General features: G+C 43.7%; 2 protein-coding genes across 3 annotated transcripts in view; both read left to right on the forward strand.

Annotated features, from left to right (window-relative positions):
* Nucleotides 1–7,062, forward strand: part of Ankrd66 (ankyrin repeat domain 66) — a 20,074-nt gene extending 13,012 nt beyond the window's left edge. For both annotated transcript variants that reach the window (XM_060369693.1, XM_060369695.1), the window contains exons 3-4: nt 945–1,173; nt 6,591–7,062. In XM_060369693.1, the coding sequence (XP_060225676.1) occupies nt 945–1,173; nt 6,591–6,777 (416 nt within the window). In that variant the 3' untranslated portion in view covers nt 6,778–7,062. The remainder of the gene's footprint in view (nt 1–944; nt 1,174–6,590) is intronic.
* Nucleotides 7,063–28,104: 21,042 nt separating this feature from the next.
* Nucleotides 28,105–56,811, forward strand: Mep1a (meprin A subunit alpha). Its single transcript, XM_021643186.2, has 14 exons — nt 28,105–28,203; nt 28,290–28,314; nt 28,410–28,460; nt 31,281–31,321; nt 32,330–32,405; nt 38,838–38,955; nt 40,913–41,088; nt 44,363–44,584; nt 45,236–45,385; nt 48,353–48,568; nt 50,165–50,635; nt 51,844–52,017; nt 52,714–53,014; nt 56,008–56,811. The coding sequence occupies exons 1-14, from the start codon at nt 28,105–28,107 to the stop codon at nt 56,162–56,164; spliced, it is 2,277 nt and encodes a 758-aa protein (XP_021498861.1). The 3' UTR covers nt 56,165–56,811.
* Nucleotides 56,812–68,639: the final 11,828 nt, after the last annotated feature.

A 68,639-nucleotide genomic window follows, 5' to 3' on the forward strand; every position in this document is an offset into this window, starting at 1 on the left:
CCATAGCTATATATTCTATTTTCATTTCCTAAAGAATCTATCTGTGGCCTTTGGTGCATTACTCTGTAGCTAATCTCTGCAGTACTTTGCATTGGAGCTTATTTGTCATTGACTTCACAGATAATATCCACATATGAGTGAAGACATACCATATTTGCCTTTATGAGTGTGGGATATCTCACTTGGGATGATTTTTTTTCTAGTTTCTTTCACTTGCCTGCAAATTTCATGATGTCATTTTGGTTAGCAGCTGAGTAATATTCCATCCTGTAAAAGTACCAAATTTTAGCCAGGCACAGTGGTGCAGGCCTGTAATTCCAGCACTTGGAGAGGCAGAAGCAGGTGGATCTCTGTGAGTTTGAAGCCAGCCTGGTCTACAAAGCAAGTCTAGGACAGCTAAGGCTACACAGAGAAACCCTGTCTAGGAAAAAAAAAACAAAACAAGACAAAACAAAACAAACAAAAAAGTAGGAAATGTTTTTCATCCATTCTGTTGAGGAACATCTAGGTTGTTTCCAATGTCTGACTGTTATAAATGGAGCACAAAGTTCAAGAACTGGTTGGGGTAGAAAATAATTTCAAGACCAGTCTTGAAACTTAACTAGACCTTCTCTCAAAGTAAAAAGTAATGAGAATTCCAAGGAATATACCTCAGTGGTAGAGATTTTCCATGGAACCTGTGGGGCCCTAGCTTCAATCCCAAATTCTACAAAATGAATAATTAAAATAAAAGAATGCATTGCAGTTGTTGAAGCAGTGAGGCTCAATAGTGCAAAGATGGGAAGGACTTGAAGAAGGCCTAGGATTGTGGACAGAAAGTATGATTGTTCTAAAAAGAATACAGAAAGTTCTTAGAGGGCTCAGGTCTGTGCTGATCTCTGGCCACTGAGGACATTTTTTTTTTTTTTTTAAACTTTGTCTTCTGTCTCCCTGGTACATCTAAGGGCAAATGGAGGTGATACATCTCCTGATACAATATGGAGCCAGACCCTGCTTGGTGACTGATGTGGGCTGGACCGCAGCTCACTTTGCAGCCGAGTCAGGCCATCTGAATGTACTTAAAACTCTCCATGAACTGTATGCTGCCATTGATGCTGCTGACTTCTTCGGAGACACGCCCAAGAGGATTGCACATATCTACGGTCAGAAAGCCTGTGTGGACTTCCTGGAAAAGTAAGTTCTTTGTTTCCCCAGCTACCGAAAGGAGACTGGAATCAGAGTTTTGTCAACTGAATAGTCTCAGGTTAATAAAAAGGAAACAAAGAGATCTGACCCAGTGGTTCTCAACCTTCCTAATGCTGCGACCCTTTAATGCAAGGTCCTCATGTTGTGGTGAACCCCAACCATAAAATTATTCCATTGCTACTTCACAACTCTAATTTTCCTACTGTTATGAATCATAATGTAACTATATGACATGCAAGGTATCTGACACGCAACACTGAAGGGGTCATGACCCATAGGTTGAGAACCACTGAACTTGATCAGATAATTGACTGCCATCATGTTTTCTTTGAAGATTATTCACTTTTATTTTATATGTATATTTTACCTGTGTGTATGTGTGTGTACTCTGTGGGGCCAGAAGAGGGTGCCAGATCCCCCGGAAGTGGAGTTACCAAGTGCTATAAGCAGCGATGTGGGTGCTAGTAACAGAACTCAGGGTCCTCTGCCAAGAAGAGATAGTGCTCCTAACATCTGAGCTGTCTTTCTGGCCCGTGTAATAATTTTAAAATTGATTTTAAGGTTTTTTTTTTCTTTAATCAGTATAACAACTTGTGGGTGAAAAGTACACTGATCTTTCTCTTAGGTCCTACAAAGATTATCTCTAATAAGAGCTGGACACTAAGTTTGACTCTGGGATGTGGCCTAAGCTTCCTGGCCCCCCTCAGGTTTCTGAAAGGTGCTTGAGCTAGTTAAAACCAGCTTCCTGGCCCTCAATTTCTTCACACGTAGAGGCTGTGGAGATGACTCGGTCAGTGGGGTCCTTGCAACACAGACAAGAAGACCCGAGTTTAGATTCACTAGTCAAGGTGGCCGCACCTGTAGCTCCAGTTTGTGTGTGTGTGCATGCATATGCGCCTACACACAATCATGCACACACACAATGGGAGGCAGATGAATTAGACTTCTGATTTTTAAGACCCACCTGTATTCACCTGGAACTCCGCTAGCCTGACAAGAGCTTGTCAAACATTCATTCCTTTATAAACTAAGTCAAGCAGTTCAGTATAATTAAGTACAAATTCTGTTCTTTGTAGTTATAGTCTGGAGATGAATGGGACTGAAATTTATGAATCTATAATCTATGAATCTATAATTTGGTCATTGAATAGCCTGGTCTGAATTTTGTTCCCTGGAAAGGAAGTTGAGACAGACAGAAAACCTAGAAGCAATTCTAGTTTATGGTAGAGGACAGAGAATAGTGAGATGTCTTGTATGAACTTCAAAATATAGTTATTGTCAGAATGGTAAACTCAGCCAAGGTTGTGGCTTAGGTATACAATACCAGCAGCTCAGGAGGCTGAGCCAGAGAGAGTGTAAATGGAAGCCCAGGCCTGTTTAGGCTAACAAGTGAGTTTAAGGCCAGTCTGGGAAAATCAGTGATACTGTCTCAAAAGAAAAGTAAAATGAGACTGGATGGGCAGTGATGAACAACAAAAAAAATAAAGCCACCCCAGTTGCTCTTTGCTTAGCTTTGGCTTCCTCCTCTATTGTGTACACCTTTAATCTCAGCATTCAGGTGACAGAAGCAGGCTGATCACTGAGTTGGAGGCCAGGCTGGTCTACAGAGTGAGTTTCAGGACAGCCAGGGCTACACAGAGAAACCCTGTCTTAAAAGCAAACAAACTCCCAAACCAAAAGCCAAAACGAGATTAGGGAATGTGGCTTAGTAGTTGTTGGTATATATTTTAAAATATGTCATGCATATGACATATCTGGTATGAAAGATATTTATTGGATGCAGACAGAGAAAGGGTAGGAGAGACAGGCAGACATGGTGGGGGAGGGATACCCCTAAGAGAGGGGGCGGACAGCAAGAGAGGAGGGTAGGAGAGAGGCAAAGTGGTGGGTTGGGCCTTTTATAGCTGTGTGTGAGCCGCTGAACCGCATCTGCCATGCATCATGATGACACACGGCAACCCAGACTCAGGCTGCCTATATGCTAATGGTAGTGGAATACTCGCTCAGTCCACGCGAGGCCTTAGGTTCAATCTTAGCCATCCCCTAAAAGGTTAAACCAGAAAACACTTGCCTGGGGTGAGATTGGCTCTCTACAGAAATCACTCAAAACCCTATTTTAGAAATAGTATCATGACTGCTCTAAGGTATGGTCAAGGAGAAGGTGTTTATTGTAGATATGAGGGAGAGTGCAACTAGAGGCACCTGGGATACGGCAGTGCAAGGAGAAAAAGTCGAAGATTAAATGTGACCAGTAGAATGGACTGGGCCATGCGAGGAAAAGAAGAGAGGGAGCAAAGAGGAGAGACAACCAAGAGGACCAAGAGCCAAGAGCGAGCCAAGAGAGTACATGACCGAAATGGCAGGGTTATATAAGAATGAGAAGCTGTGGGAAAGGATGCTCATTGTTGGTTTTCCTCCTGCCTGGGGTTGTCTCCCTACAGCCCATGAAGTCAGGAGGGGCATGAGATGAGAAGATTCCTGGAGTGGCCAGCCAGTACTATACAGGGATCACATACCCCAGGAACCAGCAGGAAGCTAGTTCAACTTTAATTCCAGAGAACAGTGCCTACATACCCGTGCTCCAAGGATAGGTGTACATAATTGGTTGGAACTAGGCACTTCGAGGATGCTTGGTTTGCATTACCCAGCACTCTCCTATCATAAGAATGGAAACACTGATAATTAGCAGTACCTGATTATCATATAGACCCTGGGAGGGGAGAGCTAACAGGTAGCTGTGTCAGCGGCCATATATCAAAAGTGGTTGGGGGCATTCATGTCTAAAGACACTGTCCAGTTGAAGTCAGGCAGATAGCAAGAGGCCCTGCTGGGAAGAGGGAGTCCTGTGCTTTAACGCTGAGCTTACAGACAAGGAGACCTGCAACCTCAAACATCAGGGTGCTTCCAACAGCCCATGGGCTGGATAAGTTTAGGGTAGGGGGTAGGGTGAGAAGAGCTGAAAAGAGCCAGGAGGCCAGCATGTACTTTGGGATGGATGGATAGGCAGCACAGTAAGTCATTTGACCTGAGTTTTTCTTTGCTTGCTTGTTTGTACTGGACATCTCTACAGTGTCTTCTGGGCTTGACTGATAAAGAAAATTCCAGAAATAAGCAGATGAATACTGGCAGGGGGCTAGAGATGTCTACTTGTATCTAAGCCCCTTGAGGAGCTTGCTAAGTCTTCCTTTCTACCCAAAGTCGTGAAGGGACACACTTGTCAGCCTCCCCACTTCCAGTTCCTAACAAACCCCCCACATGAGTTCACCCTTGCTTTCCCATCCTCTCTATGTCATGGTGCTCCTCCAGCTAGAATTTTCATTTCTTCTACCAGAAAACCACCCTGAGTCCTTTGCTTAGTCTTGGCTTCCTCCTGTACAGTTGACTGTTCTGCTTTTTCCTTCCCACTTCTTTTATGCTCTGTGAACATATTCAAATAGATCTTATTAAACAAATGAGCAAAGAGCTAGACAACACACACACACACACACACACACAAAACACACCTCTTTTCCCCTAGGCTACTAAGAAGTTAATCTACAGAATTGTTTCTCCTTCCTCATCTCTTGCTCACTTTTTGGAAGCCTTTCCCATCTTTGTACTGACTCATTTCTTAGAAGAATAATCATAAGCTTCTTGTTGCTGACAACACTCCCTTCTCCATCTATAGCCAGTTAGTCTTTTCTTTTTAATTTATTTATTTTATGTGTATGAGTGCTCTATCTGCGTGTACACCTGCATGCCAGAAGAGGACATCAGATCCCAGTATAGATGGTTGTGAGCCACCATGTGGTTGCTGGGAATTGAACTCAGGACCTCTGGATGAGCAGACAGTGCTTTTAACCACTAAGCCATCTCTCCAGCCCCCAGCCAGTTAGTCTTTAAATATTTCCCTTCCTCCTCACTCCCTCCCTTCATTGTCTCATTCTTCTCCCTCCCTTCTTTCTTTCCCAAGCCCTTCCCCCCTCCTTTCCTTTCTTCCTTTTTTCTTGTGTGTGTGTGTGTGAGAGAGAGGGGGGGGGGGAGAGAGAGAGAAAGAGAGAGAGTGAGTCTCTCACTATCTAACCCAGCAGCTTGGCCTTCAATTCATGATCACCCTACTTTGGTTTCCCAAGTGCTAGGATTACAGGCAGGTACGTCCATGCCCAGTTTCTCAGTATTTACCCTTGAGAGCCTTTCAAATGCTGGAATTCCTCAGAATCCTGCCCTCGGATTTTTATTGATTCCCCCCACACACACCAGCCCTTCCTTAATGACCAGATGTACATGGCATTTGGCCAGAGCATAAATAAAATGGAGCGGGCACTGCCAGGGAAAGAAGGCAGGCCACGCTGAGCAGACAAAATCAAATGTCAGCCTCATCACGTGTGAGTCACAGCTACTTACCATTTCCCACCAGGAAGTCACTTCCCTTCGGATGTTAGAGAACTTGGAGGGATGACATCTGGAAGGAGGTGGAGTTAGTGCGTTCCTGCACAGATAGCGAAGACCTGGCCGAAGGAGGAGGGAAGGACTGTGGAGGGCTGAAGGGCCTGGCGCACTGAGTGATCACAGACTGGTGATCGCAGTCAGGAGGCACGCAGGCTAAAGGGGGTGAGTGGAGGAGTATAGTCAGTTGGGCAAGGAGCCAATGCTGAACTCACCAAGGGGTTGATGACCTCTTACAATGTAGGATGTGGCAGTGGGTGCTCCATAGCCGAGTTAGAGGGTTTGTAACTCTAGGCAAGGGAACCAGTGGATTTCTTCACAGTTCACATGGTGAGGGGTGAGCTCCTAGGCTGCTTTTACAGTTTTGAATACAGTGTATGCAACTGGCATTTTCTTCCTTATATATCAGCATAATGACTGATTGTTTGACATGGGGTTTCTGCTCTGTAGGCCAGGCTGCTCTGAAACTCACTTTACATCAGTGGCTGTCCTTGATCCCTGTAGCCATCCTCCTGTCTCATTCTCCTGGGTGCTGGAATTGCACATGTACCAGAGCAGATTTTAAATGTTTAAACAATGAACGTGTGTTGCTTTTATAATCAGGAAAACAGAATTAAGAGGAACAGCTCCATAATAACATGATGATTGTTCTGGGAGTTCGGGCCCTTTAATAATGAGCAGCCCCTCCTTCCAGCTGTTTTTGACTTTGAAATTAATCACAACTGGGCCATGCTAGCTTCTTCCATCTTCAGGTAGTTTCCCTGGTATCTGAGACCTTCTGTGCATTCGGACACTTGTGAACTTTACCTCTTTCCTTCTCATTTAAAAGATGAATGTCCTGCTGGCTGTGAGGCACTCAGGAAGAGATATGGGGGTGGGGATGGGGTCGGGGTAGGGATGGGGTGGGGGCGAGTTGTGGGGGTGGGCAGCAATGTTGGCAGGGCTCCTCCTCCCACCCTCACAAGCTGCTGTCTTTGTAGGGCAGAACCGGAATGCCGGGACCGCCGCCAGAGAGGGCTATTGCTTGATGAGCAGGATCCAGATTGGGACCTCAAGAAAAGAGAATTAGAGCTGTCTCTTCCAGCTCCAGGTCAAAACACCAACAAAAAGAAGAAGAGAATCCGAGGCTCCACCAGGGTCAGCCATCCCAAGGCCTGGAAGATATGAGAAAGAGGGACAAAGGACACAGGCTCCAAGAGGCCTAGCCTGGAGCTGGACTTCCTGTCTCACAAGCTTTGACTCAGCCGCCCTTACCCAGGCTTCTACAGAAAGTCATGGCCAGCCCCTGAGCTGGAAAGTATTGCCAGAGTGTCCCCTTAGAGAGGCCGATGTCTCTCTTTGTGAAAATTTGATGCCCAGAAGCGTGACCCGAAGGGGAAGCGTCAGCCTACAGCTGCTTGCATTTTGTTTTTAGTGATTTGCAGTGTCAGCATGCCCTACATCTCACCCTAACACACACACACACACACACACACACACACACACACACACACACAATGTTTGAGATCAAAGAAAGAGCTCTTCCGAAGAAATTAATTCGACTGGAACAAAAAGAACTGAAATAAAAAGGAAATGAAAACAAAATTCTAAAATTTCCCCAACATGACATTCTATCTATGAATAAAATATTATTTTTTGTCACAAAAACTAAACAACAACAGAAACGTGAGCCAATTCAGTCTTTTGTTGTTGTTTGTTTGTTTTTTCGAGACAGGGTTTCTCTGTGTAGCCTTGGCTGTCCTGGACTCGCTGGCCTTGAACTCAAAGTGATCCCCCTGCCTCTGCCTGTGTGTGACTGGCTCACTTTTTTTTTTTTTTTTTTTTTTTTCCTTTTGGGAGCCCACAGTCCTAGTAGCACTGATGATTTTACCCATGATCATATCCTCCTATGAACAATGGTCTGGCAATGCAGCCACTCGCTGAGAGACAGCAAATGAAAAGCCTGATGTAAAGGGACTCTGCCCCACATACTGATGGGCATCAGCAGAAAACGGTGGAATGTGGGCTTGTGGGTCTGGTTTTACAAGGATGGATTTTACAAGTTAGATCAGGTACTACAAGAAAAATAGAGCACCTAAACTGAGACACAAATACGGATTGAAGTGTTGAAGACGGCAAAGAAAATGTTAAATGCCTCATTAGCTGCTTTTAATATTGATTTGCTGAAATATCTCAGATGTTTCAGTGCTAAGTAAAACATACTATTAAAAGTAATTTCTTCCTACTTTTTATTTTTATTTCTTTTTCATTATGAGAAGATTTTGTAGGGCTTTCTTGTTTTGCATCTATATATCACATTGATTACTTTTGGTGGGGTATGAAATGTACTTTTTGTACATTTCACATTGTGTGTGTGTGTGTGTGTGTGCGCGCGTGCTTGTGTGTACACTTGTGTGTGTCAGAGAACAACTGTGGGAGTCAGTCTTCTCATTCTACCCTGTGGATCCTGGGAATCAAACTCACCAGGCTTGGTGGTAAGGGCCCTTACCTACTGACTCATTTCACCGGCTCTACTTTACTTTTGAAAGCTTCTGTCTGCTGGAATGTTTAAAAAAATTAGATGCGACTTGCATCTAAATTCTGATGGCATGGCTATAGAATTCAGATATTTAAAGCCTCCAGTAGGAGGCAATGCTGGCATGCTTTACATTAATGGCCTGCTCCACAATCTTTTAGATCAGTTAATTGCTCTGCCTGAGTCAGTGGCCTTAGCTACTGATTATCTTTACTATGCACTCGTTTTGAATTATCTGTTGATTTGGCCTTGAATTTTTCAAACATAAGAAAGAAAGCTTAAAACCTTTTCAGGAAAGTTATGTGGCTATAGAAAACCTTCCCAGTGTTTCCACCTCTGAAGAAAAGCCCCATCTCTGAATTAAAAACAAACAAACAAACAAACAAACACAACCCTCAACTCCAGCAGCTATAAACTGTCAATGACTCCCCAGCCAGGAGCAGGGAACTTCATGAGTCCCTCTCCCATTTCTAATAGAATGTTGACTGGCTTGAAATTGTGCCAGTATTGCACAGATAATCACGGTTGCTATGAATTCATGAACCATATGCTATGAATCCAGAGTTCCAAAGCTGGAATTACAGGGAGTTATAACACCTGCCTGGCATTTACATGAGTCCTGAGGAACCAACTTCCAATCCTCATGCCTGCGTGGTGAAGCCACCTTCCCAGTCCTTTTCCATCTTGTTCCTTTTTAATTTATTATTTTGTGTGCATGGGTGTTTTGCTTACATATATGGAAGGGTACCACATGCACCCACAGAGGTCGGAAGAGGTGTTGGACTCCCCTTGAACTGGAGTTACATATGGTTGTGGGAAGCCACCTGGATTCTGAAACTTGAACCTAGATTTCTGGAAGAGCATTCAGGGCTTCTAACCACTGAACCATCTCTTCACCTCCTTCAAGACAGGGTTTCTCTGTGTAACCTTGCTGTCCTGGAATTCACTGTAGAAAGGCTGGCCTTGAATTCAGAAATCTGCCTCCCAGGTGCTGGCATCATGGCCTGGCTTCATCTTACCTTTTAAAAAGCCAGTATGTACTGTGGATTCTAAGAATGATTGCATACACAGAACAATGTGTTCAGGTATCTCCATGAAGAAATAAATGCGAATGGAGGGGAAAAGGTTTATATCAGCTTACAACTCTCAGACTTAACCCCATCACTGATCCAAGTCAGGGCAGGAACTCAAGGCAGGAACCTGGAGGCAGAAACTGAAGGAGCGACCATGGAGGAGTGCTGCTTAGTGGCTTTCTTCTCCTTGATTGCTTATTACAGGGGAGCCACCACACCTGCCTGGCATTTACATGAGTTTCTTATAGAACACAGTACCATGAGCCTAGGGACATAGCATTCAGTGATCTGGCTCCTCCCACATCAATTACTAACCAAGAAAATTGTCAACAGACTTACCCACAGGCCAGTCTGATAGAGGCTGATAAACAAACAAACCAAAACATCAAAAACAAACAAACAAAATAAAAACAACAACCAACTAAACAAACAAACAAACAAAAAAACAAACAATCCTAACCAGGAAAATCTCTTTTAAGGTGCCATATTTATAATTCTCATTCTAGTGGAGTGAACAAACATTAGGTTAACCCCTGGGCCATCTCTCCAACTCCTAGCTTTAAAAACAGGCTCTCTCACCATCTTGGGGCTTGCTGACTCAGTTAGGATGGGTGGCCAGTAAGCTTCAGAGATCTAGCTGTCTCTACTTCCCTAGCTTTTTTTTTTTTTCTTTTCTTTTTTTTAACATGTGTCCTGGGGCTCAAACTTGGGTCTTCAGGTCTTCACACTTGTACAGCAATGGCTTCACTGAGTGAACTCAGCCCAGTTGTAGTTGTAACCATTCTTACTGCCACAGTAACAGGATCTTAAAACTCTAACCCAGACCTCCCTGTGTTACCACCCGCCATCAGATGCTTGGAGAGGAAAGGTGATCTCTCCAGGGACACACAGCTGAATTACTACAGAAGGCTGATTTGCGTTTAGGTCCTCTGTGTTTAAGACAAGGAATCACTCCTCCATCGCACTCATCCTCCAGAGGACTATTCTTATATCTTACAAAAGGTCACCTGACCTCTAAAGTAATAAGGTTTCACCAATCATTTCTGTGCCAAAGGGCAAAGAGCCAGCCTAAGAGCAGGGCGTTGATTCTCTCTGCCCTGCTGACTCAGCTGCTCTGACTAGAACACTTGAATAGTTGGAGATTCTATATGAAAAAGGACTTTGGAACAAGGCGATGAGCTGTCTAGGACCCACGAAACACTGCTATTTTCTGTTTGTTGGCTAGGAGATGGTAAGGAGGAATGTCACAGGCATGGCAGCATCCATCCCAGCAAGCCATTTCACCCCATCCCATTTGACAAGACCAGGAAAAAAAGTTCCCCCTCTAGGGACATGATTAAAATCTCAAGGCCAGCATGTTCTTGTTTTCGCTTCTGGAGCTGAGAAAATACACACTCATGCTAAATTTGCAGAAGAGAAATCAGAACCCTCCCACACGCTGGGAATCCTGTGGCTGTCGGATAACATGGTACCGTAAGTTTGCGATTTGAAACAATACCTTCTGTTAGCTACACTGGGCTCTTATCTTTTCTGGCCCTATCTAACAGGTCTACATATTGGGCTAATGTCCAAGTTTATTGAGCTACAAACTCTTCCTCCTCCTCTTTCTTTTCCTCCTCCTTCTCTTCCTCTGTCTTCTTCTCCTCCTTCTCTTCCTCCTCCTCCTTTTCTTCTTTTAATACTTAGTATAGGAAATCACACAGTCATGTGATGCTGGACCTCCTTATCAGTTGCCGCTGAAGAGTCTGACGTGGCAAATTACCTTCCACTGAGAAGTCAAGTTACACGCGAAACAGTGAGCTATTCAGTCTCCAGGGATGTTAGAAGTTAAGTTAAGCTCTGTGGGATAGGGGATTCTTCCTTGTCATCAGAAAAATTTCTCTGACTGATTGGCAAGGAGCCAGATACCTCTTTTGGTTGTTGGTGGTAGTGGTAGGTTTTATGGCTTCATTGAGGTCTATCTGACGTGCCATAAAATAGTCTCACTGTATATAATATACTCAGCAAATGTACATAATTGTGTAAACATTGCACAATCTAGTTTTAGAACGTTTTCATCACCCTAGAGATGCCATCTGCTCGTTAGCAGTCACTCCCCACTCCTGGGCTCCTTCTGTTTCTATGGAACTGCCGTTTCTGCACATTCCATGCAAATGTGTAGATGAAAGGATAATGATATCTCCATTACTCATTGACTCAACCAGCTGCTTAGCAAATACATACTCAGCAGGTGTTATGTGCCAGTTACTTAGGTGCTAGAGACCGGTCCTAAAGTGAGCAATGCAGTCTCCCTCCACGGAGAAGGTGAACCATTACACAATCAACACAATGAAGAAGAGCCGGTATGGAGGAGCACTCCTGTAAGCCTAGCACTTGGGAGGTAGAGTCAGGAGGATCAGGAGCTCAAGAGCATCCTCAGCTACATAGCAAGTTTGATGCCAGCCTAGACTACAGGAGGCCATGTCAAAAGAAAGAAGAGGCAGACTGGGAGAGAGAAAGAGAGAGAGAGAGAGGAAAGGAGAGGAAAGGAGAGCAAGAGAAAAGAAGAAAAGGAAGGGAGGACCACAGTTTTTGCAGAGCTCTTCCCTGAAGCTCATACACATCTGGAGGAGTGAGGAGACAGAGAAGTCTGTCGAAGGGAGAACACACTCCAAGACATAGAACTGCTAAGAGACACCTCAACTCAAAACTGCAGGCTGAGTGTGAGGGACCAGAGCTGCTCTGGCAATGGTACAGTGCTGTTTGTGAGGTGGTTTAGGAATGCCAGGTGAAGTGATGACCCTGGTAGTAAGCTAAGGCAGGTCACAAATGTTGATACAGCCCCTAGAAGGCTTCTGACAGGCATTAGGGAGGATTGCTTATGACATGGTGACATTACACACACTAGGAGAGGGCAAACATGCAAGCAGAGAACACAACTAAGGATATTGTTAAAGTAACTGGAGTAAGAGATTCTATTAGGAGGTGACCCAGGCACTAGTCCTCCGAATCTCCAAATCATATATTTATATTACAACTTATAACCATAGCAAAATTACAGCTATGAAGCAGCAACAAGAATAATTTTATGGTGGAGGGTCTGCACAATATGAGGAACTGTATTAAGGGGTCACAGCATTAGGAAGGTCCAGAACCACTGCTCTAGGGTTTTGTGTGTGTTCACCTGTTTATGGTATGAATACGTATGCAGATGACCATGCATGTGTGTTCACGGAAGCCAGAAGTCCACCTCAGGCATTGTCCGTAGTCACTATCCATCCGGCCTGTTTACTGAGACAGAGGCTTCTACGTCATTTCACCATGCTGGGCACAGGGCCGGTGCCTGCAAACGTGAGCTGTCAGATAGCAGGAGCCCCTCCTTGTCCACGTCTACTCACTTTAGTGAGCACTCACATGCGTTAAGTGCTGTGACTGCAGGTGGAGATCGTGTTCCTACCTTTGGGGCATGTTAATGGAACAGGGTAAAACCAAACCTTTCTGTGAACGTGTGTGTATTAATGTGTTTATGTATGTCTATGTGTGTGTGCATTATATGGACTTCCCAGGGTGGCCAGAGCTTGGGGCATGGGTGTCATCCATCTTGTGTTTTTATTGTTGCCGTTTGTTTGTTTTGGTTTTGACACAGGGTCTCTTATTAGCCAGGAGCTCATCAAGCAGGGTAGGCCGGTCAGTGAGCCTCAACCTTTACTTTCCCACCACTGGGATTACAAGCATTTGCTACCATGCTGGCTTCTTTACGTGGGTGCTGGGGATTGAACTCAGATCTCCTATTTGTGTGACAAGCACTTTAGTGACTGATTGACTGCCACAGTCCTTCTATATCTTTGTATTTTTCTACAGGCCTCTTTGGCTGTGATGAAACTATACATTGCAACTCAGATTTATGAATGTGCTTTAGAGGGAAATGTGTGAGTTCTTCCTGAGGCAATATGAACAGTTGTCTATGTGCCTAGAAAGGATACTAATGGCAGACCAAAGGTATGGTTCCATGCAAATCTATCTCAGGGAAACAAGTGTTTAAGTAGAACTACTTGTAAGAGTGGAGGTGAGTGAGAGATTACTAACAGGAACATGAGCCACTGAGAGATTACTAACAGGAACATGAGCAGCTGCATCACTGAGGAAAACAACCTCTCTTTCACCAACTTTAACTGTCTATGCATCCTTGAGGAGAGGCAAGACGGTCCGAGCACCTCCTCCTTCATGACAGAAAGCTAATAATCCCAATCCTTCTGCTAATTATAGCTACTGAGAGTGCCACAGGACATGGCCATGCCATACCTGGAGGACAACATTCCACAGGAGACAGAGGGCCCAACTCTAAGATGAGGACACAGATGCTCTGAATATGTCCTGTCAGCCCCATTCATGGTCTTCGATTGTGTCTGATGACAAGTTAGCTTTGCAAAGGGAAGCCTTTGGCTGTGGTAGCCCTGGCCAGTTGGCGACTTTTCACTCTTCTACAATGTTTCCACTCTTCTAGAAAGCTGTTCTTTCTTTACCTAACATCATTTGCTCTTGTCTGTTTGCCAGCAAAGCCACCTCCCTGCCTGCTGACCTGCACTATATCTTAGTGGTCTGGCATCTGTTGGTGAGGTCTCATGAAGTTAAACATCCCCAGAGAACTGGGCTCTTACTGTGTTCTGCTGGGCAAGTGTGATATGCACAAAGCCCAAGTGAGCAATTCACCATTGGATGGTTATTTGAGTTGCTTTCACTTTAAGGACTTAGTAATAAAACTACAATGACTGTTCATTGCATACCCTTTTATTTATTTGTATGCCTGTGAAGTTCAATCCTTAAAAGGTCCTAGAATGTCCCTATGGCCAAAGAGTGTTCTTCTTTGTGTGCCTTTTAGTCAATGCTACATTTTAGTCCAGCCCTTTCCCTATCTATGTTCTTTTATGATTTTTGTCACTGTAAATTAGCTTCGGCTTTCTTGAATTTCTATAAAGAATTCAGTATCATGAATCCTCCCATTCCACGTATTTTTGAGATTTGAGTTGCTGACTCTGCCAGCGGCCTAGACCCTGAATATACCACATGTTATGTAATGGTTCACCATCTGATGGATATTTGGGTTGCTTTCAGTTTGAGAGCACTGTTATCAAAATTATAATGACTGCTCATTAAGTGTTTTCATTTCTCCCTGTGTAATCACCTAGGAGGGGAGTGGCTTCGCCACTGGGTACACAGACATACACACACACACACACACACACACACACACACACACACACACACTAAACTTTCCAAAAGCTGTTTTAAATCCAGTAGCCATGAATAAGAAAACACACAAGCATCAAGCCAGTTCCTTTCATGGAAGGACTTGCATATCAGTTTTAGAAAGAAAACAGATAAAAGTGATGATGGAGAGGACGGCAGGTGGATAATGACAACGATGCTGTTAATGAGAGAATAATGAGGACTGCAGTATTCGTGTGGGCAGGAAGATAATGACAATGGCGATATTAGTGAAGGCAGGAGGATTGCATGATGGCAATATTAGCCGCGCCCTTCCTGCAAGAGTTACTTTGTGCAGCTTTGTATAAACAAGTTTGATACTTCACAGTGTCACTGAGAGATATTACCATTCTCGTCTTAAAATTCAAGAGACTGGGGCTCAGCAGCACTTACTTTCTCTAGGTCGTGCAAACCCATATTGAAAACCCATACTTTCTACCAACACTGTGATCTTCTGTAGGAACCTTCTGAAGTTGCTTGTTTACTCCCTGAAATGTTATGAAAATCATTACCTAAAATGATGATCTTCTGTAGGAACCTGGAGGCAGGAGCTGATGCAGAGGCCACAGAGCAGTGCTGCTTACTGGCTTGCTCCTCACGGCTTGCTCAGTCTTTTTTTCTTTATAGATCCCAGGACCCCAGGGAAAGCAACATCATATTGGGCTGGGCCCTTTCACCTTAGTCATTAGTTTAAAAAATAGCCTACAGGCCTGGATAAGGCCTATTCTTGTGGAGGCTTTTTCTCAATCGAGGCTCCCATCTCCCTGAAGGCTCTTCTTGTGTCAAGCTGACATTAGACCAGCCAACCCGGATACAGGCTTGTGTCTGCTTCTCTCAGCACTGGGACCCCATCTGGTACAGATCCATGCAAGCCCTGTGCATGCTGCCATAGTCTCTGTGAGTTCATTTGTGTGTTTATCCTGCTGTGTTTAGAAGGCCCAGTTTTCTTGGAGTCCTCCATCCCCTCTGGTTCTTACACTCTTTCTGCCTCCTCTTGATACATCTTAAGTGACTTTTTAGTTTTTGTTGGGCTTAATTCATAGTCACCCTGGGTGGCCTGTAGCCTTTGGGTTGTGAGTTGTGAGTTGGACACTTGGATTTAGGCAGTGTTCCAAATCATCTTCATAGTCTTTGTAGGCCACCCAGGTGTAATTAGGAAGCATGGTGATTGAGCAGGGTGTTGGTAAGTTAAGGAAGGGAGAGTTTTCCATAGTGCTAATAGAACCTCAAGGTGAGTTCCTTATTTTATCATTTTAGTGACCAGAATCACAAACTCACCCCACTTTTTTAAGAATCTTAAGTCACTCTGTAGTAAAAATTATCCTTTGAAAACATTAAGTAAGTTAAAAATAGTGTTTCAGGTTTTTTGTAATCTGTGCCCACAGCAATGCTTTAGCATCTTTTGTTGTTGTGTGGTAATTGGCCCGACCAAAGCTACTTAAGGAAGGAAAAGTTCATTTAGTTCAGTCTATCACATCAGGCAAATCAAGGCAGCAGGTGTTTCAAGTAACTGGTCACATGACATTTGCAGCCGGAGAAGAGGAATGAATTTGTATGTCAAGCGCCCAGCTCTTTTCTCCCACAGCTAAGATGGATCTTCCCACATGATCTAACCTAGGCAAGGTAATGCTCGAAAGGCACAGCGAGAGGCTTTCCTCAAGGTGACTCTAGGTTTCATCTTGTTGACAGCACTAACGACAGTAGTGTTTTCCAGAAGTCTGAGAAAAATGATGTCTGTGAAAAAGCCGTGTAATATTTAATTCACTAGAATGTGGTCGCCCCCTGGTGGAGAACGTGCAAAATCAAAGAAGGGTCTCTGTTACCAGAAATCCTATTAAGAATTTCTTCAGTCTCCAGGTGGGTTCCCTAGTAAGAGGAGAAGAGAGAGTCTCTGACATGAACTCGATTGCCTGCAACTTGATCACTTCTCCCCATGGGGTGACCTAGCCAGGACACAGAGAACGAGAATCCAGGCAGTCCTGATGGAACCTGATAGGCTAGGTCAGACAGAATTCCCCCATTAGTGGATTAAGGGAGAGGGATAGAGGAGGGAGAGTGGAACCGGGAGGAGATGAGAGAGGGGGCTACAACTGGGATACAAAGTGGATAAATTGTAAATAATAACAACAATAATAAATAAAATGGAGTGCTGCTCAACAATAAAAAGGAGTCCTATTAAGCCTGAGTTCAGCCCCTACAGACCTGACTCCCGTGGGCTGTCCTCTGGCTTCATCGCACATACACCCACAGTCATACACTCTATAAACAAACAAACAAACACATAAGTAAATAAATGTAAACCTTTGTAATACCCACTAATATAATCATGACAGAATGTGACGATTCATCTTGATTTCAATTATGATTAACTATGGATTCTGTCTTCCTTGTCTGACTGTTGTCTATCACTAGTGAGCAAGTGGGTAGGCCTGGTCCATTTCTTTATATGGTCTGCTTTATAGGAAAGCATACTGTTCCAAAAGGCTTCGGTGGACTGTACATTGGGTGAGGTCATGAAGGATGTCTACGAATCAGATTCCTTGACTTAAAATATTCCTGCTAGCAATATTGGAAATTTTAGGGGTGTTCCAACAAAAGAGAGAAAGTACTGGAACATGGTACTTTAAAAAAAGTGTAGATAAAGGACAGGTTTGGGGGGCCTTGAAGAATTTATGGAGTGTTTAGAGTAACACCAATTTTTAGTCTTTGTAAAGTCAAGAGGTCAAGACAGGTGTAATTTTGGCTGTGATATCAGCTAGAATTGAATTCGGATGTTGCCTGTGGCTTTCTTGTGGCCTTGGGCAAACCGCTGGACTCCCTCACATTTCTTAGCGGTGTCCACTGGGATGAAACCACAGCGTGTTAAATTGTTCGCTAAGATAAAATAGCAGTCGCTTCTTCTGTGTCGCCCACCTTGTGTGAGCCCCCAGACCACAGTGCTGTTGTGCTGTGTCCCTGTAGCTCCCGCACTCTGAAGGTCTGAGCTGAAAGGAAGATTCTACAGGGATGCTTTTAGAGGGCGAGGGGATTAGGGATCTTCTGCAACAGGTTTCTTTTTTGTAAAAGAAAGCATCTTGGTTCTCTGTGATATTTGTTCTAAGGGAATAGCCTGCCGTGCCTAAGATTACAAATGCAAGTTTCTGCATCAGTGTGGCATTGCCTGTAACAAACTGGATCACGTGGAAATGATCTATATAGGCCTAGCACAGGCTGTTAGATAAGTTCTGCACATGTACAGGAAAATTATCTCTAGCCACTGTAAAGGATGATGCCTAAGGATATCAACATGGGAAAATATTTGCAAGCCAGTCCCTAAGCCTAACGCAACCCAGGCTTTATTTATTTATTTATTTTTGTAAGGGAACAGACAGGAAAAACTGCCCTGGCCATGTATGTGGACACCAACACTGAGGATTTGAATAAAGTGGGTGTTTTCTGGCTTTCTGCATGCAACATCTCTGAGTTGGGAAACAAGAGCAACTTAAGCATTAGGGATTTTTGTTGTTGTTGTTTGTCTGTTATTTGTTTTGTTTTTGAAGTTGAGACAGTCAGGGACAGTGTCTTGGGCAGAGCTCTGTGCTGACCAGCTTTTTTGAACACTGATGGGTTCCCACAGAAGAGATCATTTAGGAAAACTGATGAGACCTCAAATCTGCAACTCCCCCAAAGCCTTGCTGGTCAAATTTGAATGGAGTTATATTTATATGATCGTATATTTGCATGCAGAAATGGGTTAAAACTGCATATGTCGTAAATGGCATCATGCTCTTCTGTTCTAAGATGCTTGCTCAGTCTATGAAAATGTCATGACTTGGAAAGGCATTTTTTCACCCTTCACATTCCCCTTCAATTCCTCCACATCTCCCCCTCAACTTCCTGCCCTTTTTCTTTTCTTTGCTTTAACTTTCTGTGTCCAGTTAGAGATGTCTGTATGCACTCCGTGCTATCCACTAGCGCATGGGCAGCCAACAGTGGCCACTCCTGACGCAGAGAAGTGACATCCTTCCCTGAGCAGACCATCAGTGTGTGATCGCTGACAACATCGTCTCAGTAGGAAGCGGTGTCTTCTTGGTAGCGTCTCACCCCTCCATGCTGGCCTTTTGGGTGGCTAGATCCTGTGCGGGGAACCACAGTACATCATGAGTTCTGCGTGCAACAGTCATGTCATCTCCGGAAGAGAGCATGTCACGCCACTCCCACTGTCCCTGTCTTTTACAGTCGTTCTAACCCCCTCTGAAGATGTTCTCTGAGTCTTGTGGTAGGGCAGATTGGTGCAGACATCTTATCTCTGTGACTGAGCATTCTCATTCCCTTAATCTTAGCATTTGAACAGTCATTAATCTCTGCCTTGACTGCTACCCATCGTAGTAACTTAAAAATATTTAAAATTTTTTTGTAAGATTAAAAATATTCCACAATGAACACTACATTAGATATCTTTTCCCTTCCCAGTTAAAAAAAAAAAAAAGAAGCTGAATTATCAGTGTGTGTGTGGGGGAAACGAATTTAAAGGTTTTGAGAACAGCATTTCTCTTGGTTTACCCAGGATTCAGTGTGAACCCAAGTGTATGTGAGGGACCGTATTAAATACTGACTGTGGTTACTGTGGCAAGAAGGATTATCCTGTAATTGTGTATGTTCCTTCTTAGTATAGTTAGGTTCAAAATTAGTAGCAAATTGAACTCTAGGCTAAATAGAATCAAACAAAAACCAATCGTGAAACATTGCTTTGGGAATTGAGCAATCATATTTTTGCTTCTTTGGGGGGAAACAGCCGTCATGGAGGAGCTAGGTTGCTGGAAGACAAGCAAGCAGCATTTCCTAAACACAGGCCTAGCACAGCTGTCAACAGCTTGTTTTGTCCCATGGCCACTCTGTGACTTGCCTTCAGCACCCAGCCACACGGAGGACAAGGGCTTCTTAATTATTTGGGGATGTGTGGTTACTGGCAAAACATTTTTCAAAAGACATTGTTTCCATCTGCTCAGCTGGTTGATGGCTCAAATTTGGAGCAGATGGGTGAGTTTTCCCTAAAGCATGCTGACCCAGGAACCTAGGTCTGGCTCAGCAGACCTGGAGGCTGCTCTTTTTAGAAGGAAATAAAAAACAAAGCGTTATGAAAGACATCAAACTAAATTCACTAAAGAATCAGGATAAGGTGATCTTCAGGGAAGGGATGACCAAGTCACAGACTCACATGTCACTTAGAACAGGTTGACACCTTATACCGGAGTCCTCGCAATCTCTTCACTTCCCTAACAACGGCTGATCATGACTCACTGGGCCCATAGTGTCTCATGGGTCAGGTTCTGCTGTGCTTTCTGTCACAATACATCACAATTTACTACTCTATATATGACCTATTGGTTCATTTTTATACTAGACTGTGCTGGGTTAGTCATCTAGACATTCACCAAGGTCTGAGCCCCTTGAGAGAACACTGGTCCACGCTGGATTCCTTGTCTCTGATATTATATCTGGCACACAGGAAGTGTGCGATGACATTTCTATGGAGAAATGCATGGATGAATAAAGAATGAGTGTGTCAAAGCAGCCAGGACTCCTTTAGTCAATGAATGGGAAGAAAGACCCATCAGTAAATAATTTCTCTATTTGAGGGAAGAGATGTAGCTTGGTTGGCAGAGTGCTTGCCTATTGGAGACGAAACCCTGAAAGCACATGCGTGTGAAAACACACGTCTATAATTTCAGCACTTGGGAAAAAGAAAAAGGAGGGTCAGAAGTTCAAGGTCATTCTTGACAGAGTTTGTGAAGTTTGAAGTCAACATGGACTATATGAGACCCTGTCTGTTAAATACTTTCTTTACTTGGATTTTTTTTTTTTTTTTTTAGGTGTTGAGCACTATTCTGTAGAATCTTGGGCCTTTTATCAAAGGAGAGAAACAATTCTTACTTTATGACTGTTAGGTTGATCAAGCAAGACCATCCACATAAACTGATTGCTAGAATTCTGTCATATGAGGTTGGGTGCGGTGGTATATGCCTTTCACTTGGGAGGCAGAGGCAGGTGGTGCTCTATGAGTTTGAGGCCAGCCTGGTCTACATAGTGAGTTCCAGGCTAGCTACAGCAGCACAGTGAAACTCTGTCTATAATTTTAAAATGAAAAATAAAAGAAAGAAAAAAAGAAAAGAAAAGAAAAAACAAAACAAAAGAAAAAGCTGCCACATGATAGATGCCTCCTAAGTCACTAAGTAGAAATCCAGGGTGAGCAGCTTCGAACAAGGCTGGCAACCAGCTGGTCCCAGAAATTCAATGGAAAAACCAAGGCGTGACTATTTTTCTTCCTCACTTGGTTTATAAAGCCATTTAGCCCACCCATTCACACACAGGCATTAGTGGCTGACACTTTTACATGGTTGCCTAAAGCTGTCCTCATCAGTGTGGGATGTGGTGGTGTCTTAGAAAGCAGCTGGACCTGCGGTCCTCCACCCTAACTCATTAGATGCTGGGTTTGTGCTAAGCACTTTCGCTGAGCCTGGGGATAGAACTTGGGATGGCTCCTTTGTCAATCTATCAGCTTGGACCAGTTACTCTGAGAAAGTTTCCAACACTGCCCCTACCCAGGGAGTCCCATCACCTTCTCCTGGTTACATGAATTTGTACTGCTATGGATGAGGCAGTGGATGGGGCTGTTGGGAATGAAGCCCTTGTCCACTTTGCACAAAAGAAGCATCTGTCCCCAAATCAGCGTTTTGGTTTTCTGAGGGAAATGGGATTCCCAATCTCATTTGTTTTCTGAATGGGATGAACCTCCTGTTTTCTGGATCGAGCTATATGTGTGACCTTGCCACCATCTTGCTTTCATTTAAGACTTCAAAGCTGAAGAACTTTTTCTAGGACACACACACACACAGAAAAGAAAAACCTCTCCAAACTATACCCCACCCAATCCTTGTCCAATGCCATCTTCTTCAGAGGGTTTTCATCAGTCTTTTGGCCTTGAGACCAATTCTTTATGACTAATACCAGCTCTCTCCTTAAAAATGCTTCAGGATCCAAGAATCCTCAGAAGACCAGGAATGGACTTTATATGGAAGGATTAAGTGTCCCTTTTGCAACTGAGCTTGTTTCCTTGGGTCCTCACTTCTAAATCAAGAGAGAAACAGAATCTCTCCCCCTCCCCCCAAAAAAACCCCACATTTCTGAGAAAAGCCTGACCCACTTGTGTCTTCACCCAACTCCATGTGTTTAGACACTCCTTCCAGATAACCCAGCCCAGTGGGGCCTCCTGGCCCAGGCGTCAATGGCTGTGCAGATCGAGGCTGATTAACAGATTTAAATAATCCACAAAGTCTGAATGTAATTCAAGTCTTTAGGACAAAAGCCGGCGCAGTGGCAGTCCCAATAGGTTATACTCTGCCTCCACCCCAATATGCGAATTAAATGATCAAATAAAGAGGTCAGGGGGCTTGCTCAGGGGTAGGGGAGTGGCTCTGCCCTCAATGGTGCTCTTCCCGAATTCAGTGTGCGTGCATGGTTAGGGCAATGACGTATCTCTGTGACTTTAGCCTTGAGAAGTGATGTGAGAGGTTAGGTAGGCAGGCACTCCTTGAATGAAGAGTATGCTGGCTTGAGAAGGGAAGCAGGTGACGCAATGCAACAGAGACAGATCTAGCCTAAAGTCAGAGATGCCAGGCCTTTGTGCTATGTTTAGTTACTTTGTTGGCAACATTGAGAAATCAGTGCCTTTTAGCCAAAGTTGCTTCTCCGTGTGTCCGTTTCACCATGTATGAAGATTGTTGGCAAAAATGTGAAAGAGCTGTGTACAGTTTTCTCTCCGCACCAAGAAGGAGTGTGGAAGTATGTTCTTTGTGTTCCATAAAAGTGAAAACCTGAAATGGAATCTACTGGATGCCAACCTGGATGGAGCAAGGGGGAGAGCCGGCAGGCCTCTCAGGGGAGGCGCACACCCTCTGGCATTGCTCTTCACGCCCTGTCTGCCGGGGTCTCACAACTTCCAAACCAGATCCACCCCAAGCATCTTACAATCTCAGGAGGCAGTGGTTCTCACCCCAGGAATCTCTGATTCTTAATATTTGCTAAGTCCCTCCCCACAAGGGGACTAGACACTGCTATAGTCTTTCGGTCTCCTTATAAGAAAATAACCAGGAGAAGCTATCCAATAATGACCGGCAGAATCATCTGTTGGTGAAAATTCTGTAGAGTCCTGTTCTTTAACACATAGTTCATAGAATCATGAGGTGGCTATTAAAAAAATAGAATCTCGAGAGCAACAGAACCAGAAAACTTGAACACAGGGGTCTTCCCAGAGACTCATACTCCAACCAAGTACCAGGCATGGAGATAACCTAGAACCCCTGCATAGATGTAGCCCATGGCAGTTTAGTGTCCAAGTGGGTTCCATAGTAATGGGAAGAGGGACTGCCTCTGACATAATCTGATTGGCCTGCTTTTTGATCCCCTCCCCCTGAGGGGGGAACAGCCTTACCAGGCCACAAAAGATGACAATGCAGCCACTTCTGATGTGATCTGATAGACTAAGATCAGAAGGAAGGAGAGGGGGACCTCCCCTATCAGTGGACTTGGAGAGGGTCATGCTTGAAGAAGGGGGAGGGAGGGTGGGACTGGGAGGGGAGGAGGGAGGGGCTTATGGGGGGATACAAAGTTAATAAAGTGCAATTAATAAAACCAAATAAAATAAAATAAATAGAATCTCAATTCTCACCCTTGAACTTGAATCAGGTCTTCCAAATTCCAGGCTCAGAAATCCATAGTTAGCAAGCTCTAGAGGGGACTGGTAAGGACTCTGTATTGTGAGAACTATTTCTCTGCAGTTTAAATATTTTTAGAAAACTGTTGGCGGTAAGGCCCTGGGGCACCACGGCCTCCTGGTTCTAAGATGGGTATCCTGCCTCTGCCAGTGGCAAGGAAATTGCTGCCCCAAAGACTCAGTTGGCCTGAGGTGACTTGGAGAAAAGAGTAAGCATGCAGGGAAGACTAAGTGAAGAAACCCTGCAAGCTGTAGCTGGATGGTAAAGGCCACATCTGTGGGCTAGCCAGGGCTCAGGGAGGGAACGCTACCTTTCAGGTGTCATTTAAGATGGAATTAGATCTGTCTGAGCTTGGGCAATTTTATTGTTTTTTTTTTTTTGTTGTTTGTTTGTTATTTCAGTTTTTTTTAACCTGTAAAATGGAGACTATAGCAGTACCTACTTGATGAAATTATTGTAAGAATTAAATGAGTACATACGTGTCAGGTCTTTAGAACAGTGCCTCCTCACTTGTAGTAGGTTTGATGTACATGTCAGTTGCCACTTTTGCTTCTGGAGTATGGGGCAGGACCAGTTCATGCTCAACATTCTTTTATGAAATTGTCCTTGTGGACCAGTAGCACATATGATAAATATTCCTAATGGAAAGAAATTTAATTTAAAAAAAAAGTCATCATATTTTTAGTCTCTACTCCCAAGGAGTCAGTTAGTCTAAAGCACAGTCAGGATACTATGGCCCTTTGTTTTGTAAATAAAGTTTTATTGGAACACAGCCACGGTCACATGTACATTTCCATGACTGTCGTCTATGGCTGCATCTGTACTGACAAGAGAGTTAAATTTTTCCACAGGGATCCTATGACCTCTTGCAGCTTGAAAAGTTTTCTGACGTTTCATAGAAAAGGTTTAGGGGGCTATAGAAATGGCCCAGTGGTTAAGAACGTTTGCTGCTTATGATGATAGCTAATCTTGACTACATCTGAAATCAATTAAAACCCAAGCATCTGGACACACCTGGGAAGGACTCTCTTGATTGGATCATTTGAGGCCAGAAGGACCACCTTAAGTCTAGGCCACATAAAAAGACATGGAGGAAGGAAGTTCTTGCCTGCTTGTCTTCATTCTCCGTAGCAAGCTCTTCGGTCCTGCTGCTGTGACATCAATTTGCTGGTTTCAGAAACCTACTCCTTCAGGATTTCAAAGTAGACTGAAGAGCAGCTGAGACATCTAGCTTCCTGGACTGAATACTGAATTTTTGGCCTTTCCATCAGGAGATAGCCATTCTTAGACTAGCAGAATGCTCATAACGCATTCTAACTAATCCCCTTGAATACATACATTATGTAACAATGTATTATATATAGTATACATATGCTATATATATATTTTATATCATATATCATATGCTATCATATATAACATATATGCTATATATATGTTATATATAGCATATATGATATATATATATTACATAGATATGTATAGAAACAGTTTTGTTTCTCTAGAGAACTCTGACAAATAGACTTCTCTTCTAGGGCCATCATCAGAGAGACCTCGTCCTACAGCTTACGGGAGCAAATACAGAGACCCACATCTAGAGAATGTGCAGAGAGTGAGAGACCTCAGAACACCCAGCCCTCAACGGGATGTCTCCATCCACTCTGCCCACTCAGGGCCCAGGGAACTCTCTGGAAGAGGAAGTGGAACGATTGTAAGAGCCAGTGGGGATGGAAGAGAACAAGGAAACAAGGCCTTCTAATGCAACAGGACAGATGCACACAAACTCACAGAGACTGTGACAGCACACACCGGGCCCACATGTGCAGGTCTGCGCCAGACGAGTCCCAGTGCTGAAAGCAGAAGTGACACACACAAGCCCCCATCCCTCTCCCAGAAGCCACTTCCAACTGAGAGCCACTCACAAAGGAAAACTCAGTTTTGCCCTCAGGAGCCTCACTGGGCATACAGGCAGAGTTTAAGAGCAGGCTCCATGCCCAGCAGCAGACGACCAGCATAAAACAAACTCAAGGGTATTTTGCAGGGTTGTTTTTTTGTTTTTTTTTTTTCTCCCTGACAGGTCTTTTGCTTATAATTATGGTTTCTAATTTTGTGTTTTGATGGGATTTCTGGGTGTGAGAATGTGTATTTCTTCATTTAGTATGTTTGTTATGAGTTTTTTCTTTGGCTCTTTTTTTTTTTTTTTGCCTTTTTGTGTGTTTTTTCCTATTTTGGGTTTATTTATTTATTTATTTATTTATTTGTTCTTGTTTGTTTTCCAGTGAGAGAGAGAAAGGAGGGTGTGTGGACGTGGGTTTGTGGGGATGTGGGGAGGATCTGAGAGGTATATGTACATTTAATTGAATGATTAACCACATATTTCCATTTCTGTTCTCTGAACACAATATTGCCATAGATAGCATGGTATATTTAACTTTACTTATTCATAGGAATTGTATTCCTGCGGAAAGTTACAGTTGACAGAATGGTATAAGTAAAAAATTCTAGTTTTCTGAAGAAAAAAAAAAGAGGGGGGCCTTATTTTGAGAAACTTTAAGGAATATTACTGATTAATGTATATTGTATGAAAAAATATATTTTAATAGGAAAAAAAAATCTTACAACCAACCAACCAAAAGCAACTGCTCTTCTAGCAGACCCAAATTAGGATCCCAACACCCACATCATGCAGCTCACAAAACTCCAGCTCGCACAGCTCCAGTTCCAGAGGCTTCTGGTACTTTCTTCCGGCCTCCCGGGGCACCTGAATTCACATGCATACACTATGCACTCAGATATACACACTTTTTTTTTTTTTTTTTTTTTAGTTGTTGAGCCTTGCTCTGCATATGTTTGGGTCCCTGTGACTGAAAAGATCCAGACTGCGCAGTAAATCCACCAGATCTACCGTGCTGGGACATCGCTGACAGCGAAAGAACATAAAAGCAGAAGGCGGAGCCATCAAGAAGCGGTCGGAGGGAGAGGACTTACAAGTTTCCCAGAACCTGGCCCCGGAAAGTGCCGGGAATGGTCCATCAACTGCTGCCTGCCCACTCTCTTCCTCCATCATCCATTCTTCACCCTCACCAGCAGCAGCAGAAGTCATTCTGTCCAATTGTAATTTGCTCTTTTTCATGCAAAAAAAAAAAAATCATCTCATTGTCTACTGTATGTCAGTCGCTAGGGCACACAGAATGAACCAAGGACTTTGCCCTCAAAGTTTGCATTTTACTGTAAAACCATAAACGCTTCTAAGCAAGGACTTATGACTTCTGCCTTCCTCTCTAGACACTGAAGGGTGATGAATAATGCCCGGGATGGCAAATTAACTGGTAACTAATTAACAATTGCAATCAAGCTCATAAAGACTTGTAGGAATCCTGCACCTTTCCCTGACTCCTTATTTTTATCCATCTGTATGCAGTGCAAATATCTTTTCCATCTGTGGCTTGTCTTATAATTATGTTAAATATTTGCCCCTAAAATTAACTTTTTAAGAGGAGTATCTATCATCAGTATTAAAAAATAATCATTAACACCTTTACTGGAAGGGTAGGTAAAGGTGTCCTGGCATCACATTGAAAAAACTAGGGGGGGGGGTGATGGTGAGAGTTTATTTTCTTGGCACTCTCTGGAGCCTAAAGCAGGAGGACAAGGAATTCAAAGCCATTCTTATCTACACAGCAAGCCAATCTGGGCTAAATGAGACAGTGTCTAAAAAGGGGGGAGGGGGGAAGAGGTGAAGGGGGTAGGTTAAATTTTGATATAGCCAAACTAATTTTTCTTTATAATTTCAAGCTTTTTTCTTATTTAAGTAATTTTTACCCGACTTCAAGGTTTGAGACTTGTGAATCTGTACCTTTATCTAGAGCAGTGGTTCCCAACCTGCGAGTCGAGACCCCTTTGGGTACCAAATGACCCTTTCACAGGATTCGCAGATCAGATCTCCTGCGTGTAAGATGTTTACATTATGATTCATAACAGTAGCAAAATTACAGTTATGAAATGGCAATAAAATAGTCACAGGCCACCACAACATGAGAAGCTGTATTTTTGCAGTCAGAGGTCACTGTAACATGAGGAACTGCATTAAAGGGAGGCTGAAAACCATTGATAGAGAGTTTATAATTTTCTGAACAGTACAGGGTAAGAATTTTAACGTACCCCTAGGACAGAAATACAAAATTTCAACATTATTAAGGAGAACAAGTTTCCCTTTAGTGCTTTTGGCTCCTCCTGTGTAACAAAGACTCACATACACAGGCATTTCGTTTGACATTCTTTTGCATTGAAATCTTTCTTTTGGCCATGTGATATTCCTTAATTACCATACTTTAAAAAGGGTCTTGGTGCTTCTCTTACAGTGATTCCTTTTTTTTTTTTTTTTAAATCTTTCTTTTATCCATTTTCTTATTCTTGGAAGTTTACGTTTTTGTGTGAATTTCCAAAACAGTGTGTGACATTCAGTTGAAAACATTGGTGGGATCTTTACTGAGATGGCATTGAGCTTAGAGACTACTATCAGACTAGTCACAAACCTTTTATTTTTACACCCGAGAGAAAGGATGTGGGCCATGCATTGATGTCTTGTCGTAACTGTGATTTGTAACAGTTCCATAAAATTTTAGTTCATCTGTGATTGACAATATATATATTTTTATCACTTTGAAGATTATTTTTACTTCTGTCACGAATGGCATGGTGTGTAACTTGTTATCGTATGTTCATTTCACTATTAATTTTTCAAACTTTCTCCCAGTCTCTGGGTCATGAGTTTTTAGAGTAGGCTTCTTTGCACACACCCTTGAAGGTGTCATTCATTCCCATAGACTGTATTTTCTAAGCAATGAAGTACCCACAGAAGGGTCAAAGTTTCTACCATGATAGTTAGAGCAAGGTCCAATAGGTTTTTATGGCAAGGAGGTTTTGCTCATTTGCAACAATGCTTTGGACGAGGCCTGCTTGTGTTCTCTCACTGGTCTTGTTTTCTGTCCACATCGCAGCTGTATCGGTAAGTACATGTCTACTTGTATAGACGCTTAAAAGCATCTTTTGTAGTCAAAGGTACCCACTTTGTGTTCATTCATTTCCTTCCAGATTAAGCATCTTTCGAATGGACATGGTAAGAGGCATTTCACATGCAGTTCTTCCAAGTTTTCTTTAACAAGATTCAACAAGTTTTCTTCAACAACATTCTTTTTCCTCATGTTTTGACAGACCATGATATAGGGGGTGGCAAACAGAAGGACATTCCAGAAATCAACTTAGGTGAGTTCAGTGTCTGAAATATTGAGGCCTTCAAATCATTTGTTGATTATTTTAATTAACTGCTTGATTAAATACTTTGAGACAAAGTCTCTCTATGTAGTCCTGGATGGCTTGGAAATTGCTAGGGCGGATTAAGCTAGCATCCACCCTTCTGCCTCTACTTCCAAAGAATCAGGACCACAGATGGGCACCACTACGCCCATGAAAGGATTTAAATCAAAGTGATAATAGGATCACCTTTTGGAGAGACACATTTTTTGGTGCTTACTGGCACTAGATGTTTCTAGAAAATGATAGTGCTGGAAAGAAAGGGAATCACATTAGATTGTGCATATATTCATGTCAATAGGTGTGTGTGTGTGTGTCTGTCTGTGTGTGTGTGTGTGTAGGCCAGAAGTCAGTTTCAGTTACATTTCTCCATGAACTATCCATCCTGAGAAATAGAAATAGAGAAAACAAGTAGAGAAAGGATGTGAGCCATGCATTGAGAGATGAGATCTCTCTTTGGTCAGTGAGACCCAGGGATCTATACACTTCTGCCTTTTTATCTTTGGGATTAAATTGTTCCTGGGTTTTTACTTGGGTACTGAGCCCCAAAGTCAGATCCTCATGCTTGTTCAGCCTCCATTTTACCAACTAAGCCATCACCCCAGACCTGAGGTTAGCTTTTCCTAAAAGAGCTAGGGAGCCCTTACTGGATCTAAGATTATGCAACAAGTTTTCTGTTTATGAAGATTTAGTATGTTCTAGCTCCTAGTTTGAATTAAGGGGGATAAGTGATTAATTATTCTACTTGTTAAAAAAAGAAAACTAGAAAGACTAAAAAGAAATCCTATTTAGTAGGAGAAAGATCCCAAGCCGGACTGGCTCGTCAGATGTACTGGTGACTAGCTGATGAGGCATAAGGAAGTGGTAAATATATTCCTGTTTAGATAGCTTGTTCAGAAATGTATTGAGGAAAGACATAGAGATGTTACCTGTCTTGTCTCTGCGTTCTGCTTCCGGGGTTTTAGAGAAGTCTTTGCATGGTGATATCTTTGGCTGGGGCTGGTGTCAGCAGCAGGACACCTGATCACAAACCCCTTAGAGTTTGCAGCGACATCCATATCTAGTGTCACCTCTATCTTGTAATGGGGTAAATGCGGTTTTCCTTTTCCAGAAAGACACAGGAAACTTCCCATGACTAGAGACTCATCCAGGATAGCAGGTTACAGCAGTAGCCCCCCTCCAGGTCTTTAGACCTAAACCGCAGTAGCTTACTGCTGTTGGAAGATGACAGAACTCAAAAGCACCCCAATAATGGGTGTGATGGCTAATACTTGTAACTCCAGCACTGGGGAGGTGGATGCAGGAATATCTGAGTTCAAGGCTATCCTTGGCTACACAGAGAGGTCACAGTCAACCTGAACTATATGAGATCATGTTTATAAAGTGAAAGAATGGACAAAATGCTGGTTCTCCAGTTGCTTAGGGGAAAGAGTGTGGTATTTTGTGATCAGTGTTAACATTTAGTGTTTATTTGGCATTTTTTTTCTTATGACGATGATTTTGTTGTTGCTGTTTTGAGACATGGCTTCTCTGTTGTAGCCCTGGCTGTTCTAGAAACTCACTTTGTAGACCAGGCTGGCCTTGAACTCTGAAATCGGTCTTCTTCTGCCTCCTGAGTGCTGGGATTAAAGGTGTGTGCCCCATGCCTGAGTGATCATTAGGCATTTCTGTTGGGAGCACATTTTAAAGCACTTTTATAGGTATTATCTATCATTTCATTCTCACATGTCTATACATTTTTGGATTTTCATGGTCCCTCCTATAGTTAAGGAAACAACAGGATAATAATTAATTAAAGGCCAAGAGTTGAACCCAGGCAGGCCTCTGTTGTACATTTTTAATTACAGTAAAGTTAAAAATGAATTAACTAAATATTATTTTAAGATGTAAGTGGTATTCTTTAAATGCCTGGGAAGTTTTCCTGTGATCTTTCCCTCTAAGAATCTTAGTTTTAGAAGTTTTTTGAGGTCATGGTTAAGCAAGCCAAGCAGTGTGTGTGTGTGTTGGTCCATCTGCAAAGCAGGGCTTAGAGACATATACAGCCTTGAATGGATCTGCAGGTCATCCCCAGGTATTCATCATCACATGGGCACTGTCCCAGGTTTAGTCGGAGGCTGCCTTCATCCTCTTCGGATGAATTCATTTACCTAGGTGAAGGGAAGGGGGGCATGAAGGGCTGGGCTGGGACACCAGCTGTAATGCTCACTTGGACAATGACCTCCTCATTCATGACTCCTCTCTGGGCTCCATGTTTTTCCCTTTAAGTAAGAAAAGCCTAAGAGTTCATGATCAACATGATCCCTTCTAATTCATCTTAGTTATAAGGTTATTTTTAAAAACATTATTATCTTATATGTATGGAGGTTTCTACTGCATGTATGTTTGTGCACCATGTGCATGCCTGCTACCCACATAGGCCAGAAAAGGGGATTGGAACCCCTGGAACTGGTGTTACAGATGCTTGCAAGCTGCCATGTAGGTGCTGAGAATTGAACTCAGGTCCACAGCAAGAACAAGCAGTGTTCTTAACCACTGAGCCAACTCTCCAGGCCAGTTCTAAGGTTCTCAAAGAAGGTTTTTTTTTATTCTAAAAATTTATTCTAAAATTACTGACTGTTCCCATTTAACTCAGAGGGAAAAGTTTGCAGTTTCAAAAAGAGATCGATGACTGCACGAGATGAAAGATTTATAATAACCAAGATTAATTGTATCGTGACATGCCTTCTATTAATGCTCACTTCAAATATCCTTTTGTTTTCAAATCCACCCCAGATGCAGGCCTGAACCTCTTTCAAGGAGACATCCTTCTGCCAGTGAGTGCTACCAATGACACAATGCTGCACCTCGGGAATTGTGGCCCCCCTGGAGGCTCAACCTGTGCCCTAGGCTAGCTCCACATTGAACACCATGGGGAGGAAGCAAAGATGCATAATACCTGTGTCAATAAGGCATCCCTATAGTTGAGAGTAATAAAAAACATCAAAAATCACAGAAAAGTATACGGTCATCAAATAGTTTGTTTATCCAATTTTTCCCAATAAGCAAAGGATAGGAAGGAAATGTTCCGGTGTGTTTGCAGGAGGTGTGCAGAGTTAGCAGTTACCTGGCCCCTTCATTTTGGTCTTATTAATGTCGCTGCATCATGTCTAAGGAGTTCCCATTGTTTTTACAATGAGAAGATAAACTCCCTATGTTAGTTGGATTCACGGTGGTATGAAGTGAGTGGGGGTTATGAAGGTAATCTTTGGCACTGGGCTTCTCAGTCATCTTTGGTTGTTTGTTGTTTTTTTTTAATTTTCTTTCTTTTTGTGTTTTGTTTTGTTTTTCCATTTTGATAGTATTACTTAATCTGCAAAGTAGCTGGTTCTCTGATGGCGTTTTTTGTCCTTTGTTTTGTTTTTTATATATACACTTAGTTTCCGTTGGTCCTCCTCCCCACTCATTGCCCTTCCCCATCTTCCCAATCCCCATCCATGATCAAATGCTTTCATCTGTTGTGCTCTCCCCTCCACTTCACATCACTGCTGTTCTATCACCCCACTCGTCCTTCTCCTTGTGAGCCTCCTCTTTGTATTCTCATGAGTCCCATTCTTGTTTCCTGACCCCTTTCCATCTTCTCTTCCACCCAAATACTAAAATAGAAATATTAAGAGTCAGAAGCTAGGACCTACCTGTGTGAGAGAACAGGCAGTGTTTACTTTTCTACACCTGGGAAATGGGGCATGTGCACACAATGGAATTTTATCCAGCTGTAAATGCAAATAAAACTGGTGGGAAAAGAAATGGAACCGGACAATAAGTCTGCTTTTGTTTTCTCACAGGCAACCAGAAATGCCCTGAGAGATCCAACAAGCAGATGGAAGTTCCCCATTCCATACATTCTGGCTGACAATCTTGGTAATGGAGGTCTTTCTTAACCAGAGATGGGTAAACTTTTCTCTCCCCTTTCTCCTCTTCATCAGCCTCAGACCAATACATAAATCTCCCTGAAGATTCTTTATCTCATGGGAAGAAACCCATGACTTTTTTTTTTTAACCAGTCTGCAAGAGTGTCGAAGAATAAGTCAAGGATGACTCAGTCAGTCAAGTGCTTGCTTTGTAAGCCTTGAGAATGTGAGTTCAATCCCCAGTGACCCCATTAAAAAACAAACAAACAAACAAACAAACAAACAAACAAAAAACCTCTGGCAGACTGACGCATGCTTATAAGCCCAATGCTTGAAGGTAGAGGCCCTTGAGGGCCTGGGCCAGCCAGCCCAATCTACTTGGTGAACTCCGGGACAATAAGAGACCCTGCCTCAAAATAGAGTGAATTTCACCTGAGGAGCAACCTCCAAAATTAACTTTTGACCCCCACACACATCCAAACTTGCACATGTGTACCCACCACAACACAAACATGCACAGACACAGATACAGACACACGGGAGCAGACACCGTCAAAAGTTACTGCGCACATTTAAGTGTTAGTAGGATCAGGAAAACTACGAAGAACAAAACCGTTAGGGGAAACTTGACATCGTAATGGTAAAGTTTTGTGCTTGAGTGTTACAAAGGCTGAGCTGAGTATAGAATGAGGATGCTATTTCCAGCACATTGATTTCTTCTCTTTTTGTTGCCATGGGAACCATAACATGTTTTGGAGAAATAGAAAAGCATATAGTACTCATGGTTAAGTTCTGTTTTCTAAAATATTAACAACTTTGGCTTTCTCTTTCTCTTAAGATGAAGATCTGTACACTTTGCATTTTAGTCACTGATAGAAATATTAATTGGTAGAAAACGAGCGACTTTTAGGTACCATGAGCAGGTGCTGGCTGATCCTCAAGTAACTGACTAATAACACTGCCGCAAAGACTCCTTGAATGACAGAGAGGATGGGAGGAGAAGCCAGGGCAAGGCTGCATCATCTTGCTGGGTATCTGGCCTCTCCAGACTCTCAACCTATGTAGATTGCGTTTAAGTATTCTCCAGTGGCTGTTGCCACTGCTGCTTTTAACACTTCTTCCATCGAACAGATGAAAAACACTATTGTTCTCAGCTATTTATCTGCAATTAAGTCTTAACCCCCACATCCTTGTAAATTGACAGCATCCTTGTAAATTCCCTGAGTAAATACTCCCTGGAGCACGATTTAAGGAACCACCTTGGAAAAAGTGTTTTTTTTCCAGTTGCCACTTTTCTTCCTGGTTCTCTCATCGCATGGCCCCTCATGTGCCAAGGAATCCCAGACTGTGCCTTTTCCTGATATTTTTCTGGACCTTTGCTTTAGCTCAGCGAAGTTATGACAGGGTTTCTCAGCATGCCTAAGACTCCTCTGTGCTTAGTTGGTAAAGAGCGTTCATGGTTCATGAAGGGTTACTCCTAGCACCCCACACAGCAGCATGGTGGGGAACCCCCTAACCTTGGTAGATAAAGTCATGGGAATCCAAAGTTCAAGGCCAAGAAAACTTCTTTGAATTTAACTGGTATTCAAGCTTCTCCAATCTGTAAGATAATGGTAAATGAGCAAGTATGAAAAATCTTAGGTCATCCTTTTCTCAAACATCCTTCTTGCCTCTCCCATATTCCAGAAAGTAAATGCAAATACATTGGGCTTGTTGATATTTTCCCACTAGTTACTGAGGCACTGAGGTTCATTGTTTAAGTGTCTCCATGACTCTTTGACCATCTGTAATTTTCTCTTAAAAATCATTCCGCAAATTTTCCATTTTGAAAATAATCCTGTATTCAGTTACTTTGCTTTTTGTTATGACCGAATACCTGACAAATTAACTTAAGAAGAGGAGGGGGGCAGTCTGTACTGCCATGATTCGTAAAGTAAAGCCTTAATAGACATAGACACTTTAAGTGGAATGTATAGTAAAACCATTGTGTCTTGCTTTGAGTGAAGTGATTCAGTGAAGCCTTTGCTGTGTTTGGGTTAATCAGTGGAGGCTGAGAAATTGTTTTGAGACTGTTTTGCCCTTGAAGAAATGTGTCTTTGGGAAGTCGGCACTTGGAGCGATGCAGGAGATTGCAGCTGCTCCGACCTTGGTCCTAAGACACTCTTGGAAAACCTGGAGTTCTTACTTTTGGTTATGGCTAGCTCTCATGGGCAGTGAAGGCAAAATAACTTTGGTAGTTGGAAACTCTCCCAGCCCCAGCTAACCCTGTATAATGTTTGAATAAAGTAACTAGAGTGAGCTAGCTGGGTGTCAGTCTTTTCCAAGAAGGCTGATCCCCTCTGCTCCTTCAGAAAATGAAGGCTCAGCCTTTCTGTGAGCTTCTATCTGTCCTGTGACCGACATCAATCAATACCTTCCGGTTTGAAAAGTCCGTCGCAGAGGGGATGGTGTGGTGGCAGCAGCAGAAGGCAGCTGGTCGCATGGCCTACAGTGTCTGGAAGCAGAGAGAAATGAATGCTGGTGCTCAGCTCAGCTCTCTTTCTCTGTTTTATTCATCTCAGGATCCCAGCCCAATGGCGTGGTGTTCCGTCCCCCCCTCCCCGTGTCCACACCGGGTCTTCCCTCTGCAGTTAAACTTACTCGGAATACCTTCTTAGATCCACCCAGAGCCTTGTTTCCATGGTGATTCAGAATTTTCATTTCTTTCATATAAAGTTTATTTCTCTGCTGAGAGTCTCCATTGCTCTCTCTTTTTCTTCAAATCCTTGAACAAATACACAATCGTACTTTAAGCTCTTTGTTAACTCTAGCATTGGAGTTCTCCTGGACTCTGTAGATCATGTTTTGTCACACACTGATGTTTTTTGACTCTGTACTGGAGTGCTGTGGATATTACCCTGTGGCGAGAGACGCTATGTGCTGTCCTGTCGTGTTCCTCAGAATGCTGTTAATTTTTTGAATTACTGTGCCAAGGATTTGGCTGGCGTTTTGGAGGCTTGGCTTTGGTCTTGGTCTTACTTCAAAACAGATCCCAGAATGCTGGGACATAGTGTTGACTCTTAAGCCTCCTGGGTCTCTCTGGGGTTTTAGTGGAATGCCCAAGGATTTTCCCAGCCCCTCCAATTTCATGCGGCTAAAACTCCTTGTCATTGTTTGTTTCGCTGTTGCTATAAAAGCAAACTGCGGGGTGAAAGCTCTTATTTCCTCTTGTAGCCCTCAGGCCAACAGTCCATCTCTGAGCAAACTAGAGGCAGGAACTGCAGCAGAGACCACAGGGGTGCGCTGCCCACTGGCTTGCTCTCAGGGATTCCTGGCTTTGCTTTCTTATACAATCAAGGACCTCCTGTCGAGGGATGGCACTGCCCACACACTGGGCTGGGCGTTTCCACACCAGTGAGTAATCAGGAAAATTCTCCCATAGACTTGCCTATAGGCCAGGCTGATAGAGGCAGTTCCTCAGTCGTAGCTTCTTCCTCGGTGACTTGAGCTTGTGTCAAGCTGACCAAAACCTCAGCAAGCTCACCCCTGATTCTCTTTCTACCATGGCGGGCAGCAGGTGAGGTGTTGCTCAGTTTGGTCAACATTCAATGCTCCAATGGTTACTTCTCAGTAAGATACATAGAGCTTCTTCCGTTTATTCAAAGCTTGTTTGTTTGATGAGAATTGTGGCGTGGGTTGTTTGTAGACTCTGTGACCACCTCTCCTTCCTCCTCAACCATGGCTTCTGGTTTTCCTTGATTTTCTTCTCCCAATTCCTCTTTGAATTTCCATCCACCCAGACTGAAACTCAGTCCAAGAGTCTTCCCTGGGAGATGCCTACTTAGCAGATTCATGCTTGCACTCAGATTCATGTTTGCATTCATCCTTTCTCACATGAGGAGTACTGTGGAACAGCAACACCGGCATTTTCTTTTCATGAACAATTCTCCTCTACTTTCTGTCCTAGTAATTGTTTTTAACCTCAAGTTTTTTCAGTTTGTAACTGTTACCTGTGGAGGGATTTGTACTTAGAGCTTCAGAAACCCTCAAAAGAGATTCCCCAGCCAAATACAATGAGCTTTTCAGTCCACACAGCCTGCCCTGCACAGTCACCGAGCATCTGAAATTGGCTCTCCTCCTATAATTTCATCCATGCCTAAGAAGAGCTAGTGATTGACAGAACAAGGCAAAATTATGTATAATTTACCATGTCAGGACCTTCTGCAGGGAATGGAGACAACAATAAGGCTTATAGAAAGCCTCCTTTAGCTGAAGAAGCTAACCCATCCCAATGCTGCGGGCACACACCCAGGGAAATCAGTATTCTCTTCCAGTGAAAGGAGGCCATGCAGAATGGCTGTATTTCCTTTTTCTCTTTTCAGTGATGTTGGGATGGGTTTTCTATAACCACAACAGAGTTTCTGGTTCTCTTTTCACAGCTTGTTCAAGAGTGGAAAGGGAGACAGAGATTGACTTTCATAGTAGCCAGCAGAAGTCCTTGAATCAGCTTGATGCTAACAGAAAAAGCAAACCAGAACAGTGTGTGATGTTTAATCAATGTAGTTAGTATATCCATCTCCTTAGTGTGATGAAAGGCAGGCATGACACTGGATCTGTAGCTAAAACCTTACATCCTGGTAGGAAGCAGAAAAAGAGACACTGGGCCTGAAATGGGCTTTGGGGTTTCCAAAGGCCCCCTACTCTCCACGCAGTGACACACCCTCTTCCAACAAGGCCACACCTCCTCATCCTTCCAAATAGTTCCACTAACTGGGAACCAAGTGTTTACACACATGTGCCTATGGGCGCCATTCTCATTCAAACCCCACATTCCACTTCCTGGCCCTTGTGGACTTGGAGACACATCATAACGCAAAATTCATTCAGCCCAACATTGTTTTTTAAGTTTCTATTCTAGATACTAATACTGTGTTAGATGAAGAGTTCAACCTTTTTTAGGTTGATTCTTTACTCTGTTCACTTTGTTCCTTGGTGGTGTGGAAGAGTCTTAGTTTGATATAACATCACTTATATATTTTTTGCTTTGGGGGGTCTCTGCCAAAATATAGCATTGCCTGTACGGATGTGTTGAATTGCTCCCCCTATTCTGTCTTCATGCGGATAGCCAGGTTCCCCAGCCTCATTTATTGAAAGGCTGCTTTTTTTCCAATGCATGGTTTGCTGCAATGGAAAATAATATAGTGTCCAGAATTTTACAGTCAACAAAGACACTAAGGACTTCCTCCTCCCCTCCATCTGTCTCTCTCTCCCTTTGACAGAATCTTACTCTAGAGCTGAGGTTGTCCTTGAACTTAAGTTAATTTTCACAAGTGCTAAAATAATACACGTGAGCCACCTTGCCCAGCTAAGGACTATTTGCTTACTGATGTTGCCACGACCTTATGATGTACGCACTGTGAACGCTCCAAGGCAGCACTTTGATAAATGAAAGCCATGATGTGGTCACTTGGCAAACTTCCAAGGCTTATAATTATTTTTAGTGAATAGAGGAAATAAAGTGTGCAGAAGCAAGGGTCTCACTATCCACAGCTTGGAGGACTTTTTAACTGAGCTTTCACCCTCCTGTGAGTCGAGTGGGGAAAGAATGCACATGAAGAAAATTGTAATCTCAGTTCTCTGGAGTGTCCCTCCTTTCTAATCTGTTCCGGTCATGGGCAGAACTGCGCTGTGTATGGTGTTGGCTGACTGGTTTTGCCTACTCTCTGCTGCTCTAACATGTGGAGGCAAGGTAACCCCTTGTGTGTTTCTTTTGCTTTGAGAACCTTCATGCCTCTCTAAACTGTGCTTCTCTCCGTCTAGTGGGAATTTTTTAAATAATGGGTCTTATTTAGCCCAGGGTTATCCTTAAACTCCTGATCCTTCTGCTTGCATCTCCCAAGTGCTAAGATTGTAGACATACAGGAGCATGCCTGAAGTATGTGGGGCTGAGGACGAACTCAAGACCGGAGCATGCTAGGCAAGCACTCTACCAGCAGAGATGCATCCGCAGTCTAGCAAGTTAATTGTTTTAGTCTGGGAAAGGGACCGCTCATTCTGTACCTTCTTTACAAGGTGCTGTATCCCTACATACAAGAGCTAGGGTGATTTGCAAGCCATTTCTGCTTTCTACTCTGCCACATGACTCTTCTTAGGCAAAGCTCTGAATGAAGGGGAGAAAAAAGGATAAAAAAGCCAGATGTTGTTCTATGGTTTAGCTTGGCTTTGTACACTCACAAGCTTCCACCCTGAGTCACATCGATCTTCCAAACTATGAACCAGCACGATGTCTGTGACAAACTTCAACTTTACTTTCCAAGGAACTGAGTTGATGACCAACAACAACAACAACAAAAATCTACATGGAATCTCTGTGTATTTTTCATATCAGTGGTACAGTCTTCTGTATACTATAAGCTACGGCTGTTTTTCCAAAATCTAAATAATGCTTGTCAATGTTTTACAGATCTGAATGCCAAAGGAGCCATTCTCAAAGCCTTCGAGATGTTCCGCCTAAAGTCTTGTGTGGATTTCAAGCCCTATGAAGGGGAGAGCTCATACATCATCTTCCAGCAATTCTCTGGGTTAGTATGAGATGTTATAAAGCAGGAAAAACCTGTGTCTTTCAGTTTCTAAGATGACACACATCTATTTTTAAAAGCTAAACTAAAAGACACTAAGAAAAAAAGCAAAAGCGGATCTTTCACTGTTTTCAGCTTCTGAACCATCTCTGTAGCTTTGCTCTTCTTTTTTGGGATACATAGCACTTGAATCAGCATTCAAAGGTGCAGGATGCTAACAATTTAGAGAAGTAGATAGGTAAGACAATGTGAGCATTGCCAAGCAATTTGCAATCCCCGGCAGCACTGAAGATTACCAGCAGAGCTTTTCCTATCAATCTAGATTTCACAGTGTCAGGCCAAAAGGAGATTGTTTGTAGGAAATTCTAGGTGTTCTAACAGAAGAAAATTGAATTTATGAGAAAAGAAAAAAAAAAGAGTTTTGGATAGAGAGGGCAAGGGACATTCCATGATTAAACTTAGGGAGTCTTTTAAGATTCCCTAATCCACCAGTTTTTGAGGGAAGTTTGAGGTTCTTCTTGCTGAGGGCCTTTCAGAAGGAAGTGAGACAGTGGATCAGTGACTCTTACTGCTATGTGCCAATTCCTATGATAAGCAATTTAAAGGAAGAAGGATTTATTCTGGCTTACAAGGTGGGAAGGAATATAGTTTATGTGAGGAAGGCATGGTGACAGGAGGGTAAGTTGGCTGGGACAGAACATCCTTAGTGTAGAATAAATTGTCTAAGATAATCTCAGGGTTTGAAAACTTAACAAAACCACCAATCCCTGAGCATGAAATCCCACCACTCCCTGAGCCTACAAACCCACCAATCCTTGAACATGAAAACCCACAAATCCCTGGGCTTGGCTTGAAATCTCACCAGCCTCAACCCTAGGAACCAACCTGAAAAACTCCACCCCCAAGAAACCCAGTATAAGCCTGTCTCCAGCTTAGTTCCCTGTTGCTTCTTGCCTAAGTAGAAGGAAGCTTTGGGCTCTTCTTGCCTAGGATCCTTTGACACGAGGTAGGCAGTCTTCCCCGTGTGATCAGACTATCTCCCAAACTGTGAAGTTCTGCATTCGTTAACTCGCTTCATTAAGGATATATTTCACAACCATGAAGATTGCCTGTGCTCCTTATAAGGGATTTGGGAATTCCCTAAAGATAGAATTTAAATCAGCCACAGCCATCACTAAAAGGCAGTATTTTAATCTAAAAGCAATAATGTTGCTCTTCGGCATGCCCTGTGGCTTTACACAAGGGAAAAAGAATACCAGGTTTCCTTTCCTTGATGCCCTGTTATGATCAGTTTGCGTGCAGGGAAAAAAGGCTTTTAAGATAAATTTTCACTCTAAGCTGGCATAGGAGAACACAGCGGTTGCTTGCTGAAAACATCCCGTATTTGACTCTTTTCTTGCCACGGAGCCATCAATACATGGAAATTCTTTCCTTTCTGGTCTTTTAAAAGCCCCCTTTTAACCTTTCAGTGTTGAATTGATCCAAGCAACTGTACCTGTCCTCTTTCCTATACGTATACTAAACTTGGCCTTTAGGAACAAAGTTGTGGCTGGAGTAAGTGTTGATGCTGTGACGTACAGCACACTAACTTAATACTGTATCAGATATTTCCAAACAGAAAGAAGAGAGTGTTTTGAATGAGGCTGCAGCCCCAGTCACTCTAGAGTCTGGCTAGCCAGGCTGCTCTGGGATCCCATCTCTGCCTTTCAAGTTCTGGGGCTACAAAGTGTCTCTCTCTCCTACTGCTGTCTTTTAAGTGGATGCTGGGGATTTGAACTCTGGTCCTCAATCTTGCATAGCAAGTGTTTCCCTAAGCAATCTCCCCAGCCTGCAATTAAAAAAAAATCAAACCTAACTTTTTACTTTTTGTCCTAGAATCTTATAAATTACCATTTGAAATATATAAATTATCTATAAATACGGCTCTATGAAAGCATCTTCCCCTCCTCCCCCTTTAAAGGTGCTGGTCTATGGTTGGTGATCAACACGTGGGACAGAACCTTTCCATTGGCCAGGGCTGTGACTATAAGGCCATCATTGAACATGAGATCCTGCATGCTCTAGGATTTTACCATGAGCAGTCAAGGACTGACCGGGATGACTATGTGACCATCTGGTGGGATGAAATTATTCCAGGTGCGTATGAACCCAGCATCATGGGGAAGAGCCTGCTACTGTCATTACAGCTTTCTGGGAACATCTGTGGGAGGCCCAGGCCGACTCTGGGCCAGGAGAGTCAGCTTCTCTGGGGGGAGGGAGTGGGGGGAGACAAGAGCTGTGCTGATATGGTCACAACTGAGAGTCGAATGGCTCACGAGGGGGTCACTTGAAAGTCAGAGCTGTGTGCTTGGGGTCAATGTTTTGTTAAAACTCAATCTAAAAACCTATTTTCTTGTTGTGATGAGTAAAGGGACTTGGACTTCAGAGGTCATTAGGGCTGTTTTCTGCGGGGAAGCTTCAGAAGGCTAATGGCAGGATGAGAACAACCAGAAAACACACTCTGCAGGGTTTTATGTATGTGTGCTCATGTGTATATGTGTATATTTGTATGCGTAAGTATATGCATTTTATGCGTGTGTGTGTGTGTCTGCTAGTTGCTTTTAATGCCAACTTGATACAGGTTAGGGTCACTTGGGAAAAAATAATTTTAGTTGACAAAATGCCTGGACAGAATTGGCCTGTAGGCGAGCCTGTAGGGCACTTTCTTGATAGTGATGATTCATCAGGGAGGGACCGGCCTTTTCGTGAGCAGTGCCACAGCTGGGCAAATAGTCCTGGGATGTTCAGAAAAACCAGGCTGAGCAAGCCAGGAATCACCCCTCCTTCACAGCCTCTGCTTCAGTTCCTGCTTCCGGGAACTGACTTCCTCTAACGATGATAGACTGTGATGTGAAACTCTGAGCTGAAATAAACCCTTTCCTCTCAAGTTGCTTTTGCCTATAATGTTTTACCACATCAGTAGAAACCTAGCTAAGACAATGTGTATGTTTATGTGTGTATGTGTGTGAATATATGTGTGGCGTAAGCAATGAGTACATGCACATGTACACACATATATGTTTTCATATATATGGGCATGTATGTATATGTGCTTTAATGTACATGTATGCAGGACTGAGTGTATGCATGTATGTATATATGTGTGTTTATGTATATATGTGTGGACCTCTGTGTGTATATATGTATGTAAGCATGTGTGCCTGTGTATGTACGTATGTGTATGTATGTGTATGAGTATGTACACATGCATCCAGGCTTTGAATGTAGAAATTAGATCAGAATGTGGAAAAGCATTCTTTCAAGTCATGATGAAAGTAAATAATGAAACTTGACTACAGTAGAAATGACTGCACTCTTGCTTGAGTAAATAATTTTTATTTATATTTGAGTTTCACGAATAGATTCATACGTGACAGTGTGTATGTAGTAACTTGACTTTTAGGGGCTTGTGAGGACTGGTCAAGCTTCAAAGTTAAATTCGATCCAGTGCAGACTTCTATCAGCACAGCTCACGTCGGGAAAAAGGGTCAGTGGTCCTTACCGAAGGGCGGATAGAGCTCGCTAATTCATCAGACTTCTCTATGTGGCTTCTCAACCCGTGTCCCTCCCTGCGCATCATATTTTGGTAATACCATGGAAAAATAACAGGAAAGCTGTAACTTGTAAAGGCCTTATTGTCACCGGCATGCAACACACACACACACACACACACACACACACACAATCAATGCATCCTACCACCTAAGCACTGAGACCAAACAGCGGTCTAAGCTGAGGGTTCTCTGTTCCTTGAGGGTAGTTTGGAAATGTTTTTCCTCAGACGTGAAATTTCAGATGAGACTTAATGTGTTTGGCTCTCAGAGCTGATTGTACCCTAAATGGGTGTGTAGGGGAAACGAAGAATGGACTCACAGGCAAAAGTATCACATTAACTGGCTATAAGCTTTAGGGCTCTCTTAGATTCCACCTATATTTGCCTACAGGTCTGAATTTCTTACCTCCCTACACATACAGCTGGCTTTGCTGAAAATTTCTTCAGCACACACACACACACACACGTCCTATTTTTGTGTCATGAGGGAAATAAAACTCAGTGACTTTTAAAAACAGTTTGAAGGCAAATGATGTTACCCAAGTGAACCCACACTGGCTGGTACAATCTGCAATTTACTCAGTGCTGGTGGAGCCACGGCTGCTCCGCACATACCTACCTCCTATCTTTATTTCCATCATGTACAATCCTGTTTATCTAATTTACCTGCAATCACTGGATTACTGTTCTCCAGGGAGACAGAAACCCAACAGTGAGTCCTCCTCCCCACAGTCACTTGTGCCTATTTTTGTATGTCGTCTCCAGCCCACACGGCCCTGAATTTAACCCAAGGCCACTGCACGGGTTATGATGCAGTGTCCGTTCCCATCCTCTGGGTCCAGATACTGTTTTCCTCTCCTCAACTAGGGAAAGGATTCAGCTTCTGAGGCTGAGCAGAGGTTGACGAGCTATCGTCCTGTGAGTCGCGTAGCTGCTTTTACAGTGGAAACAACCACAACCATTGTTCTATGTGTTGTGTATGTATAATTTTCCTCTCTCCGAGGAAGAAATTGAACATCTCTCAACTCTCCCTGTCTGGGTAAATGAAACAGTAAATTATTGGTGACTGGTCAGTTTCAGGACATTGATTCAGCTGTGGAATTATCTCTTCAAGTTGCACCACATCTTATCTCTTCCCTAATGTTTACCTCAACATGTTACCTTTGCTAGGAATCTTTTTTATCTTTTTATCTTATTTTTCCTTACGTATCTTCTTCCCAGACCAAAGAGCATGAGCTTGGATCAGCATGATTCTTTCTTGCCAGCTGTTTGCTTTCCCTTTGATCCTTGGATTTCGTGTCCCTAACACATAAAGAACTGGCCCTGAGAAAGATGGACGGACCTGGTGATGGGTGTGCTTGGTTTTTAGGAGCTATATCTTAAACGTAATCCTGATTAGTTCCTTTAATTCAAAAATTTCCTCTCTTTTTGTTTATGGTTCTTTCCTTAGATTTGCTATTTTGCCTTCATTCTAAAAGCCACACACATACACACTCTCTCATACAATTACATGAAGTACTTGTAACACATATAATATAGCATATATAACATATGTGTATTTTAGAACATGGATATTTCATGATTGTTCCAACAATCTTATGCATACCATTTTATGAAACATATTATGACATCAATGGATTAGTGCTAATAATCAGCAGCGTATATTATTTTATATATTCTAACTGTAAGTGCATACATATATATATTAGCTGAAGATGCGATATTTCCATTTTTGAGATAGCTGAGCAACTAGGTAAAGAGGGAGGGTTGGAGAGAATGACCCGTCTGAGCCGTACCTGAGGGTTCTCTCCCCAACAGACTACAAACACAACTTCGACACTTACGATGACAAAAGCATCACGGACCTCAACACGCCCTATGATTACGAGTCCGTGATGCACTACGAACCGTTCTCCTTTAACAAGAATGAACTCGTCCCTACCATCACCACCAAGATCCCCGAGTTCAACGGCGTCATTGGGCAGCGCCTGGATTTCAGTGCCCTTGACTTAGAGAGACTGAATCGGATGTACAACTGCAGTGAGTACCTCTGTGCCTGAGGACTGGCTACAACGGCATACCCTCAGCCTCTGTCTCTTTTCATGAATGCTCTGGATAGCAGGTAGACTACATGACTTCAAGCATTCTCTCTCTAGAGAAAGTCATCTCGTAGGATGCATATGGGGCATGTGTGATTTGTAAGGTAACTGTATTGGGCAAATATTAGGAGCTGTTAGTATCTAGTTCCTCTGGCTTCCTTACAAAGGGTATATAATTAGGTAAAGGTCCAGATAGGTAATGGGCTTGAAAATGTGTTGTCCCCTGCAAAGGCTCTTCTTAAAGCACTCTAAAGCTTTGAGATGGGGCTGTGCTCCAACTTGTGCTCCAGCTGTGCTCAAAAGGTATAGAGAGCCCTAGCGAATACAAAACGCAGCGTGCTAGCTGTTTCATCCTTGGTCTCGAGTTCACGTTGGCCTATTTAGCAGGGAATAATTACTGGTCTCTATTCTCATTCTCTGAGTTACATGGTTCTGTGCCTATGTTCTAAGAGCCAACTTATGGCACTCAGGAAAAGGTCAGGAAAATGAAAGGCTTTTGTTTTGCTTCAACAGTGGTGCCTTAGTGGCTTAAGGTACTATCTGGAGTGAGATACCTCACATTTTAACCATGTGACAAAAATATCATATGTAGCCACAACGCATACCCTGTTGGACCACTGTGCCTTTGAGAAGACCAACATCTGTGGAATGATCCAGGGGACCATAGATGATGCTGACTGGGTTCGCAAAGACAGCAGTCAGCCCGGACAAGTGGATCACACCTTGCTGGGACAGTGCAAAGGTTGGTGATAGGCAAAAATCAGCACTCTGATATGGGGAATGGCTACCCGTGTATTTTGCCTTTTAAGTTTTTGTGTTAATTGTTAAACCTGAAAATCTGAACAAGGACAAAGACTATTTCTCATATCTTAATCATTAACTCAGTAAAAAGCATCCAAGCTGCATAAATGCAAGAGAACATTGAAATTACCTTCCACCCCTGCATTCAGGGAACCTTAATTAGACTCACTGGGTGACACAAAATAAATGACCTGAAAATAGGAATAAAACGTGTTAGAAAGAAATTCCACAGGAGTAATTGTGGGGCAGAAGAGGATGCATGTTATCAGAATGCATGTGTGGAAATGCCAAGGAATACATTCTAAAATATTATTAAATAAAAATAAAATAATGAAGATATATGTTTACCATAACAGAACCTGTTAAGGGCATACCTGCTTAATAACAAGATTTTACAGTGGAGGGTAGTGTTTGCAGGGCAGCACCCACCAGTGGCAATACCATGCTAGCCACACATACACTGCACAGTTTACAGTAGTCTCATAAAGGGCTAAGAGGAAACAGGCAAATTTCATTTTGATTCAAAGGGACTAGTATTATTAATTGTTACCAACATGAAAAACTTTAACTTTTTGTAGGAAGTATGTATACTATTGCTCCTCTTTTTTTTTTTTTTTTAAAGACAAGGTTTCTCTGTGTAGCCCTGGCTGTCCTGGAACTCACCTTGTAGACCAAGCTGAATTTGGAGATCCGCCTGCCTCTGCCTCCCGAGTGCTGGGATCAAAGGCGTGCGCCACCACTCCTGGCTTACGCTGTCACTCTTAAAGGAACTGCTTAGTTTGTACTGGCCTCACCTGGCACCCTTAGTGGTCATGAGTAGGTGTATCAGCAGGGGATCCGCTAGCTTATGTACTTCCTGTGTTTAACGAAAATCCATAAGGTCAAACAGATTTCAGTTTGAAATACAACTCCCTCCCTGACTGTCAAGGATGATAGGGAATTGCTAATGTGTACTTTTTCTTAAGAAGTCTGTTCACATTGACGAGACCCCTTACAACACAAAAATGCTAAACCTTTCTAAAGGAATGGAGGAATACAAGGCTTACAAAGTCTCCACTGGAGCCCTTAGCCTCCCTCTCTCGCTTCTCATATGTTCAACTGCCCTTTCTCTGGTGAGGTTTCTAAAATTCTATTCACTTATTTATTTATTTAGTTGTTCATTTATTTACGAGACAGAGTCTTACATGGCCCAGGTTAGATGCAAAATTGCTATGCAGAGGACAGCAACCTTGAACATCTGATCATCCTGCTCTACTTTCCAAGTAATGGCATTCTGAGATGAACCACCAGGATCCCTTTAAGCTGTACTGAGGATTAAATTGGGATTCCACTGGAGCTATATCTCTAGCCCCTTTAAAATGTTCATTTAAGCATCTTTTTATCATGTATCTGTCATAGAAAAGTCATATCAAGCCTCTCTGAAAGCAGGTGGGGTTACAGGTTATAATGACCCTTTCAAGGCTAAACTATTTATTTAAAATCTCTTGGCCCATGTCAGCCTGAGAGTAGATTAGATTTCCTTCCAGAATAGTTAGCTAAATGCCAGGCCACCAAGAAGAATGTGAGGTCATAAAATATTGCACCCTTTCCCTGACCCTGGTAGAGGAGGAAAAGACCCATCACCCAGTATTCAAAGGGTCATCAATCCTGAAATTGTAAATTGCAGCTGTCACCTGTGATCTGTCCTCTTCTGTGTGTTCACTACTAGGCTAATAGTCAACTTCCAGAGAGACAGGGAGATGATTGCAGAAGATTTTTCTGGGAGAATGTTCTAGATCCCTCGTAGGAGAGGACCACACCCCAGAAGGAATGTATGGAGAAAACTCTGGTAATTTAGCTAGACCATCTCTGTCATGAGTCCTGCATTCAAAAGACCCTTTGCTAGAGAATGCTTTCTCTGCTCAGGGAGACGTCAAAAGCCTGAGGGGTCCCCAGCGGCAGACCCCACCCATTTGACACTCACAGGACAGAGCAGAAAGACCAGTCAGGTGGCTGGAGCATGGATTCAGACCTCCCAGGTGGTAGACTCTCGTGGATTTTTATTTCTCAGTTCTGACACTAACATGGATTTAACTTTCTTCTTTAGTCTTACTCCATAGTTTTTCTTTATATTCAGGTGAAGTTTTTAATCAGCCCCTTGTATGTCTCAAATGAACCATTCTATGGAAGAGTAGAGAGGATTCTTAGCACTGATTATAGACCCTGTCTGATTGGTTAGAAACAGCAGTTTCAACCCATACTGTGCCACCCAGTGGCTCACAACATCCTGGGGATCTGATGCCCTCTTCTGGCGTGCAGGCGTACATGCAGATAGAACACTCATCTACATAAAATAAACAAATGAAATCAACCCAATTGCGATGAACATTTGAAATCCAAACCATAAACCTGAACTGTTCCTTACAAAATAAGGAGATCAGCTCTTTTCCAAGTGATGGACCTCTAATTTAAACTAGGAAGCTGGCAAAGAAAACAGAATTCATCTTACAAATAGCAACTCCCATCAAACTTCGATTGACGCCTGTGTGCATGTAAGGCAGACGTTTATATTTTACAAACTTGGGGAAAAGACAATCAAATGTGCAAGCTGAGATCATCTGTAATTTCTGCATTCCAGAGGTTAAGACAGGGAGATCATGAGTTTAAAACCAGCCTGGCCTACATAGAGAATCTTCTCTCCAAAAATAAATAAGGATAAATAAGGATAAATTAAATAAATACATGAGAAGAACTGCACCCATTGAGGACGGATGTTTATGAACAAGTAGGCTTTGTTTTCTGTTCCTCGAAGAAGTTCTAGCTTTGGGTGCCTGGGCTTTTGTTTCCTGCCTTAGTGTGTCTGGGTAGATGGTCCTGTGTGTAGATCATAGGAAGGCAGAGACGGGACATTGGGCTGCTCTCTCCACAGGTGCCGGCTACTTCATGTACTTCAGCACCAGCTCGGGGGTCACAGGAGAGGCAGCGCTTCTGGAGTCTCGGATCCTTTACCCCAAGAGGAAGCAGCAGTGCTTGCAGTTTTTTTATAAGATGACAGGAAGCCCTGCAGACAGGCTCGTCATCTGGGTGAGACAGGATGACAACACGGGCATTGTGCGCAAGCTGGTCAAGATACAGACCTTTCAAGGTATCTAGAGCCACCACAGGACTGTGCAAACCCAGGGCAGTGCTCACCTTCTCCTGCTTCTCCCTCCCACCATCCCTCCCTTCCTTCTGTTGCCTTCTCTTCCTCCTTCCACTTTTCCTCTACCTCCTTCTCAGCTTCCTCCGGACACTCTTCTGAAAGTCTGCCATAACCTCTGGCATGTTTTACCAGAATGTTTGAAGCGCTGGAAAGTTAAGGGTTTAGGTGAGGCTCAAAGATATGTTTGTCAAAGATAGGTTTTGGGAGAGGCCGTATGATTACACAAATCCAAGAAAGTAGATGATTGAGAGGTGGAGACATGAAAGCAGAGGGATGCTAAGCAACTGCCCATAACTGCTTTTGCTTCTGTTTCAGGAAAACAAATGAGATCATTATTTAAAATGCTGAAGTACCTTGAAGTTTCCCTCATAAGGCCTCAAAAGGGGGTTCTGGTTACTTCAGCATTTTAAATAATGACGGGAACATAAGCCATTGACTCCACTGTAGACTAAGTATTGTTCTGTGTGTTTCTGGGGGTCAGAATGAAAACCTTTCGCTGCTAAGGGAGGCAGTGGAACGTGAGGGTCATTGGATTCAGCTCCTTAAATCTAAGCATTTCTAGTTTTGTTGTTGTTGCTTTTGTTGAGTCTTTCAGAACCAGAGACAAGCTTTTTCATTTTCCCGACCCAACAAAGAATTTCACAAAATGAGCCCTAGGAAGTAAATACTGTTTGCATTATATTAAACAGACTGCTACGCTTGAAAAAAGGAAACTTCCTGAGATGACCTTGGGAAGGGCTGTGTGTCTGATTACCTCTGCCTATTCCAACATCAGCTACCTGAGAACTCTGTGATCAGCCCCCGCCCCCCCTTTGAGGGTGTGGTTTGCTGTTCCTGGCTGTAATTAGGCAAAGCTGGTATGGTGGAAGGATGTCAGCAAGATGCCTTCTCTTTCTTTCTTTAATAATTAAAACTTTATTGTAAAGAGCTTAGAGATAAAAAGCATTACACAGTGAGGTTGGACATGCCCATATAGCATTTTAAAAATACCACATGGAATGTCCAAACATACAAGGAAGAGTCTAGACAGACAGATTTTTGGCAACAAGTCAGAGGCTGAACCATACAGAATTTACCCATTATTTGATTTTTGACTCCTAAAGTGTCTGTTTTATATAGTTCAGCCGAATGCACGGACATTTTAGTTTTAACAACAGGGTAAAGCATGCCGCGGCCGCAGCAAGTTCTCTGAGGAGAAAACCTGCAACTTTAAAAATAGTGGAAAGCAAAACCAACTAATGTTTGGATATCGATTGTAAAATAAAGCCTGGATGGGGGAGAGGGGGAGTGAGGAAGGAGGGGAGAGTGAGAGTGAGCACAATGGTATGTCTGTGGAGCGCAACGCTGCAGATGCTGGTTTTAAATATCACAGTATGGCCTTCTAACAAGTAGTTTCCCCTTACTAAACAAGAGACTGGGAAAAGCCGCTTAACGTGTTCATGATAACACCTCTGTTAGGAACTGCTGTGAAGAATGAATGAGGTAGGCCAAGTTCATCAACTGCTAACATCGACTGTCACAAACCTTCTTTGTCCTCAGGAGACTCTGATCACAACTGGAAAATTGCCCACGTGACACTCAGAGAAGAAAAGAAATTTCGCTATGTTTTCCAGGGCGCCAAGGGTGACCCTGGTAACTCAGACGGCGGTATTTACCTTGACGACATCACTCTGACGGAAACCCCCTGCCCTGTGGGGGTTTGGACCATCAGGAATATCTCCCAGGCCCTTGCAAACGTAGTGAAAGGAGACACGCTCCAGAGCCCTCAGTTCTACAGTTCTGAGGGCTACTGTGTGGGAGTGACCTTGTACCCCAATGGTAGGGTCACCAGTAACCCTGGTTACCTGGGACTGAGTTTTCACTTGTGCAGTGGGGAGAACGATATGATCCTGGAGTGGCCCGTGGAAAACAGACAGGCCATCATGACCATACTGGACCAGGAACCCGATCCCAGGAAGAGGATGTCCTTAAGCTTAATGTTCACTACCTCCAAGTACCAGACATCTTCAGGTGGGTGACGGAGCCCAAGAACTGTCCCTCGGTCTAGGATGCCAGCAGCAGTGTAAAAGATAATAGCATTCCTCTTGGCTTTCCCTTATGCATAGCAATGACGTAGGGGTGTGAGTGCAGCGTTATAGGTTGGTTTTCGTGTGTGTGTGTGTGTGTGTGTGTGTGTGTGTGTGTGTTTGTGTGTGTGTGTCCATATATGAGCACAGGCCAGAGGACAGCCTCAGTGCTACTTCTTAGGCACCATTTATCTTTCCTAGACATTAATTTTTTTATTGTTATAAAGCATGTGTGTGCATGTATGTATACACATTTGAGTTCAGGTGCTAGCAGAGGCATCAGACACCCTGGGCGTAGAGTTAGAACAGGCTGTGAGCTGCCTGATGAGGGTGCTGTGAAATGAACTTAGGTCCTCTGCAAGAGTAGTATGGACTCTTAACTACTGACTCTTAACTCTCCACATCCTTTCGACACAGGGTCTATTGTTAGTCTGGACTAGTCAAATAAACTCGACCAGCCAGGCAGAGAGCCCCAGGGATCTGCCTGCTACCACCGTCCCAGTGATGGGATTACAAGCATGTGCCACTATGCTTGGGTTTTTGTTGTTTTAAAGTGAATTCTGGGGGGTCAGATTCAGGTTTTCCTCTCAACGCCTTCTTTCCCCTAAATGTACCATCTGTCATCTATGACAAGCTTGTTCTGTGTCAGACTGAGCAATGGAGACTCAGGCTCCAAGAACTGAGCTCAGTCTGTAGAGAAGGCAGACATTGTCCATCAGAAACCCGGGCTTCATGAGACTTTCAATACAGAGTTAATGTGCTAAGTCTGAGACTGACTAAAATCAGTATGTCCATGAGATAAACTTACATCAACAAAAAAAGGGCTATTATTTTTTTTTTTCAGAACGGAGAGACATAAGCTGCAATAGTTATCAGTAGGTCTCCCTTAAGGAGGTCCCTTGATAGAAGACAAGCAAGGAGGTTTGAGGTTCTCCAGCTCTCTGCCCTTCTCATCTCTCAGCTCTGAGTTATGATTATCTTGTAAATAAAACAAAACCTTGATTTGTGCACACACTGTGTGTGTACTGTAGTGTAGTGTAGTTTGTAGTATGAGTATGTGTGTTTTAACAAAGTCCTTTGTGTTCGTCAAAGACAAGTTGGAGCATCCAGTATAAGAGCTAACAAGACTGTATGTCTCGTGTCACTCTGCAGCTATAAATGGCTCTGTCATCTGGGACAGGCCATCCAAGGTGGGATTCTATGACAAGGACTGTGACTGTTTTAGAAGCCTTGACTGGGGCTGGGGCCAGGCCATCTCCCACCAGCTACTGATGAGGAGAAGTTTCCTGAAAGATGACACTCTCATCATCTTTGTGGACTTTGAAGGTAAATTGCTAAACTTCCTGGGTCAACAATCCTACCTTCTACATGGCCTCTTGATTTACCTTGATTTTAAAGCAAGTCAGGGAAGTGAAAAAAAAATCTTTTTTTTTTTTTTTTAAAGGAAAAGGTTTGTAAAAATGAAAAAAGGTTGTGTTATAGCAGCCACATTTTACTTGTTTGGTCAAGGATTCCTATTTTTATATGATGTTTTGAATATTTTGTTTGATTGACACAGAAAAATTACATATAGTCACACAGAGTGTCTCATGTGACACGTTGATACATCTATCCATTATGTGACCAGCAACCCAGGGCCAGTGTATCTAGTGCTTCAAACACCAATTGTTTCCTCATAGGAAACAATAATCTTTAAATATCCCTGCGAGAAACCAAAATTTCATGTTTTTGACGTGTTATCTTTGTGATAATTTATCAGATGTGACATCGTGCTGGCTTTAGCTTAGCCTCGCTATATCTACCCTTGCTTAAAATATGCTTCTTTTTGCAAATTCAGTAAGGAAATGTGTGACAGGATCATTTTACAGTGAAAGAGCTGGCATCATGAGAAAAAGCCACTTTTCTATGTAACGTGGCATTTGTGAAAGAGAGAGGAGGCCCAGAGAAATTCCAGGATTGGGTGCCCATCACAGTCAATTATTAATCTTGGATCTTCTCACTGCCATCGCCTGATTCCTGAAGACATCACCCACCTGAGGCAGACGGAAGTTCCCACTCCAGCCAAAACTGTGATCCCCCGAGGGCACCTTCTTCAAGGTCAGGAGCCTCCTGCCTTGGGAGAAAGCTCTGGAAAAGCCATGTTGGAGGAAACCCTGCCGAGCAGCCTGGACCAAAGACAGCCCAGCAGACAGAAGCGGTCAGTGCAGAGGACGGGCCCCATGGAGGACCACAACTGGCCACAGTACTTCAGAGACCCCTGTGACCCAAACCCTTGCCAGAACGGAGGCATCTGTGTGAACGTGAAGGGCATGGCCAGCTGCAGGTAGGCTCTAAGGCGAAGAGTGGCAGGTGGTGGGTGAGGTGGCATATATGAGTCATCACGATGGTGGGGTCAAGGAGGGGTGTCAGGAGGTAAAGTTCTGGCCCTGCCAACTTGAGGACTTGAGTTTGGGCCCCCGGCACCCACATAAAACATCAGAACCCAGTGGTACATATCTGTAACACTGTGCTGGGCAGCTGGAGACAGGCGGAGTCATGGAGCTCATTGGCCCAACACTCAAGCTAAATCTGCCAATTTCAGGCTGATTTTTGAGACACCATCTCAAAACATAAGGTGAAGAGCGACCCAAGAAGATACCCAGTGTCTGCCTCTGGCAACATGCACCTGAACACACTGTAACAACCCCCCCCCCCACACACCACCACATAGATACATAAAAGAACATGGTGATGACCACATTATACAAGACTATGGACCAGTGCTCACAAATGGCTGAAGGGTGTTGGCCTTAGGCCTTTCTGCTCTGTGACCTACCACAGTGAATCAAGATCAACCTTAAATCTTTATGGATGGCAGATGACTAACTAGTTATTTATTGGTAGCAGCAGTAATAGTTTTAGAATCCATCAATTCCGTTCTCTAATTATGTTTTCAGTAACTGTAATGATTATCACTATCATAGTTCTTCTTGCGGGTTATCATGTGTCCTTCTCAGCATTACACAATATGAATTTATTATTATTACTATTATTATTATTATTATTATTATTTTGTCCTGGTGACACAGTTCTTTTTACCTTCATCTAGTATATCAGGGAAGATAAATATACAAAGCATAATCTGTCCCAAATTATCCAGATGATAAATGCTAGAACTGGGACTTGCATAGTTCATTTTCTAATGTTCTTATGACAACCTAAGGAACACACCGTAAACAAATGTGTGTAGTGAGGGTAACATCACCTACAGCTGGGAGATGAGAGCAGGTGTAGGAGGAATACCGTATGGTTCCCCACACAGGCATGTTTTCTCTGAGTGCTCATCTCTGCATTGCTTCTTTTGTTTTGTTTTGTTTTTGTTTTTGTGACAGGGTTTCTCTGTGTAAGCCTTGGCTGTCCTGGACTCACTTTATAGACCAGGCTGGCTTTGACCTGACAGAGATCTACCTGCCTCTGCTTCCCGAGTGCTGGGACTAAAGGCATGCACCACCATGTCAGGCTTCTGCCTTGTTTCTTTTCTTTTGACGTTTTACTCGGAAATAATTTTAAGCTCGCAGGTACGCCGGAAAGAAAATACTACAGATTTCCCCGTGTCCTTAAAAATCTTCCCCTCATGTTAACATCTCACAGAACCATGTTAAAACTAGCAAAGGCAAGACTTGAACATCAATACAACATGATGGGGCAGACAGCAGGCTTCATTAAGATTTCACCAAGGTTTCCTCAATATCCCATGTCCTCAATGTTCCAGGACATCGCAATGCATTTTGTTCCGTGTCTCCTTTGTCTCTTTCAACTTGGAACAGTCTTCATTGCTCATCATTTTGACATCTTAGAAGAGTGATGATCATTACTTCATAACATTTTCCTTGTTGTAGTTGTGCTGATTCTAGTTTTTTGTTTTTGTTTTTGTTTTTTCATGATTACATGGAGCTTATGTTTAGGGACCAGAGGCAGAGAGTACTTTGCCCTTATTATATTAGCTGTTCCTGGGGACATGTCAACAAATGTTGATTCACCCCAGATAGGGCACCAATAACAGGTCAAAGACATAGTCCCATGCCCCTATATGGGCATGGCAGATAGATTCTTAGACACCACATCCCAGCATGTACTCCTACCAGCCTCACATGTCCCAGAAGGAAAATCAGGAGTTGCCACTCATGCACCAAAGTGTAGTTTCCCATATTCCTGAAGCAGGGCCTATGGGAAAGGCTTGCTAAAAGTCACTCAAGCTGGTGGGATCGGATCAGAAGGAAAAATTTGTCTGGTTGCTCTTATAGATTTTTAAGAAGTTTCTTAGTCTATAGAGGAATCCTTTAAAGGTAAAAGAAAGCCGGGTATAGTGGCTTACTGTTGTAATCCTGGCACTTAAGAGGCTGAAGCAGGAGAATGGTGGGTTTGAGGACAATAGGAGTTACACAGTAAGTACCAGACTGGTCTGAAGTGTCCTAATGACACTGTCTTAACCCCCACCCAAGAACTAAGAAAGCAAAAGAACTCCAGGGATAATAAGGGGAGCCCCGAGTTGCTAACATCCCAGAATGTGCCATGAAGTTCTCTGAAGATGACACAAAGGCAAGGATTTTCATTATGGAAGCGGTGGAGCCCTCTCCTTAGTGATAGTTATGCAAAATAACTTTTTTAAAGACGAGATTTCTCTATGTAGCCCTGACTGTCCTGGAACTCACTGTATAGACCAGGCTGGCCTTGTGCTCCAAGATCTGCCTGCCTCTGCCTCCTGAGTGCTGGGGTTAGAAGCATAAGCCACCATTGCCCAGTGCCACATAGCATTTTAAAAAGAAAAAATAGTCCCAAAGTTTAGCTAACATGCCCCTACTATGTGTCAATGACTTTAATTGGCACAGGACCTTCATTATTTCCTGTGAACTTGCAGAAACTTTGAGAAGCCATTGACAGTATGGCAACTTACAGTAGCACTCAGTTGGCATGGTCTGCGAATTTTAGCATTTCAGTGAGTGTACGAAGGCAGGGTCTCTCGTGCAGGGCCTCCATTGCAGTGTGTCTGAGCAGGGCAGGTGTAGTACTCTGTAAGTGGGCCAAGCCTTCCTCCCAAAAGCCAGAGAGTATTTTTATCCTTCTTCAGCTTAAATAATGGACAGTGAAAATGGCTGGATTATAGCTTCTACCTCAAAAAGCCATGGTGTGGCTGAACGCAATGATATGTATAAAGCCTGTGGATGGACTGGAAGTGGTCTACAGTTGTTTGCTACTCTTGTGACTATTATTGGTGAGCCATGTTGCCAGATAGCACCTAATGTCCAGATCCTCTCTACTCTGTGTCCTGGTCCACAGATGCGTCTCCGGACATGCCTTCTTTTACACGGGGGAGCGCTGCCAGGCCATGCAAGTACATGGCAGCGTGCTAGGCCTGACCATTGGCTGCATCACTGGTTTGATCTTCTTGACCTTGGTCGCATGCTCCAGCACTTACCAAAAGCTGAGGAAGTGAGCAGCTACCTGCTGACATCCGCCACACTGCAGAACGGCCTCCTCCATCCAGACCTTCCTTCCTGTGGTCAGCGTACTTTGGGATACTTTTTATCAACCATGTTTGAAAGGGGCCTCCAAAGCCAAAGCTACAAACCTCACATGGGGCTCTTCCCTTTTCCATCCCTGCACAGTTCTGTTGTCTTTCCGTGAATTGCTGGTGGACCCATTATGTCCCAAGATTGCAGTCATTACATTTAATTAGAAACGCTTTGCTTGCTAGACTTTTTCTCCTTAAATCACAAACGCTACTTGGATAGTGGCATGTTATCATCAGCTACCACATTGGCCCCTGTGCTAGGGTGTGCCTGACAGGTGTATTGTGGGTACTCGGTAAGTATTGAATGAATGAACAAATAAGTAAGTGAATAGCTGTGGAATAGTAAGTCTTTTGTTTCTATTTCGTCTCATAAAACATATGATTAAATCTATGTGCAGGTGTATTAGAACCAAATACTCAGTTTTCACCAGACACAGGAGTCTGATTGTTTATTTAGTATCTTGTGAGATGATTTCCAAGATTCCCCTGTTCAGTTGGGTTTCCATAGCGTGTGCTTTTTTTCTTACTCTGGTTTTAGGGAAGAGGCTTAATAAACACCAATAAAGATACAGCGTGTGTACTCTATGCGTGTGTGTGTGTGTGTGTGTGTGTGTGTGTGTATTTCCAAAACCTCTTTTTCAGATTCCAAGATTTTTAAGTTTTTCTTGGGGCTGGAGATATATCTGAGCTTGTAGAATGTTTGCCTAGCAAGTACAAAACCCAGGGCTGCTTCCCAGCATGCAGTGTTTATCTGTAGCCCACCATTCTGGGAGGAGGTGGAAGAATCAAGGTCATCCCCAGGTGCAAGTTTTAACCAGGTCTACATGAGACCCTAAAAGATAATGACGATGGTGGTGGTGATGACGATGATGATAGCTTATTTTCTGTGGCATCCAGGCATAACTGAATATATTATTGTAATATGTTAACTGATCAAAGGCATCAGAACTTTAAAGACGTATTTTTAGATATTTTGTCTTTCTGTAGCCCCAAGCTGATAAAAATGCAGCTGGGACAGGGAAGTTCCAAGATGGATTTAGTGTAAAGAAAAGCTTTCAATTCCCCTTGTCAGCCAGCCAAGAGTTGGCTCTTGATATTTAGCGACAGAAGAGATTCCCAGCAACCTGAGCGGTCCAGGACTTACGTGACCAGACTTCTTAGGTACAGACTTTATTGCATCTCCACAAAGTTAGCTTGCACTGGAATCAAATGTGAGGGAAAGGAAAAGTCCCTTCCATGCAAAGATAGGAGACTAGCTTGTAGGGAGCCATGAAAGGACCCAGGGGACAGGACATCTAGCTGGAGACTTAGATGCATACCTGGGAAGGAGGAGTTGAGACCCATGGCAGAGCCCCACTGCAGGGTTTCTAGTTTGGTGTGTCTGCAGTGTCCTGGTGCTTTGCATTTCTAACAGCTGCTGCTGCTGCTGCTGCTGCTACTTCTGGCCTTCTACACTTACTTTAAGGGATACTTGCAGGACAGGAGCCTTCTACAGAGGGCCTCTGAAAGACTCTGTCCTGCAGGGTATCAAAGCAGATGCTGAGACTCATAGCCAACCTTTGGGCAGAGTGCAGGGAATCTTATGAAAGAAGGGGGAGATAGAAATACCTGGAGGAGACAGGAGCTCCATAAGGAGAGCAGCAGAGCCAAAAAATCTGGACACAGGGGTCTTTTCTGAGACTGATACTCCAACCAAGGACCATTTATGGAGAAAACCTAGGATCCCTGCACAGATGTTGCCCATTGCAGTTCAGTGTCCAAGTGGGCTCCCTAGTAATGGGAACAGAAACTGTCTCTGACATGAACTCAGTGACTGGCTCTTTGATTACCTCCCCCTGGGGGGGGGGGGGCGCAGCCTTACCGGGCCACAGAGGAAGACAATGCAGCCACTCCTGATGAGACCTGATAGACTAGGATCAGATGGAAGGGGAAGGGGAGGAGGACCTCCCCTATCGGTGGAGAAGAGGGAGGGATCGTGAGATTGGGAGGGGAGGAGGGGGGAGCTACAGGTGAAATACGAAGTGAATAAACTGGAATTAATTTAAAAAGATCCAGATTTTAAAAGAGAGAGAGAGATACTGTTGTTCTAGTGAACAGGAGGCTGTCAACAAGTCATGCATCTTGGATGCAGGCTTGGACCAAGCAGTCAGCTAGCTGCCGTGCATGTTGGGTAAGAAATCACTTAGGTTGTTCTCAGTGTTATTTAATCACTGGTTCCATCCTGCGACTCAATCTTACTATCTCAAGGCTTGTGTAGGAATCAGAAAAATCCCTCCACCGTTCAGAACCGGAGGTCTGGCTTGATCAGCCAATGGACTCCTTTGCCCAGTGGGAGAAGATCACGGGAACACTGTTCTGGCAACCAGCCTCACCAACACAAAGAGCATTCCAGTATTCTTCACACCAGTAATAAATACCCCCAACTGTTAGTTGTTTAACATTACTCCCCCCCACACACACACACTCTTTTCCTCTTTTTTTAGAACAAGAGTTTGCTATGTAGCCTGGGCTAGCCTCCTCCTGTCTCAGCTTCTCAATGGATCACGGGTGTGTGCCACCATACTTTGCCTTTGTATTTCTTAGGTTATTATCGTTTTGAGATTTAAACCATTTCTTGTGCTTTATCCTACGGCGAGTATCTTTTAAAACTGATTGAACATTTCACACAAGCATACAGTATGTTTCCATCAAACCCACTCTCAACCCCTTCCCCTTGACTCCCAGCCCCCTGTGGAATCCACTTAATGCTGACAGCCCATGCATGGATGTAGAGCTGTCCACTGAGGCGTGGACAGGCCTGTCAGGGCCACAACTCTTGAAGATAATGGACTTCCTCCCCAGCAGCCATCAATTTGCCAACTTCTCCTCGTTGAGGAGTGGGACTCTGTAAGCCCCTCCCCACCCACGCTGGAATTTGCCTGACCTTCTTAGACTGCTGATAAAGATCCTCAGATGATAACCAATAAGTGTCAGAGTGACTGTTCCTTCTGGCAACATCCTGGGTACCCTTGGCCCTCCTCTAGGGCATGGACTTCATTATGGTACATCCTGGTGAAAAATCGCCTTTGGCCCATTTCTAAGCAAACCACAGCTTAATCCCTTTGTGTGGGGGCCCCTCTTCCTGCTGGGTTACACTATCGGGAACACCAAGTCTGCACTGGGGTAAACTGGGGGGCGGTCGAGAGAGAGAACGGGTGCAGCAATCAGGTCACGGAAGCACAGGCTATAGCTCTCCATGGGTTTCAGAAAAGTGTAAGACAGACAGTTGCAAAGATGCTTTGAAATACAAGCTGGTCTATAAAGATCATCTATATAAATATAGAATATATTTTATTCTGATGATATATAATATACTTTATATTTATAATAACATATAAATATAAGATAATCTATATCTGACACTACTTAGAATCTTCTTTTGCTTATTTTTCTTTACTCTGGATACTGTTTATCATCTAACTAGTCATCTATTTATATTTGTGTTTTTTTTTTCTTGTGTTTTTTTCTCTTACTTCCTTTCCTTCTCCTTCCTTCCTTCCTCCCTCCCTCTTTTTCTCTTTTTCTCTCTTCTCTCTCTCTTTCTCTCTCTTTCTCTTTTCCTCTCTTTCTCTCTTTCTCTCTTTCTTTCTTTCTTCCAAGACAAAGTTACTCTGTATAGCCTTGGCTGTCCCAGACTCAGTCTGTAGACTAGGCTAGCCTCTAACTCACAGAGATCTGCCTTCTCCTGCCTCTCTGAGTGCTAGGATCAGAGGCATGTCCCGCCATGACTGGCTGTATATTTATATCTGTACATGTTCGTGAACACAGCTAAAACAGCTGTTCTTGTTATCTTCAATATAATCTGAACATGTTTCCCCAAAAATCTCTAAGCAAAATAAATTGGAAAAAAACAAAACATGGAGCTGGAGGGATGGATCAGGGGGTTAAGAGTGATTGATGCAATTGGGGTTAGGTTCTTAGCACCCATAAAGCTCACAACTGCCCGTAACTGCAGCTTCAGGGGTCCAGAAACAGCTCTCCTCTGACCTCAGAAGGCACCTGCCCTTGCACATACCCACAAACAGACACCAACAGAAGGTTTTTGTTTGTTTGTTTTGAGATACACATGTTCCCCCTATGGTGAGTACTCTTTGCCAGACTGTTGAAAACACTAGTGTGAATACAACGCTTATGACAGGCCGCTAATAAATACTGATGTGAGAGAAAATGACAGGAAAGATTTGACAGTGGGAGATAGTGGGGCATGCACTTGTGTGTGTGTGTGTGTGTGTGTGCATGAGTACTGGTGTGAGAGATTTGACAGGGAAGGGCAGTATAGGGTATGTGCTTGCATGTGTGGGAGTGTGTGCATGTGTCTGTGATCAATGAAACTCAAAGTGAGCTTCAAGTCTAAAGACAGGCGCTGTCCTTCCCAGCCTTTCTCTGGGTTGCCTAGGGTCAGTCCTGGATTCTAGAGTGAACTGAGGCATGGACTCATTTGGGTCACAGCTTCCCTGGGGGCCTAGACAAATTTAGGACAACCGGACCCTTGTGTGACCCACCAGCTCCATGGAAAGTAGGGAGACTTGAAGATTCCTCTCAGCAAGTAAGAAAAGGAGAGTGTGGCCAGTGTGGTGGTGTGTGTCAAGACTCCCGGGACTCACTGCACAGAAGTCAGGAAGAGGCAGGAGTCTACTCCACAGTGAGTTTGAGGCCAGCATAAGCTATCCGTAACTCTGTCTCCAAAACCGAAAGGCAGACAAACAATAAACAAAGCAGTGTGTAAAGCCATTGGGAGGAGGAAGTGGAGAGAGAGCTGGAAGCAGAGGCAGGTTTTCAGCCACAGGCAAACCAACAGGTTTCTCTGGAAAAAAACAAAACCAAAAAACCTGAACCCTCACTGTCCAAGTGGCCGCCCAGAGCAGCCTTCATACCCAACCCCCACCCAGCCCCTCACAGGAGGTGGCCGGTGCTCAAGCTCACCCAGCAGAACGGGAGCTTCAGTGTTGCCTCTTAGCTGCTCATAGTCTTTCTTTAGAGTCTAGGCTCACACATCCTTCCCTTATCCTAAGGAGGGGAAGCTGCCCTGTCTGGGGGGAAAAAAAAATCAAAGAAAGAGGAAGTTTCTAAAATTCCTGAGAATGGCATGGAGCCGACATGTGATATGTTGGGCAGCTTATTTAAGACCTTTTATGTGTGTGAAATAAAACTCACTGACGGAAAACATAATTCTATCAGACACAGCGGTATCTCACACACAGCTGAGGCTAAGCCAGTTACAAAGCCTTGAACTGCATCTGAACCTCAGAGATTTTTTTTTTCCTCCCAGGTTTGTCATGGGGTGAAAAAAATACACAGAGGGAGACCTGGCCACCGTAGGAGATCTGGGAGCTCTGAGAACAGTGCCCAAACCCCTGATGTCTGAACCTCTATAACCAATCCCCTGTGAGGGGAGCCCACAGGTGCCCATTTTCATCTGTGGTTCTGCTGTTACTTTTCAAAGAGAGCCTTGAGCCACACTACTGATGTGGAATAAATGGGTCATCAGCAAAGACAGAAAACAATGGAGTCGGTGTGAGTATTAAAAAATGAGTTGAGTTCTCCAAAGTTGACTGAGGAGGAATGTTTACCAGACTTTCAAAAGGGTTTTTTTGAATTTGTCTTCCATCCAGGCTTGAATGGGCAGGCTGGTTTGAAACTTAAACCTTAATAAAGTTATGCTGTACTTGCCGTGGAAAGGAATCCACCAGCCTCCGTGCCTAGCTTGGTGGTCTGTCGGGGAAGGAATGTTAGTGTTTCTTCACAGTCTGACTTTGTAGGTCAACCATACTTCCATGGATGGCCACACACCCAGAAGTGTATGGACATACAAACTGGAGTCAGTATGCTATTAAAATGAGCAAAGCAAAACAAAACAGCAACAACAGATAAGACAAGAAGTTTGGGTGTTGTGGCAGGGTAGTGGATCTGGAAGGAGTCATAGAGAGGAGTTGGGGATATGACCAAATCCCTCTCAAGTACGATCAAAATGCATTGTATGAAATTTTTAATAAAAGATGTTATATGCCTTTGAGATTCTTCTGTTTCTTGTGTGTGACGTATGCATGTGGACATGATCGTGTGTGTATGTGCACATGGAAGCTAAAGGTCCATGTTGGGAATCTTCTCCAGTCTATCTCCACCTCTCAGTCCTCATGCTTGCATGAGAACCCCTTTACTAACTGAGCCATCTTCCTAGACCCTGGGGTCCTTTTCAAAGACTCCTAACCATAAATTAAACACAAAAGTGTAAAGACTGCGTGTTTTTTATTATTCATTTTATTATTAATGAAGATTCTATCTAAGCCTCAGAATACCCATAGGGAATGACAATGGCTGACTTACTCAGTCATGCCTGGGTTCCAGGTTCTGATCTGTTGGCTCTATACAAATCCATCCTCAATTAGTAGGGATTGTACCATTGTCATCATCATCATCACCACCATTATTTGTGGAAACTGAGTCACAAGGATTACTTTTTCCAAGTCATCAGCTTCAGTGGGCCATGAAAGGTAGGAAAACACACAGACTGACTTTGGTTTTCAATCAGGGATCAGCATCAGCCACGTCATCATCATCAATCTACCTGTGCCAGTAAAGGAAGAACCAAGTGATTCAGACACTGATTGCTTCATCTCTCCACGATGCAAGAAAAAGCACGAAGTAGCCGATTCTGTTAAGGCAGTGTCTCAGTCCTCCGCATTCTGTGTTTAAATGCAGCCTTGAGAAACGCACCATGCTTCACTTCTGGGAAATCACGTTTTCCTCCTCCATAGCAGTCAACAACTGAGAATGCATGATAGATCTGTGCCAAGAATAAAAATAATGTCTTCAGCATCAAAGCCATACAGGAAGCTCACTTGAAAGACAACTAGGAATTAAAACATCAAGGGGTAGCCAAGCTGCTGTGTTTGGGGAGTTCACTTGGTGGCTACTCTGAAGTCTACCATTAATGTAATTCCTTGAAATTTTTTCAGACTGACAAAGGAAGCTGCATTCACCCAAAACACTGGTCACCTGCTCCTGGGTAAAAGAATAAAGTAAGATTAAGCTTGAGTTAGATTTAACTTGGGCCTAGAAAGATGGCTTGGCAGTTAAGAGCACTGGCTGCTCTTCCGGAGGGCCCAGGTTTGATTGCCACATGTAATGTGGTAACAACCACACATAGCTCCAGTTCCAGAGTACCCATGCCCTTTTCTGGTCTCCATGGACACCAGACATATATGTGGGCATACAGACATACATGCAGGCAAAATACTCCTATATAAAAAAAGTTTAAAATAAGACCTAACTCTTGTACCTTTTCTACCCTTCACAGTTCTCTCTCTCCTCTCTCTGTCTCTCATCTTGTGGACTAACAACTTGTCCTACTATGCAAGCCTGCTTGCAACAAAGGTTGGAATGACACAATAGGTTTAAATGCACTGAGGTTCTCGTGTTTTCTGCTAGACCCTGAAGTTAATACTAGACTCTAGAGATCTATGGCTGCATGAACTTTTGGGGAAAAAAAAATTCTTGGAGTTGTTTTCATTCTGGAAAATAAATAGAAAAAGAATATTTACTTATGTCTTGGTTTGCTTTCTGTTGTTGCTATAAAGACCTGACCAAAAGCAACCTGGGGATAAAAGGGTTTATTTGGCTTATATGTCCTGATCACAGCTTGTCACCAAGGAATGCCAAGGCAAGAACTTGGAGGCGGGAACTGAAGTAGACACCTTGCAAGCTGCTTACTGGCTCCCATTTCAGGCTCATGTTCAGCTACCTTTCTTATACCCTCCTGGACCTAAAGGGGTGGCCACTGTCCACAGTAGGCTGACCCCTCCCTCATCAATTGCTAATCAACCAAATTTTCCATAGACTTGCCAACAGGCCGATCCAGAGGAAGCATTTTTTTTTTTTAATTGAGGTTCTTCTTTCCAGGTGACCCTACCTTGTAGCAAATTGACAAAAAGCAAAAACTAACCAGCACAAGTGTCCACTTTTAAGATTGACATGCAAATACATTAAAATCAAGTCATTTCCTTTTCTTCGTTTATCAACAAGATTGCATATTAATCTCATAATATAAAACATAATATAATTCTTAAAAGCCCTCCTGGTCTTTAAATTTTTCAGCATTTATAGAAAGTCCGAGTTCTCTTTAAAAACTGAATGTCTCAGTTAGCAGTGGTGGTGCCAGCCTTTAACCTCAGCACTTGGGAGGCAGAGACAGGCAGATCGCAGAGTTTGAGGCCATCCTGGTTTATAGAGCCAGTTTCAGGAGAGCCAGGACTACACAGAGAAACTGTTTCTCAAAAAACAAACAAACAAAAAAACCTGCTGTCTCTGGAAAGTCTGAATTCTCTCAGCTGTGGTCTCCTGTAAAACCAAAAACTAGTTAAAGATCTTTTATTCCAAGAAGGAAGAACCAGGGCGCGATTACAATAAAATCTAAGCAAATCCCAATATCCAGCAGTGTAAATCACATCCTTTAGCTCATCATCTGGGACTCACAGCCTCCTGGGTTCCAGTGGACTCAGGCAGTTCCATTTCTCCATCTGCGCCAAATGAAACACATGTAGTTTGTCTCATAGACGCAACAGCTCCCAGGCTCATAGACTCGAGAGCTGCAGACTCACTAACTGCTGTCCTTGGCGATTAGCCTACAGCCTTGAGTCTCCAATATGCTGAGATCTTCCCTGTTACTGTGGCTGCCCCTTTCCCAATGATCTCTTTTCCTCTTTTCAGGGACACCCACCCTGCCACATGGGGCCAGGCTTCAGTCTCTCTCCCTGATCTCTTCAGTCCTAGGGTTTCCACTGCAAATAAGGCTGACGTTTCACCATGGCGTCTCCTGTACTCTGCATAGGGACTCTAACCCTGCCACACAGTGCCAAGACCCAGACCTATCCTACAACCCTTTCCATCTTAAAGTTTTGATTGAACCAACCCTGGAGACGCTTACATATTACCACATATATTGCTACCATGAGATAATGTGTCCTGGCCCACCCTGGTCCACCACTCTATGCCTTGGCCCCAGGTAAATATGAGAGATTTTACCACAGTGATGTTGTTCTTTTATTAATAACAGGTGATCTCAAAGGCCCAGCTGACCAACATCAATCATCTCAGTAAAGCAAATGCTTCACTTCCATGACCCAGGTCTCTTGCTAATCATAGCTGGCTGGTCAGTCACAGCTGAACAGAAACCACAGATTTTAAAGTCAAATCTGCCATTCAAATGGTCCTGTCTTAGTTTCTATTGTGATAAAACCCCATTCGGCGTGGGTGGTGGCACATGCCTACAATCCCAGTACTCGAGTAGGCAGAGGCAGGAGTTCTCTGTGAGTTCGAAGCCAGCCTGGTCTACAAAATGAGTGCAGGACAGCCAAGGCTACACAGAGAAACCCTGTCTCAACGAACACACAAAGCAGAAACAAAAACACCATGAACAACTTGGGGAGGAGAGGGTTAGATTAATGTCACTTACAACTCTCAGCTCACACTCCATTGCTGAGCTAGGCTGGGGCAGGAAACTGGAAGCAGGGGCCGATGCAGAGGCTATGGAGGGGTGCTGCATTCAGTCTTGCTCCTCACTTGTTTAGTCTGCCTTCTTCTTACACCCTGGACCACCAGCCCACCGGTGGCACCACTCACAACCTCACAACGGACTGTGCCCTCCCACATCAATCACTAATTAAGAAAATGTCCTCCAGGCTTGCCTACAACCAGAGCTTTTGGAAGAATCTTCTCAATCCAGAGTCCCTCTTCCAAGATGACTCTAATTTTGCTTCCAGTTGACCTAAGTCAACAAGTCCCTGAGAGAGTCTTTGCTTAATTTTGAAACATCACTAACCACGCCTCTATCATCTCAGTTGCTCTCAGCATTATTGTCCAAGTTCCCACAGCACAACCCATTAAGCTTTGGGTACTCAGTATCGTTTCAGCCTAAAATCCCAAGCACTTTCACACGCCCCTGAACAACATGAAAAGGTTTGTGGCAACAGTAACTCAGTTTTGGATTGCTACAACTGTGTCCCTCTCCTAGAGGGACTTTCATCTTAAGCTTTTCCTTTCACTGAGACTTTGTTATGTGGTAAAGAAATGTCCAACATAAGAGGAAACCGTAAGATATATTCTCTGGGGGTAGGGCCAGCATCTCAAGGCACATGCCATCTGACTCCATACGCCGGGAAGTTTATCTGTCTCATTACATAAAGCCAGTTCAGTGAGTCCCTCCGCTGCTGGTGCCAGCCCTCCCAAGAGATGAACCTGTTTACTTCTTCTCTCCATGGCTCATGCTTTGGCAATGTGTGCCCAGAGGCCAGACACGAAATCCCACCAATCCCCACCCTGGATAGACCCACCCTAGAAAACGCCACTCTCAAGAAACCCTGTATAAAGCCTGCCTCCTGCTCTTATATTTTTCCCAATAAAAATCCCTCGTGTGGGGTTTGTTTTTCGGTATGACTTTGTGGTATTCTTTGCCTCCGACTGCCAGGATGCCCTTCCCTTCGGAGCTGTAACATTTGCGGGTGGGAGAGAGAGTGATTCCTTGGTCGCTCACATCTGTGGCGCAGCCTCGGACGGACTTCATCCTGTTTGGGTGACCCTCACTGTCTGTTGTCCACCTGGGAACCTCAGCCGCCACGCTGCTGCTCCGAGAGGCACAGCCTCTAGTGTCCACCAGGTGGCGACCAAGCCTCAGGAGAAACAAACAGGGCGTGCTGGAGGCTGCGTGAGTGAGGCCAGCTGCCACTCATTCGCCCAGCTGGAGCCGCCTATGAAGACGCTGATTCAGACAGCTGTAAAAGGCTCCCGGGGCATGGGAAAACGCTCCTAGGTCCAGAAGAAATAGCAAATGGATGTAATCATTTTTCCTCAGTTTAATCAAAATCAAACATCTTTTTCTACTGCTAAGGGTGTGTGGGCGAGGCGGGGAGTTGATTGGCCCGCTAGGGACAGAAGATGACACTCTTCAAAATTGCTTCAAAAGAGGCCAAGCATGAAGACTCTGGTCTTGGATTCTGTTGTCCAGTGTTGTTGGAATTGGGCGGTGACAGCCATGTTACCCGGCCTTGCCCAATCGGTTCCTGTTGCCTTTTATGCCTCCCCACTAGATTGGGGAGGGGGTTTTCATGCTTATTCTGTAATGGTCGCCAGCACACTTCACTGGGTTCCGAATTCAATAATAAGAGCCCTGGCTGGGAACAGGCTCCCGTAGCTCCTGCCTGGGTCCCATTTGTGAAAGGAGACCTGTCCTGGACAGTTTATCCGGGGCGATGCTAGAAGTCAACAAAATCACTGGCATCCTCAAATCCCTCCAGGCGGCCTGTCTGGAAGGATGGATAGAGTCACTTCTGCTTTTAGCTTTCCCATTGGTTTCATAAATAGGATTTTGGCGGTGAGGAAAGAACCCTCCAGCTGAGTCCCTTCATGGCCACTCCAATCCCTGAAATGGGGCCTTCGGAAATAAACAGTAGGTGTCTTGCTCAGAGTGCCCTTCAGCTATTGTGCCCATCTGCCCCCTTTTTGTGGTCTTTTCCCACTCCCAGAAGCATGGGGAGGAGGAGCCTTGCTCTTTTCTAGAAGGTGCTAGAAAGTACTTATGTATGATAGGACACCAGGTACCCCCCTTGAGCCAACCAAACCGCACACATTGGAACAGACAAGAGCTGATTAGTTTCCTAGATATTTAGGTCCTGACAGCTTTTTTCTTGAGGACCCCATCACAGCATCCCTGGGAGTGTGGACGGTGTGACAAAAGCCGAGGGCCCCGCCTGAGCTCAGTCTCAAGCCTCTAGCATCCTCTGTGTCTGGAAATTGGAAGGCCTCACTGGGCGTTTAGGGAATGTGGCCGGGTTTCGGCTGATTCCCGAGGAAGAGCGACACAGCAGCAGCGCTTGACCAACAAATGGACAACATATACAAAGAAAAGGCCCGGTAAATCATTCGATATTTTATTATTAGGAAAGAAAACATCACTGTACGGTGATATATTAGTAGGACATGATTTTTAACTCTGAGTCATAAGAGAAGAAACCCTTGGCTTCTGATTGCCATAGAAACGTTCTTTCTATTTTCTTTACAAATAAATAAGAAATAGATTTCTGCTTTAAGCTCTTCCCCTGTGGAATCTCAAGGAACCAGTCTTCTAATGGCCTGGGTCACTGGCTTTCTCTCTGGGTGGAAGAGCCCCATATCATGGCAACCTCTACCTGCCACAGATAAAAACGCTTTCTCTCTGAATAAACAGCCCGTGCAGTTTTTTTTCTGTCTCCCTAACTGGCTGTGACTTACTGCCCCGCCCATCTAGAGTAAACTCCCCACGTCTCCCTCCACGCTGACTGGCTGCTGTCCTCTTTCCCATCTCCGTGTCCATTATCTTCTGACACAG

Source organism: Meriones unguiculatus, chromosome 16 (assembly GCF_030254825.1).
Source record: "Meriones unguiculatus strain TT.TT164.6M chromosome 16, Bangor_MerUng_6.1, whole genome shotgun sequence".
In the NCBI taxonomy this organism is placed as follows: Eukaryota; Metazoa; Chordata; class Mammalia; order Rodentia; family Muridae; genus Meriones; species Meriones unguiculatus.

Bases quoted from the DNA above. Each gene is read 5' to 3' on its own strand.
- Mep1a (XM_021643186.2), top strand. From the start codon at position 28,105: ATGGCAAGGAGGTTTTGCTCATTTGCAACAATGCTTTGGACGAGGCCT. The intron at 38,956-40,912 runs GTTAGTATGAGA...CCCCCTTTAAAG, and splicing joins ATCTTCCAGCAATTCTCTGG to GTGCTGGTCTATGGTTGGTG. The intron at 53,015-56,007 runs GTAGGCTCTAAG...CCTGGTCCACAG, and splicing joins AAGGGCATGGCCAGCTGCAG to ATGCGTCTCCGGACATGCCT.